Raw genomic sequence first — 68776 nt, 5'->3', positions numbered from 1 at the left:
GCCAGGCTAAAGGGACATCTCTCCCGCCACGAGGATCAGGAGAGACCCCATGGGATCCACATTGGTCCTCAGGCCAGGGTCAGGATCGGGACTCTTTAGGGACCACAAGTCTAGCAGGCCAGTGGCTACTCTGGCCCGTACGCTGTGGGTGGGAGACGCAGTGGCTGGGGGACCCTCAGTGAGTGAGGGGTGATGGCCTTGGCCTGGGGTCTGGCTGGAATGTAGGTGGGACCCCCAGGGGGCACTGAGCTGTGGGCACCTGTGCTCCTAGGGAAGGTTGGGAGGTTGCCCGGAGGAAGCAGGTCCTCAGGGGCGGGGGGCGGGGCAGGCCTGAGAATGGGGACCCTGGCTCCACCCTGACATTGCTCTGGTGACCTGTCTCCCCTTAGGACCCCAGCAAGTGTATCTACAAAAGTGGGCGAGGCCTGGCGAGTCCGCAGCCATGAGCCCTCCAAGCCACGCCCCCTCGATGCCGCCACGCCCCTTGGGGCCGCCACGCCCCCGGGCCACGCCTCCTCGGGGCCTCTCTTACCTTCTTCTTGACCTCGGCCTGGGCCCGCGCCTGTGCGCGCAGCAGTCGCTCCTCCTGCAGCTGTTTCTGCAGCTTCGCCTTCTCTTCCCGGAGTCTGGGTGCAGGAACGGCGAGGTTAAGGACCAGAGGCCCGGAGAAGGCTACCAGCTCCTCCCCACGCAGCCTCAGGCCTCGGCGCCCCACCTCCCTGCTGGCTCTGGCCCTGGTTGGTTGGGAGGGCCTGGCTCAGGGCTCATCTCCCGCTGGAAGGCCCAGGTTCCTGGCTTCCCCTCCCTGGTCACTGATGCATCGCCACCCTTGAAAGCCCAGGCCCCAGCAAGGTCAGTAGTCCCGAGTCCTCCTGTCTGTACTTGAGGCCACCAAACCTTTGTCCAGTGCCTGCCTAAGCAGGGTCTGGGGACCCAGGGGGAGAGCCCTTGTGTGTGGGAAAGACATGGCTGATCACAGATGGCCGTGCCTCAGGACTCTGCTGGGACGGAATGACCCAGGTGACCAGGAACTGGCCTGCACCCCACTGGGCCCATGGGGCACACCCTTTGCTGATTCCCCTTCAGTGGCTCCCAGGCCAGCCCTTTCCCTCCCTGGGCTCAGGCAGTACAGCTTTTTGCCCAGAAAATGCCTCTCGCTCTCCCTTCTCCTTGGCGGCTGGGCGTGGGAGGTGGGGGGGTCACCCATCACTTCGCTCCCAGGGTCCCTAAGGCCACCACATGCCTCTCCCAATGGAGGGACCTTCCCCACTGGGCTGAGCCTGTGGCCCCGTCTGAACCCCAGACACCCCCCTCCTAGCGGGGAGCCCCAGGGCGTGCCCCTGTCCTCAGGGCCAGCCCAGAGCTGGCGGGGGTGTGCAGGGCTCCCCGCCACGCACCGGAGGCGCCTCTCCTTCTCCTTGGCTTTCTCGGCCTGCTCGATGCGGGCTGGGGGCACGCGCTCCAGGTTCTCAAGCAGCTCGTCCAGCTGGTGCTCGATGGTGGCCAGCATCTGCACGGTGCCCAGGCTGGATTCTTGCTGGCCACCCACGCAGTGCCGGTAGACGTCCAGCACCTTGCAGTTCAGACTCTCCAGCAGCTTGTCCTGTGAGGCGGGCAGGCCTCCCTCCAGCGGGGCCGCGCAGGCCCGGGCTGCCCCCACACCTCAGCCAGCTGACCTCCTGGGGCTCTGCCGAGCTGGCAGGGGGTGCTCGGGAAGTCAGGGGGCACAGAGCTGGACAGTTGGGCTTCTCTTGGGCAGAGGGCCGCGCCCTGGGGCTCTATGGTCAGCCAGATCCTGGGTCCCAGTGCCTATTGGGGCTCCTGCCTGGACCCGGGGTGCCCTCTGAGGCCCTGTGACCTACTCTGCCCCTGCGCTGCCCTCAGCTCCCCCCGGGATCACGTTCTGTGGCCTGCTTTCTATAGTGCTGGGCTAGATCAGCCCCCCACCCCACCCCCGCCCCAGCCTGTTCTGATGTTCAGAAGACACAACACCCCTGTCCCCGGGGGTGGCCAAGAGGGCGGGGGAGGGGCAGAGGGCACAGGGCACAGCTAGTGCCCGATAGTCTGGGGGTAGATGCCCAGCCCACTCTCGGGCCTCCGGGTACTTGGCCCAGTGCCCAGCAGGCAGGAGGCTCTCAACAGCAACGACCTAGGAAGCTGGGTGCAGGCCCCGGACCCCTGGGCTCTGTGCTCTCTTACCCTCCCGGCCTGGCTGGGGACATGCCTGCCTGCCTCCCTGAAGGGTCACCTCCAGACACACTGAGTGCTTAAGAAGCAGATGAGTTCACGGAAGGAAGGAGGGATGGAGGAGGCGTGTTGGGGCGCTACGCATTCACGGGCCATAAGCTCATGGCTCTGATTTGGGCCCAGGCCTTTGCCCAGCAGTGCCCGTGGGTCCAGCCCAGAGTCTGGCGAGTGGCAAGGACCACAGCAGCCCCGGAGAAGCACGCGCCTCCGGGCTGGCTCTCCCGCGGTCTGGGCCCCTCTGGCAGGGATGACTCCACCCTCTACTGGGGCTATGGCCACGTGCCCACCGCTGCCATCTGCCCGTCCAGGGGCCCTACCTCCTGATCACCCTTGAACTCGCCAAAATGGAAGACGCGGGCTTTGAGCTCTAGCTCTGCGGCCGTCTCCTCCTCCTTGGCGATGGACATCATCAGCGTGGTGATCCACTGCTTCAGCTGGTTCACCTCCCGGTCCCTGAAGGGCACCAGCACCTCTGAGCCTCCTGGCCCTGCCGCATGCTGAGGGCCGAGAGCCCCAGCCTCAGAGGCCCTGGTGAGACGCAGGGGAAATCTAACATCTTTAATAATCCATGCTAAAAAGGGGGACCAAAATCTGCCTTATTGAGGTATATAATTCTCCATAAAATTCTTTCGAAATGTCCAATTTTTTTCCTGACCATCATAATCTAGTTTCAGGACAGTGTCATCAACTGGAGAGAAGCCCGCCCCCTCCACTCCATCTCTCCTGGACATAAATACGGAGCCCCGGCACCTGTCCCTTCGTGTCTGGCTCTCTCACCCGGCACCGTTTTCAGGTCCGTCTGTCCTGTAACGTGCCTGGTCAGAGCCTCGTGTCTGCTTACGACCACTGTGGTCCACCGTGTGGGAGACCAAGCTTTGCGGACATTAGGCAGCTTCTACCTTTAACCTCTTGGGAGCAATGCTGCCATGGACATTCACTGGACAGGGTTTTGCGAGCCCGAGTTTATAATCCTCTTACGGGCTTCCCTGGTGGCTCAGCTGGTAAAGAATCTGCCTGCAATGCAGGAGACCTGGGTTCGATCCCTGGGTTGGGAAGATCCCCTGGAGAAGGGAGAGGCTACCCACTCCAGTATTCTGGCCTAGAGAATTCCATGGACTGTATAGTCTACGGGGTTGCAAAGAGTCAGACACGGCTGAACGACTTTCATTTTCACTAGGGATAGGATTGCAACAATCACCTTTTATATGAAACATATTAAATTTTTCTTAAGTCTTTCATGTTCATGGCAGACATGCATTATCTGCTGGGGTTTCTGGAGCAGGAACCCTGGCTCTTATACTTGACATGGGTCTGGCCAGTATGGGCAGCAGCATGCCAGTCCTGACCAGAGTGAGCAGGACACTGGTCACTCAGCCAGCTGTGCCTGTGGGGCCTAGAGGTGCCCCGTGCCCTATGGTGGTTCTGAAGCTCCACCCAGGTGGACAGAGCTACCGACACTTTCCTGTGTTTAGGCAAAGTGCCACGGGAGCGGCCCCTTTGCCCTCTGTCTCGAGCACGGGCGCCGGGGTGCAGGCCTCCGCCCCCTGGCAGCCCTCCAGCTGCAGCCCCATGGCTGTGGGGCTGAGGCCAGGAGGCTGAGTGTGAGGCGGGTGGAGCTGGCCCGCCCAGCCCCCCCAGGCTTTCAGAGGCGGGTGGCCAGGGGGACCACCTGCAGCTCACACACACCCCCCCCTCCAGGCCTGGGCCCTTATGGGGGGCAAGCAGGTCACCTAGGATAAGAACAGAGGCCAGACCTCCCCTCAACCCTGAGTGTCCACTGCAGAGTCAGCAGGACATCGCCTGGTGGTACCTGACTGCCAAGAGTCCAGCCTGTTCCTTAGAGCTTCCTCCACATCCACTGCCTGGACACGAGAGTGGCCCTGCAGCCAGCGCTCCTTCTACACGGACCGGATTGTTGCGGGGGGCGGGTGATTTTGTTCTTCTATTTCTTTCCCAGGTGTTTGGGATAAAAAGATGCCTTTTCCCCACTGTGTATGTGCTCAGTCACATCCGACTCTTTTTGACCCCATGGACTGAAGCCTGCAAGACTCTCCAGGCAAGAATACTGGAGTGGGTACCCGTTCCCTTCTCCAGGGGGTCTTCCCAACTCAGAGATCGAACCCGAGTCTGTTGTATCTCCTGCACTGGCAGGAAACACAGTTTTTCCTGAGAGCTCATGTTTCAGCATTATTCCGGAGACTCTTGGTAGGAAATTATCCAAGGCAGGATGTCGGTCAACAGGACGTGAGCACACAGTCAAAGCTGTGGGCTGGCTCCACCTCAGGACCTCTGCATGTGCTCCCTCTTCCCCCAAGAGTCCCTGTGGTGTCCCATCACTCAGGAAGTCCGTGGCTGAAAGGACACCTTCCCTGGGAGCCTCCCCTACCCTCTCCCATCTGCTGCCAACCTCCACTCCAGCCTCCTCATAGGACTCTCTACTCCTAGCACGTGTTACTACCCACAAGGCAAATCTGCAAGCCTCTAAGTTGGCTCCCCTGGGCTGCCAGCTCATGGGGCACGGTTCACCTTATTCATGAAGGGCCCAGACCCTGGCCTGATCCAGAATGGGTGCTTACTCAAGGTTCGGGAGTAAAGAGGTGATCCCCTGCTCCCAGCTGGCCTCACCTGGAGCCAGACCCTGCCCAAACGGGGCCTGCAGGGCTTGGTGTCAACAACAAAACTGACGCCTCTCTGTTCCAGAAAACTTACTCTGAGCCAATGCTGGGCAGAAAACACTACATGACGAAGGCTGGAGAGTCAAGTAGCTTGGCCCATATTACTACTATTAAATAACAGAGAACAGCGCTAATCTTTATAATCGTTAGTAAAATAACTGTGCATGTGCTCAGTCGCTTCCGTCCTGTCGGACTCTACGACCCCATGGACTACAGTCCACCAGGCTCCTCTGTCCATGGGATTCTCCAGGTAAGAATACTGGAGTGGGTTGCCATTTCCTCCTCCAGGGATCTTCCCGGCCCAGGGATGGAACCCACAGCTCCCGCATTGCAGGCAGATTCTTTACTGCTGAGTAAAATAAACATTACAAAACCACCTTGGGCGGTGTTCGTGGAGATGCCCCCTTCCGACTGAAGGCTGCTTCAGGGTGGGGAGAGGTCAGCCCCTCAGGGCTCCACCCGCCTGGCCCACTCTGAACCTCAGGTCCAGGCCCAAGAGGACACGGCCTCTCCCCAGAGCCGGCAGGGCCAGCACCACGGACAGGGCAGGGTGAGCCGCCCAGCCACGGAGCCCTCCCTGAGACCTACATGCGGGTTTGAGTGTTCTTCAGGGTGAAGCTCAGCTCCTCCAGGGCCTCCTCCATCTCCTGGGTGTTCTGGACCAGAGACAGGTTCTGCTCCTCCAGCTTTGTGAAGACGTCGAGGAGCTGCTGCGGATCTGTGAAGTATAGCTCCGGCTCCTGTGAGCAGAGCCAGGTGAGGCCCCCGCTCAGCAGGCCCGGCCCCGGAGCCCCGCGGGAGCCGGCACTCACCTCCTCATCGTCACTGTCGAGGTCATCCTGCACAGGGAGGGTGGAGCTGGACCTGTGGGGACACGTGGTCGGGGCCTGGGGCACCTCCCCAAGCAGCCTTCATCCCATCCTCTGTCCCCCAGGTGGCCGAGGCCATGGCTCCAGCCTCCTCTCAGCCCCCAGCGGTCACACCGCACCGTCAGTCCCTCTCACTCTAGTTAGAATAAAGCGCGGCTCCCACCTCAAGACTCCCGCCCCAGCAGCTCCTTCCTGCAATCCAAGAGCCAACCCGACCTCAGACCCACGGCTCCCACTGCCAGGCCCCTCCCTGGTCCCTGCTCTTTCCCTCACACCTGGGCCTTCGCTGCCCCGCTCCCTCCTTAGGACGTGTCATCGCTGGCCCCTCTCACAGCTGTATGCACATCGATTTTATTGTGTAGTCAGAGTCATGTCCGACTCTGCGACCCCATGGACTACAGCCCACCAGGCTCCTCTGTCCATGGGATTTCTCAGGCAAGAATACTGGAATGGGTTGCTATTTCCTCCTCCAGGGGATCTTCCCAAACCAGGAACTGAACCTGCATCTCCTGCACCGGCAGGCAGATTTAACGCCTGAGCCACCAGGGAAGCCCCATGCACACGATGCCACTGAATCGCCACATGAGAAACCTGCCATCAGAAAGCCGGCCGCCTGCCCGGGTCACCCTTGGCCTGGAAGGTGCCCTTCCGAGACTTCCTTCCGGGACACAGCCTGGGGCCGGGCTGGGCTTCAGCTCTGACTCGGCCTCCTGGCCAAATGCCTTGTGCAGCCCACGACCTGCCCAAATGTGCACAGTGGCCATGGTCACGGGGCTGGCAGGCCAAGGTCCCAGACCTCTGCTCCCAGGGACCTTCCCTGCCGCCGGGAGCTCCAAGGCTGAGGACATCTCGCCAGAGGAGGCACGCACATCGGCCCCCAGAGCTGGAGACCACAGCCCTGCCCGGAGGGGTTACGGGGACCAGAGCTAACCTCTGCACGTGCCTGGCCTTGGGCTTGGTGATTCGCCAAGCGCGCCACAAAATCAGAGAGAAAGGTACAAGACCCAAGTCTGATCGTGTCGGCACCCTGCTGAAACCTCCTGGCCTCTGCAGCCCCGGACCCCAGGGCGGGGACTCGAGGCAAAGCGAGGGTGCAGCCCTGCCTGGCTGTCAGGCTCCCGCGCCCCTCCGCACCTCGTGGGGAGCCCGCCCAGAGAGGCTGGGGTGCACAGTGACTGCTGGAGGAGCAAGGGCCCCGGAGGCGGCGTGGGGCAGGCGTGTCCTGTGGTCAGTCATCACGGCATGTGGCGGGGGTGGGGGCAGGGGTGTCAGGGAATCACAGGAAGACATTCAGGACAGGTCCCAGGGTGGCTCAGTGGTCCCCGAGGGGGTGTTGCAGGGGCTACGGGGTGAGTCACCGGGGCTGGATCTGGCCGGTTGGTTTGTCCCTTACCGTGTTTTGCATAAGACTTGAAAATAACTGTCACGACTAAAGTTTGGGATATTGTATATGAAAATCCAGACTTCCTGCTTCCCTTTCAAGGTTTAGGGGCTCTGTCAGCCCCCGGCCAGCACTCTGGACTCTGAGGGTCCAGGCAGGTGGGTCCTCTCCCAAGCATCCCCCCAGCTGCCTCCTCCATGCACCTTTGACTGTCCCAGCAGCACCCACGTGGGCCACCGCAAACTCAAGTTCACCAAATCACACGAACATAAGTGTCTGCTCAGGAAACACCTCGATTTTCAGGCTTACGTTTAACTCTAGACCCTCCAGGCTGGACATGGCCCTTCCTCAGCCTCTCCCCTGTTCCAGGCACCCCAAGCTGGTGCCACTGGGGGCCACTCCCCAGCAGGCCAGTCTCCTCACCACTCCCTCCCCACGCCCACTCACCTTTTGGACTCCACCCCGCTGGGCATGCTGGGCAGGGTGCCCTGCTGCTGGCTGGCAGTGCTGGGCAGTGCCTGGTGCAGCCGCATCATTTGCAGGAGCTTGGCAGGCCTCCTGGAGCTCTGCCCCTCTGGGGGAAGCAGAGGGGGCTGTCCACCTGCCCACCCCCCGCTCAGAGAGAGGCTCCTCCAGCTGGGGGCCGCCACATACCTCTGGAGCTCAGCTTGCCCTTGGTCTCTGGTCCTGTGGGAAGCCAGGAGAGGCTCAGGGTCCCAAGTACTTGCCCAGGGTCTCCCCAAGTGGCAGGACTGCTCAGAGAGCTGGCCAACCTCCCAGAGCCTGTGGGCTGAGCAGTGGGGGTTGGGGGGGCTCTGGGGGATGGAGAGGCCTGACCCAGGGGTGGGTGCTCTGGGGGATGGGGAGGCCTGGAGCGGGGGGCTCTGGGAATGGGGCCTGGGGGGGCTCTGAATGGGAGAGGCCTGGGGGGGGGGCTCTGGGAGATGGAGAGGCCTGGAGGGGGGGGGCTCTGGGAGATGGAGAGGCCTGGAGGGGGTGGGGGCTCTGGGGATGGGGAGGTCTGGGGGGGCCTGAGGGAATGGAGGCCTGGGGGCTCTGGGGATGGGGAGGTCTGGGGGGGCTCTGGGGATGGGGAGGCCTGGGGGGGTGGGGGGGGGATGGAGAGGCCTGGGGGTGGGGCTCTGGGGATGGAGAGGCATGGAGGGGTGGGGATCTGGGGATGGGGATGAAGAGGCCTGGAGGGGTGGGGGCTCTGGGGATGGAGAGGCATGGAGGGGCTCTGGGGATGGAGAGGCCTGGGGGGGTGGGGAGGCCCTGGAGGGGGGGGCTCTGGGGAATTGAGAGGCCTGGGTGGGGCTCTGGGGGATGGAGAGGCCTGGAGGGGGTGGGGCTCTGGGGATGGGGAGGCCTGGGGGGTGGGGCTCTGAAGGATGGAGAGGCCTGGGTAGGGGGGCTCTGGGAGATGAAGAGGCCTGGAGGGGGGTGGGGGCTCTGGGGATGGAGAGGTCTGGGGGCTCTGAGGGGTGGGGAGGCCTGGGGGCTGGAGGGCCTGGAGAGGGGGTGGGGCTCTGGGGATGGGGAGGCCTGGAGGGGTGGGGCTCTGGGGATGGAGAGGCCTGGAGGGGGGGGCTCTGGGGATGGGGAGGCCTGGAGGGGTGGGGCTCTGGGGATGGGGAGGCCTGGAGGGGTGGGGCTCTGGGGATGGGAGGCCTGGGGGGGGTGGGGCTCTGGGGATGGGGAGGCCTGGAGGGGTGGGGCTCTGGGGATGGAGAGGCCTGGAGGGTGGGCTCTGGGGATGGGGAGGCCTGGAGGGGTGGGGCTCTGGGGATGGGGAGGCCTGGGTGGGGCTCTGGGGGATGGAGAGGCCTGGAGGGGGTGGGGCTCTGGGGATGGGGAGGCCTGGAGGGGGTGGGGCTCTGGGGATGGAGAGGCCTGGAGGGGGTGGGGCTCTGGGGATGGAGAGGCCTGGAGGGGGTGGGGCTCTGGGGATGGGGAGGCCTGGAGGGGGTGGGGCTCTGGGGATGGAGAGGCCTGGAGGGGGTGGGGCTCTGGGGATGGAGAGGCCTGGGTGGGGCTCTGGGGGATGGGGAGGCCTGGAGGGGGGTGGGGCTCTGGGGATGGAGAGGCCTGGGTGGGGCTCTGGGGATGGGGAGGCCTGGAGGGGGTGGGGCTCTGGGGATGGGGAGGCCTGGCCAGAGGACACAGGTGCACCCGCCCCTCCTTGCTACCTTTGTCCCCCACCGAAGACAGCAGCAGGCTCTCCTTGAAGGCCTCCACCACCTCCTTGGCCTGTTTAAGAGCCACGTGCTTCTTCTCCTGCTCCTCCAGCCACTCCTTGGGTGACAGCTTGTACAGGAAGTCCTTGTAGACCTTGTACTGCTGCAGCATGTCCTCAGATTTGGAGATTTCGCTGCACCCAGGAGGGGACAGGCGAGGTCAGGCTCCATCCCTGGGCCCCTTGGAGGGGAGGCAGCCCGGACCCTGCATGTGGGCGAGAGGGCCGGCCTGCGGGGCAGCACAGCTCAGTCCCCAGGTCACCGCCACTCCCAGGGCAGAAGGGCCTTGGGGTGAGCCCTGCCCCACGTCTTGGCCTCGGCCACCCGCAAGGCTGGGGCTCCTGGACATGATTAGGGTGCAGAGCGGTGTGCCACACGGAGCTCCCTGGGCCCTGGGAGACACAGAGGGGCCAGTGCGCCCCCTGAACTCACCTCTTGATGTTCATGATCTGGGTGGTCAGCTCACGAATCTCCAGGATCTTCTCCATCTTGGCTTTGGACTCTTTGTCAGCCCTGGGGGAGGGGGGCGGAGGGGAAGGGGCTCAGGGGAGCATCCACGCTGCCTTCAGTCAGGGCTGCAGGCGGGGAAGCTGCCAAGCAGGGGCCTGAACTGAGGGCAGGGGTCTGTCCACGGCCACTGCAGGCGGGATGGGGGAGTGGTGGGCGTACAGGCCTGGGCCAGGCCCAGGCAGGGGCTCACATTCTCAGCGCCTGCACGGAGCTGCGGTCGTTCTCCCTGAGAAACTCATCGAACAGGGCTGCGTCCTTCTCCAGGAATTTCTCCGCCCGCTCCAGCTCGGCTTCCTCCTGGGCCGCCAGGCTCTCCAGCCGCTGGATCTCGCTCCGCTTCATGTCCAGGGCGTACTGAGGGCGAGAGTGGCATCATGCGGGCCCCACAGGGACAGGGCACGGGGCCCATGGGGCAGCCAGCCTACCTGGATGAGAAACATCTGCCGGTTCTGGTCCACGTAGCTGTTGATGTTGTTGGGCTCCAGCTTCTTTTCTGCAGTGAAAGGCACGAGGCATCTGGGGATGAGCAGGCAGTGGGAGCAGCACCCCCAGGCGGTGGCCAGGGACCTGTGAGCCAGGAGGTGCGCTACACCCGCCCTGAGGCCTGGGTCACAACAGGGACCACAACAGAGCGAGCTCTGCCCCCAGGCTGTGCAGATACAGAGCAGTCTGCATGGCTGGAGTCTGGCCAGGTGGGAAGTCCCTCCTCGGGTCTGACTGGAGTTGCTCTTGCTTGTAGCACCCTTCTCCCTAGAATGAGGCTCTGGACACCCCACCCTGGAAGTTTCACCTGGCTGGATGTCATGAGGAAAGGTCTATTGGCCAGGACAGTAACAGGATGGGGTGGTGAGAGAGAAAACAAGGCAGCAAGATCTCTAGTTGGGGCGCCCTACGCCTCCAGCAAGGCTTCCCAGGCGGCACTGGTGGTAAAGAATCCACCTGCCAAGGCAGGAGATGCAAGAGACACAGGTTTGATCCCTGGGTTGGGAAGATCCCCTGGAGAGGAAATGGCAACCCACTCCAGTGTTCTTGCTGGGAAATCCCATGGACAGAGGAGCCTGGGGGGCCACAGTCTACAGGGTCACAAAGAGTCGGACATGACTGAGCATCTGAGCACACGTACAAGCCCCCAGAGGCTAAGTCCACCCTGGCAGGGTTCAGCCGGGTGGGAGGAAGCTGGGATGGCCATCAGGGCCGCCTTCTGGAGCACAAGCAGCGAGGCATCGCAGTTGGGGCCAAGGCCCACGGGGCCTCTTTGCTGGCCTTTCCGAGAGCACGGGCTGGGGTGCCCCCGCTGTGGACGCAACGGTGGGCTCTCAGCCTTGTCCTCAAACCCGCTCCTTTCCAGAAGGACGTGCCGCATCCAGGAGGCCTGTTTTAAGTCGAGACGCCTGGCCTGGCCGTCCTGAACTCCTCGAGGAAGTCAGACCTGCTGGGTCCAGTCTTGCCCACTTGGATGCCCCCTGCTACTCCCGGGTTTTAGCAACAACAGGCGGTGGAGGCAGAGAGAAGACACAGGTAGAGTGTCACACTCGACACGTCAAAGACATTCAGGGCTCCCACCCACATACCAAGCCTCAGGGTCAGGGGCGGAGGCCGGGGTCTCTCCATGTTCACATTCAGGGCCCGTAGAGCCCAAGGGGTCCAGGACTCTGACCTCAACTGGTTCTTTCAAGCTTACTGGTTTATACTTCATCGGGAGAACACTGATGCATATGTTTAGTACTTCAGACTTCCTTGTTTTGTCCCTCAGTCGTGTCCGACTCTTTGTGACCCCATGGACTGTAGCCCACACACCAGGCTCTTCTGTCCATGGGATTCTCCAGGCAAGACTACTGGAGTGGGTTGCCATGCCTTCCTCCAGGGGATGTTTCCAACCCAGGAATCAAACCCGGGTGTCCTGTGTTGCAGGCAGATTCTTTACTATCTGAGCCACCAGGGAAGCCCTTCAGACTTCTTACCGGGTGATGAAAATAACAACAGCTCACACACAGCTGCCTCTCACTACATGCAGTGAGTGAAGACACTGAACCCCGGGACCCACGAGGCTAGTCAGCAGCAGAAGAGGCAGCAGCAGGACAAAGCTGACTTGCCCAGGACAGACAAGCCAGGTGAGATGCCTACATTCGACACACAGTGAAGCCTGCCCTCACGGCGCAGCTCAGCATTCCGACTGCACACACTGCCAGGGTTTAAAGGCTGCTAGGGTGGCAGTCCATCTGGAACTGATCCTTGCGGCCTGGGAGGCAGAGGTCAGGCATAAAGAAGGCCTGTTGCCCCCCCGACACACACACACCACAACCCCGGATGGCTCAAGCCCGCTAAAAGCACTGCTCTATAGGAAGGGCAAAGGCGGGCCTGGAGACCGGGGCTGGGGACCGCGGGGCACAGAGCGGGGGTGGGGTGCACCTCGGGTCATGGCGAGCTTCCAGGCCACCTGCTCGTGGAAGCTGCGCAGCTGCTCGGCCCACTCCTCCTGGTCCTCCGTCTCGTCCTCCAGCTGCAGCTCGCGGCGCAGGCTGGTGTGCTTGGCAGACACCTTGGACGAGTAGGTCATCTTCTCATGCACCCGCAGCTGCTTCTTCTGCTCGCGGTCCTGCGGGAGGCGGGCCGGAGGGCAGGGCTGGGTGGGGACGGACGGACCGGCCCCTCCCCGCCGCCTGTCCCGTCAGGACATGCACAGGCGGAGGTGCACACTTGGAGGGGTGTGGGGGCCCGCGCGCGTGTGCTCTGTGCAGGGGGGAAGAGCTCGGGTGGGGAGCATCTCTGTGCAGAGAACAGGGTGCAGGCAGGAAGGGCACCAGAGGAACTGGGGAACCCTGGTCAGATGTGATTCCAGTCCAGGGTTGCAGGGACACGCTCACTGCCTCATCCGTCTGAAGGTCATACTTAAACCGAGTGTCTTGGGCTGTGATTTCTAACTGACAAACCAAGTCTCAAAGAAGCTGGATCATCAGAGTTTCCAAGTTTGATAAGGAAGCTCGCTACTTACTGGGGGTGACCTGGGGCTGGGGGTCACTGGGGATCAGCAGCACCCCAGTCCTTCACTTGGGAGGGGTCTCAGGATGGGGGGTGCTTTCTTCCCGGTGACCTAGTGCCCACCCCTCCTGCCACCCAGGCCCTGAGGATGCTGCTGGCTTGAGCCTGCATGTGGCTTCCCCTGGTCAAATCCGACATCCCACTGGTCCTGCCAGTAACAACGCCCGTTCCCCTCTAATGCGCGGTGGGCCCTGACTTGTGTGTCCTGGTGCAACAAAACGGAAAGAGTCACCCGTGAGGATTCCAGTCGGAAAAGGCCTGCAGGTGGAAGGCACTGGGAGGCTCCTCAGAGTGAGGAGGCTGGGGCTGTGCTGGGGGGGTGGGGTGGGAAGGGCGGGCAGAGGGCCCTGAAGGAAGGCAGAGGGTCCCTGAGGCCGGTCCAGGCTGGCAGAAGGAAGTCCAGGCTGCGCTGCTGCTGGATGGAGGGGAAGTGTGTGTCGGCGTGTGTGTGTCTGTGCGTGAGTGTGCACTCGTGTGCGGGGGTGTGCACACGTGTCTGTGTGTTTAAGTGTGTGAGCATGACAGTGCATGTGTGCATGTGTGTGCACGTGTGTGCGGGTGCACGTCTCGAGCACCTCTCAGATTGGCTCAGGATCTGTCGCCCCTCCATCCAGGCGGGAGGTGGGAGCATGACTGGCACCCCGTGGAATCCTGATCAGGTCTGGGTTGGAGCCGGAGGCCTTACCCATCCCCAAGTGTCCCTGGTCCTGGTGAGGGTGGCAGAGGGAGCCGCTGCCTGAGGAATCTCAGAGGCTGAGCCCTGAGCTGGGGGCACACAGGCCACCCCTGAGGGAGCCCGGGACACTGGCCATGCCTGTGCCTCTGACCATGTGTCCCAGAAACATGGCCCACTGGGTGAGTCCCCTCAGCCTGGCGGGGTGAGGTCCGTCATGATGCAGGGCAGTGGAGGGGCAGACTAGCTGGGCGCATGGGGGTGCAAGAGACTCTGCCGGCGTGAAGACACAGCGTGCGCTGGGGACAGGGCTGACCCTGAGACCCCCACGCACGCAGAGACACAGCTGTGTGTGTGCATGTGTGTGTGCACGTGTCTGGCCACCAGGAAGTCCAGTGAGAGGGGACTTTGCAAGGCTAGAGCATGCGGGGGGTCTCCCAGGGCCTGGGGCCCAGAGAGGGTGTCAGGAGGGGATGGCGTCTACACCAGGTTCCACAGAAGATGAGGCACGCTGGCTAAGCCTCTGGGACAGACGCTCCCTGGGGGCCCCCTGAAGATAGCCCGGGAATGGCAGTTGTGATGCTGGTAAGAGGAGGAGGAGAGACCCGGGGCCAGGCGGAGTCGAGGTGCCTTCACAGGCAGCGTGAGCCATCAACTGTCCTAGAGCGAGTGTGCGGGGGACCAGTGCTCTGGCCGAGGCGGGCAGGCTCCCCCCAGATACTCACCAAGAGAGACTTGTTCCGCTCCTGTTCTCTGAGCAAGAAGAAGTCCACGTCCCCGGACATGTGGAAAGGATTCGCTGGCTGGTCAGGAACATTCTTGGACGCTGGGGAGGGAGAGGTCCCGTTAGAGAACTAGGGGCGATCTGTGCCTCCAGGGTCCTGGCGTCCCCGCCGCCCAGCGAGGAAGTGCCCACTAAAGCAGGCGCAAAAAGCAGACGCTGTCTCGGATCCAGCTGTGCCTGAAGTCCGTGCCTGGACTTCCCAGCTCTATAAACTTACCTGCTTGGTTTAGCCTGTTCAGCTTCCATCCCTGGCCTCTGAGAGACTGTGTAACACAGATATTGCTACATTCCTGGCCCTCTGTCCTCGCATTTAGTCTCAGGAACCCTGGGGCCATAAGGAAGAGAAGTTCCACCTGCCCTTTGTAAGTGATGCAACCGACTGACCCTGGAGTGTGCGCGGCCTGCCTGCAGGGGGCGGGGAGGCCAGCAAAGTGGCTCCGTCCCTGCAGGAGCCGCCAGGAGCAGCGAGGGCAGAGTGCTGGGCTGCTCGGGAGGTTGGGGCTGCCAAGGACCCCGTCCTGCTGCCCCCAACCCAGGCATGAGGGAGATGTTCCCCCAGCCCAGCTCACCAGGTGTCAGAGAGCATGGAACACAGAGGGCGCCAACCTGATGGCTCAACAATATGGTTGCTCTCCTGCTACCCTCGATTTAGAAGAAACAGGGTTCATCATTAAAAAAAAAAATCTTCAAATTAAAAGGAAATTTGTATGTGCTCAGTCATGTCTGACTCCTTGCGACCGCATGGACTCTGTCCATGGGATTTCCCAGGCAAGAATACGGGAATGGATTAACTGTTTCCTTCTTCAGGAGACCTTCCTAACCTAGGAATCGAATTCACGTCTCTTGCATTAGCAGGCAGATTCTTTACCATTGAGCAGCCAGGGAAGCCCAGCAATTATTAAAATAAGGAGACAGACAACCGAGTAGAAAAGTAGGCGGAAGGCTTGTGCCTCATAGCACAGAATCATCAATGCCCCGTAAACACAGCTCGTCCCCTCGCTGGTCACGGGGAACATGGGATGCTAACGCATGCCCAGCGGCCCAGGTAACCCAGAAAGGAAGGGCTGGTGCCCAGGGCTGGAGCGGCGTGAAGTGACCGGAGCCCTCACAACCTGGTGGTGGGCTGTGAGCTGGTACAGTCGCTCTGGTAGATGTTCGTGACAACTTCTGAAGTTTAACATCCCTGCAGCAGTTCCAGTCCTCCTGGTACGTGCAGGGGAAACAGCCTCAGAACAGCAGGTGGTGGACGAGGAGGGGGACATGGAGTCCATCTCTCCCCACAGACGCATCAGCGATGCATGTGCAAATGGAAGGGCTGTCACAGAGTCCCTGCTGAACCCGCCAGGACCTCAGACTCCTAACAGGACCCCACGTGACCAGGCAGGACAAGAGCAGGAAGGAAGAGGAGGGGCGCAGGACTCCTAACAGGACTCTAGGGGGTGCTGAAGGGCGGGGAGCTCCTGCCTCCAGCGAGGCCCCGTCACCGGTGGGGAGATGAACAAGGACAGAAGGGGAGCTTCAGGGGCTCCGAGGGTGCCCAGCAGCTGGCCAGTGGCAGGCAGGCCATGGTTTTTCCAGTAGTCACATATGGATATGAGAGTTGGACTATAAAGGAATCTGAGCATGGGAGAATGGATGCTTTTGAACTGTGGTGTTGGAGAAGACTCCTGAGAGTCCCTTGGACTTCAAGGAGATCCAACCAGTCCATCCTTAAGGAAATTACTCCTGAATATTTATTGGAAGGACTGATGCTGAAGCTGAAACTCCAATACTTTGGCCACCTGCTCCGAAGAACTGACTCATTTGAAAAGACCCTGATGCTGGGAAAGATTGAAGGTGGGAGGACAAGGGGTCGACAGAGGATGAGATGGTTGGATGGCATCATTGACTCGATGGACATGACTTTAAGTAAACTCCGGGAGTTGGTGATGGACAGGGAGGCCTGGTGCGCTGCAGTCCATGGGGTTGTGAAGAGTCGGACATGACGGAGCGACTGAACTGCACTGAACTGATGGGGACAGCAGACCATCAGCCATCCTCGGGAGAAAGGAGGGAAATGTTCTAGATGGCAAACGGGGTGGAGGCTGTACCCAGAGTTGTACACATTTATCAAAATGGATCAAACTGTAACCTGGAGGCTGTCACCGCACTGCATAGGAATGGTGCCTCAGTGAAGACAGACCGCAAGCCACAGTGCAGACCCCTGACCCTTAATGTCATGCTCAGCTCAATGCAAGCATCATGGGTGGAAGAGACTGTTGGGTGAACGGCTGGAATCAGCAATGCGGGATCAGGCTGAGCCCAGCGCTCACAGGTGGCTTCCAGGGAGGCAGGTGAGAGCACAGAGCCCACTGGGAAGGGGTCTGTGCACACACAGGCAGACACAGGTTCTCTCAGGAAGCCTGGTTAACGCTGAGCCAGAGGAAATGCAGGACCCACAGAAACAGCCTCAGTGACACCACCAGGAAGGGGGCAGACGTGCTCGCCACAGGGACAGGCTATCGGATGAGCACACCGTTTCTCCACCAGAAGCCCAGGGAGCGAAAGGACACGGAGGCTGCACTGCTCGGTTAGACAAGACTGAGGCGCTCAGATCTCAACTGACTGTGGATGAGAACAAATCTGTGGGAAGACGTTCCTGAGACAACTGGGTAAATCCGATGATGATCTGGTTCACTGCTTCTGGGCATGTGAGAAAGATCCTGATATTTGAAAAATGCACACTGCAGGAATGAAATGACGTCTGGAGTTTATCCTGGCAAAACCTGTAGCAATGTGGATGCAACCAGAGATTATCACACTAAGTGAAGTCAGAAAGAAAAAGACAAATACCTGATGATATCACACAGACGTGGCGTCTCACATAGGCCACAGGGACTTCCCTGGTGGTCCAGGGGCTAAGTGTCTGTGCTGCCAAAGGAGGGAGCCCGGGTTCGATCCCTAGTCAGGGAACCAGATCCCGCATGCCGCAACTACGGCTTCACATGCTGCCAACTAGAGACCCTGCGTGCCACCATGAAGACAAAGATCTCGTGTGCCCAGCTAAAATCCAGCGCACCCAAAAAGGGCTTCCCCGGTGGCACTGGTGGTAAAGAACCCGCCTTACAGCAGGAGATGGAAGAGACGCAGGCTCCATCCCTGGGTCGGGAAGATCCCCTGGAGGGGGAAATGGCAACCCACTCCAGTATTTTTGCCTGGAGAATCCCAGGGACAGAGGAGCCTGGCGGGCTACAGTCCACGGGGTCGCAAAGAGTCAGATGTGACTGAGGGAGTAACACTTTCACTGTACAGCACAGATAGTCAATATCCTGGGATAAACCATAATGGAAAAGAATATAAAAAAGAATGTATATATGTATATAGCTGAATCACTTTGCTATACAGCACAACAGTGTAACTCAACTACACTTCAAAAAAAAAAACAACAAATTTTGAAACAGTAAGATATTCTGGCAAAGACAAAAAAAGTAAAAAGAGGAGAAGAATAGGTGAAGCAAACGTGGCTAAATCTTATCTGCTTCCTATCTGGTGACGAGCACACGAGTTTACTGACCTTCAGTCTCTACTGGGCAGGTTTGGATTTTGATAACTAAAAGAAAGAGGGAGTGGGGGTGGGCAGGGTGGACAGGGCAGCCCAGCCCCAGGGTGGGAGCTTGGCCAGAGAAGGCAGGCTCAGGGAACATGCTCAGAGCTGCACACCTCTGCAGGAGCAGCAGACTGGCTTGTGGGGCCGGGTTGGGGGTGGGGACAGCCTAGGAACCAAGAGGGAGTCCAGGAAGCCAAGGCATGGAGGACACAGCAGGGCCCAGAGGACAAGGTGTGTGGCTGCCAGATGCATCCCTTTCTATCTCCTAACAGGTGGCAACCTTGCAACTCAGTGAAAAGCTACATTTCTCAGCCTCCCTTGCAGATACTGATGGCCCCATAACAAATGGAGTGTGGTAAGAAACTGTTGGGTGGGGCTTCTGAGGAAGATCTTTTCCCAAGGACGGCTGAGTTAGCCCTTCTGTTTCCTCCTTCTCCTTGTCTGGAAGCAGATGTGATGGCTGGAGCTACCGCAGCCATTTTATGACCAGGCAACAACCTTGTGGTTGAAAGACCTGAAAGTAAAGAAGGTCGAGCAAAAAGACTTAGAACCTGTTGCCTGGAAGATTTTGCAGGACTGCTTTTGGTAGAGCTCCACAGAGCCCTGGCCTGCCTCCACACTTCTCATTACCGGAGGAAAACTCAATCCTACTTCGTTGCTTAGTTCCTGTTACTTCAGGTCTCAGTAATCTAGTTTCTAATGAAAACAGAAGCTTTTCTCACTGTCCTTCCCACCAGAAGCTACGTCTGAGGCCATCTGGGGCCTGAGGGTGAGAGTTCGCCTCCCGCTGATGGGCGGGCACCCCCAAGTCCCTGAGGGTGAGAGTTCGCCCCCCGCGATGGGCGTGCACCCCCAGGTCCCTGAGGGTGAGAGTTCGCGCCCCCCCGCGATGGGCGGGCACCCCCAGGTCCCTGAGGGTGAGAGTTCGCCCCCCGCTGATGGGCGTGCACCCCCAGGTCCCTGAGGGTGAGAGTTCACCCCCCCCCGATGGGTGTGCACCCCCAGGCCCAGAATTACCTTTGCCGTTTTTCGCATGCTTCTTCTTTTCTTCGGAGCCTGAAGCACTATTGTCCGTGGGTTCTGGGCCATGCTCTGGGGAGACACACCGGTGACAGCCACAGCAAAAGAGGCAGCAGCGTGGGGCAGCTGTGCACGCGGCATGGCCCAGCCCTAGGGCCTCAGCTGCCAGGTGACCCTTAGCTCCCACACCTGAGATGATTACACTGACTTTGCCAGGAAGTTTTGAGGACTGAGCAAAAAAAGGGCCACAAAAGTTCCAGCACACGTGCCTGACCCATGACGGCATCTTGTGACTCCCGTTGGGCACCCCTCCCCTTTGCTCCTAAGGACAGAGCAGGACGGCTTTTCACAGAGGCCACAGGCTCTGCGCCTCTGACGCCCGCCCAGCCAACCCTTCTGCTAGGAGCCTCCTCAGGCCTCCGGGGGCTGCAGTGGAAGACGCGGAGACCCTGTCCCTGCCATTTCCCTGTCAGCTGACACCACGGCGCCTCCTGAGGCAGGCAGGCAACAAAGGGAGAGAGCAGGTGGGTGGCTGCCGTTACCCGCTGGTCACTTGGTCTGTGGAGATGACCCCACTCAGCACTGAATTCCCCCAACGCTCCACAACTCACCACACATCCCCCAGAGGCCCTACAGGAGCCTGGAGCTCAGCAAAATCCGTGCCTCAAGCATCCCCAGACCCACAGCCAGGCCCTCCTCCTCCGCTCAGCACCTGTCCTCACCAGCCCCCACGGCCCCCACGCCCTGACTCCTGAGGCCCAGCCCGCCGTGCAGGCTCTGTGTCCCTCTTCGAGGTGCCTTTCTCGCCACCATGGCGCTTGTCCACACGCCCTTCCTTCATCTGGGTTCTTCCCAGCATCTCCCCCGTGCCCGCCTGTCCAGGACAGCAGGAGCTCACCCCACCCAGGGCCTCCCTGGGTCAGCTCTGGAGCGGTCCCTTCAAGACTCAGGAGACACTGCTGCTTCTTGGTAACAGACGAAACCGAGACACGGGAGGTGGGCTCGGACAGCGCAGGCCCGACGCCCACCTGCCCCAAGCCTGGGCACTCCTGCCCTCCAGAAACCCCCATGGCCCAGGTGCCGCAAGCGAAAGGCGCGGGTCTGTGCTCCTTGATGGGGCTGCGACGGGGGTTGGGTTTCTCCAAAAATAAATCAATAAATAAAATGTGTAAAAATAATTTCCTTAAGACACTGGCTCCAAAGCAAGAGAAGGGGTCCCGTTTCTAAATTCCCACCAACAGACGTGGCAGGGAAGTGGCTCCAGCCCCTGTGTGGCCCTTCAGCAATCATTCAGCCCAACGTGGAGGACGATCCTTGCTGTCCACCCTGGTGTTTCCAAGTGCCACTAGCTCTGCTCGCCGCACGAGGGCCCAATGAAGCCGAGAGACGAGGGGCTGAGGCAAGAAAGAAACTTGAATCAGGAGCCAGCAGATCGAGAAGATGGTAGGCTGGCACCTCAGAATAACCATCTTGTGGGGTCTGGAAAAGACCCTGATGCTGGGAAGGCAGGAGGAGAAGGGAATGACAGAGGATGAGATGGTTGGATGGCATCACCGACTCGATGGACGTGAGTTTGAGTGAACTCTGGGAATTGGTGATGGACAGGGAGGCCTGGCGTGCTGCAGTCCATGGGGTTGCAGAGTCGGACACGATTGAGTGAATGAACCACACAATGGGGTCTGGATGCCAGGTTCTTTTATAGATCAGAGATGGCAGGAGATGAGGAAGCAACATGAAAAGGCCATTAATCTTGCAAACGTCTCCTAGAATGGCAAGTCTCGGGCCGGGGGATGTGTCAGTTTCTTCCTTGCCATCCACAGGTGCACAGAGTTCTGGACAAAGGCACTTGTTTAACAGCCAGGCAGGGGGCAGGATTCTCTGAGGCAGGCCATTCCGTATGATTATAGTAGCAAAAGTGACAGAAAGCAAGTCAAAGAAACAGTTCCAACGTGGAGTCAGAACTGACTTCTCCTTCCAACACTGGCACCAGCAAGCCACGCAACTCAGGCCGCCCTCCCCACCGCTGCTGGACTGGAGGCTGGAGGCTGGAGGCTGGAGCCACGCCACAAAATGCCAGAGTCCCCCGGAACCCCCCTGCCTCGGCATGAACTTCTCTCCTGGAAGCTGGAGAGTTCCTGAACTCAGGCCACCCTCCCCACCGCTGCTGGACTGGAGGCTGGAGGCTGGAGGCTGGAGCCACGCTATAAAATGCCAGAATCCCCCGAATCCCCCCACCTCGGCATTAACTTCTCTCCTGGAAGCCGGAGAGTTCCTGTCCGGGGTTCTGTCAGCGCCCACCTGCTGGAGAGTCATTTTGGTGGAGAGACTGACTCCCGGGTCTTCTTGCTTGGTCATCTCCCACGACATCACCCCTTTTCTGGATATCTATTCTATTCAATGCCATCATGAATGGAACTGCCCCTTAATGCCCAAGTTGGACTGTTCATGGCTGGAATATGGAAACGCAACTCATGTTTGTATGTTGATCTTGTATTCTCCTATGCTGCTACATTCATGTATGAGCACACAGCTTTCTCAGGGATTCTCCACATACAGGATCATGTCATCTGTGAGCAGAGTCTTGCTTCCGTCCCCATCTAAACGCTCTAGCTAAACTCAGCATGGCGTTGGAAAGCAGTGGCAGAAGGTCCTAACCCCTGGGGAAAGCTTGCAGCCTAACAGAATTTCATTGTGAGCTTCCTGTATACCGGGTTCTGGAAAAGACAGCAGCCTTAGAGGCATACAAAGAGCCCCCAGCCTTCAGGTAGATGACAGTCTACTGGCTGGGGGAGGGGGCCAGGGCTACTAGAAGATAAAGCTGGAGAAGGAGGAGGGTGGGGAAGGTGTGGGCGCCCCAGGAAAGCCCTGGATGGTGGGCTGGGGAGGTGGTTCACTGAGTAAGCTCGGGGGGGCGCCGAGTGGGGCACTCTGTGCAGGGACTGCCTGGTCTGTCCGAGGAGCAGAGAGGAGAATGGCAGGTCACTCTGCCCCAAGCCCTCTGAGAGTGGGCCTGCCTCTGTGCCCCTGACCTCTGTACTGCAGCACAGTGCCAGGCACAGAGCCGGCGCGCCCACACGCAGCCCAGCCCGGGGCTTCAGACAGCCCGATTCTGCAGCTCCCCAGACTAAGACTGGGGCACTTAAAACCACGTTCCCTAAATCACCAAATTAAAGGACTGCATCCAGCCCCACCCCCACAGTCAGCAGCGGACGGGGGAAGGGACGCCTATACGCGGGGAGGGGGCGTCCCCAGCTCGGGAGGTGCAGACATGGGGGAGCACGTCCCCCCCCACCAGCCTGCTCAGGTTAGACCCTAGCAGTGAGCTTCCTTCACCAGGAATGACCCCTTGCCCCGCTCAGTCTCACCTTCAGGAGATACCACCATCCACTCAGTGATCACTCCCCCCTAATCCACCCCTCGAACCAAGAGGCTCAGGCGGGTTCTGGCCTGCATGCCAGGAGCCCCCAGAGACAGGAGGACCAGCCACAGGCCGTGTCTCCCAGAAGCAGGGGTCCTGCAGCCCTGCCCCCACCAGCCCTGCCTGGGGAGCCTGGGTTCCATTCTGGTGTGGCCAGCCCCTCTTCCAGGCCAAGCTCCCCACCGAGGTCCTCTGCCCTCTACGCCAGGGCACAGACTAGCCATGTCTCGATGGAGCTGTGGCCATTTCCCCCACCCCCACCCCCGCTCAAGGTGAGAGGAGTGGTGCCCCAGTCACACGCTCGTATACCTGGGCTGTCTCCATCATCCCAGCACAGCCAAGCGGTCCTCCCCCTGCCCCCAGGGCCCTACACGCTGGTGCGCACTGGCCTCTGTCTCCTCCCCTAGCACCTCACCTCATCCCCAGCTCATGGCCGAGAGCACCCTCCCCTCTGAGAATGGAGTATTTTCCGCCACATCAATAAACAAGGAAGTCACAGTCTAAAGTGACTCCTGCCCTCCAGGGCACCCAGGAAGGAGAACAATACCTGCGATCCCAGGGTACCAGCGCCAAGGGTAAAGGAGGGACACGGGCCCCAGGGAGCTGACAGGCACAGGAAAGGAACGATTTCAGAGAGCCCAGACTCTCGCGTCTCCCCACACTTGGAAAAGCGCTAACTTCCTTAACCCAGGCTATCTGGTTTTCTTTCATTAACAATAATCTTTGATGTTCAGACTACCTGCTCTTGGTTGCAAAACTTCCATATAACCCGCCTCCTCCCCTCCCCTCCTCGTAGCAGTTCTCTCAGTGTTTCTCCAGGCTTGAAGTCCTACAGGTTCTCACTGAATAAAACATAACTCAACCTTTGTGTGTGCTCAGTCATGTCTGACTCTTTGCATCCTCATGGATTGTAGCCTGCCAGGCTCCTCTGTCCACGAAACTCCCCAGGCAAGAATACTGGAGTGAGCTGCCATTTCCTACTCCAGGGGATCTTCCGAACTCAGGGATTGAACCTGCGTCTCTTGAGTCTCCTGCATCAGCAGGCGGTTCTTTACCACTAGCACCACCCAGGAAGCCCAAATATCCCCAGGGACTGAAACCTAATTCTGAACTTGTAGGTTGCGAATATTTTTTCAGTCAACAGCACCCTTATGTTGCATTGTTTTGTGTGAGCGCATTTAGAGTTATTTTGTTATCTGTAAACATTTCAAAGCTATCTTTTTTCTGGTAACCCCAGTTCAACCTTTCTTCATTTCTCAGTTTACTCCGGAGCAGAGCGGATGAGAAAAAGGGAGGGGGTAAAGCACACAGTGTAACAGGGGCAGCCATGGACCGCAGCCACCAGCAGAGACTGGTACCCGCACACGGGGAAGCGCCTTTGCTGGAAGCACTAAAGGTTTACAGGAGCTCGAGGTTTGATAAGGAGCAGTCTGCACAGCATCTGGGTTAACGGGGAAGAAGGCACAGGGAGCGTTTCTGTTGTGTGGCCATTGGTATGAGAAAAGGACAGGCCGTGCGTGCATTTGTGTGGACGTGTGCAGGGTGTGAGCACAGCAGGCGTCAGGCTTGGAGGGAGAGAGAACACAGCGGAGCCTCCAAGCAGGTGGAGTTTCACACGGGGGCTCTCAACACCCTTTGGAATCGGAAGCTCAGGAGCAGTAAACAGAAGCAGAGGGTGTGTGGCCAGTTCTGCCCCTCAGCCCCGCGGCCATGCCCGGGGCCACTCAGCGGGAGCCCCAGGGAGGAGGTGCGGGCCTCCAGTGCGAGGGGCTGGCCAGCAGCTGAGGCTGCAGGAAGGCTGAGCGAGCCCCACCTCCACTGCGGCACCCTCCTCGAGGCCTGTCTTGGGGTGAACTGTGTTCCCCCCTCAAATGAATGCTTTTGAAGATCTTAAGTCCCAACGCCCAGCACCATAGCATGCGACCCTGTTTGAAAAGAGTAGCTGCAGATGTACCTCCGGTGAGGTCACGCTGGGCGTGAGCACAGCCTTAATAAGAAGGGGAATAAAGGAACACAGACGCAGAACGTGAGGATGGAGTGAAGATGAGGCCAGATACCAAGGTGATGCTCCTACCAGCCAAACACCACCAGAGGGCGCAAGCAAACCACCAGAAGCTGGGAGGGCACAGGGCACAGGGTCCCCTCCTGCCTCAGAATGGAAGCATCCCTGCCCGGGACTCCTGGTCTGGGCAGCTGTAAAACAATAAACTCTGAGGGTTAAGCCCCAGGCTGGGGTGGGGCTTGGCTACAGCAGCCCTAGGGATTACAGCATGGAGTTTCTAGGGAACTCGGCAAAGCCTGTGATTTCTGGTCCGTGGCCTGGCTTAGAATCTCTGTCGCCTTGATTCCACCTTGAACCCACCGTCCCAGGCCCCCCAAGGCTGCCTCTGACGCTGCGCAAGCCCTCCCCAGCCCAGCACTTACTGTTGAAAGTTACGCTCTTGGAGACCATAGGAGGCAGGTTCTCGGACATCGGCGCCGAGGAGGAAGCGTGCACCGAGAAACCTGACATCGGCTAGAGGAGACTCCCAACCTGGGGAGAGACAGCGTTTGAGCCGGTGGGTCCAGCCCGCAGCCCGCCCTCCGCCGACGGCTGCTGAGAACAGCGGGCGCCTGCCCAAGGCTCACCACGAGGACGACACTTGCAGCTCCGACCCGCCGCGCCTCCCTCCTCTCCCCCGCGTGGTTCCAGCTGCCCAGGGCTAGTCCTGCTCGCAGAGCCGCCCACCCACGGTCAGCCCGAGCCTTGGCCCCTCCCACCCTCGACCAGCACTCAGGCCCGCCCCTCCCCAGAAGCATCTTCCCACCACCCCATCCTCTTCCCTTTGACCAGTTGCCAATAGCTGGTGTATCCCTCTAACAACGGTCGATTACCTAGTTCCCCTAGAAGGTAAGCTCCCTGAGGACCAGAGAAGGCGCTGACTGGTGGCTCATCAAGCGTTCGGCCCCACCGCGGCGCTTTTTCTCACTATTTGCGGAGCTAGTCTGCATTTTGCAGAGGAGGAAACAGAGTAGCAAACGGTCCAAAGTCACAGCCAGGAAAGGCCGAGGCTGGGATCCCGCCCAGGATTCCTTGCCTCCAAAGCTTGTACCCTTCCAGCCGCATGCCTGCTGCAGCCTCACGAAAGGAATCGGGGGGTACTCGGCTTGTAGTAGGGCCGGGCCTCCCCACACCCACGTCTGGCCCGTCTGGGCGTGTGGAGAGGGTGCATGGGCCTGAAGGGAAGAGGGGTTGCTAGACGGCTGGCTATGCGATGAGTAAGGAACAGGGAGCCTTGCGACAGGGGCTTGGAGGGGCGCGCGAGGTGTCCGCCCCGACCCCGCCCGTGGCTCCCGCTCAGGTCCCTAGCGCACCCACCCGCTCCGCTCGCCGGCGCTCGCTCCGAAGCCTCTGAGCTGCTGCCCCGGGGCTTCGCGAGCCCAGGCCTCCGGTTTACGTCGCCATGGCAACCATTCTCCAGGAGCGCGGGGCTGTGACGTCACAAAAGCTCCGGCCTCCCCGCTGCGCCGGCGCTGCAGAGGGGCTGCGCTGTAAGAGGACTCGCCCCGCCCAGCATGCGCGGGCTTCCTTCCCAGTCTGCGCCCATCTTGCTGTTTCCGTCATTCTCCTGACTGATTTTTTTCACCTGCACCACCTACCTGCCTCTTCCTGCCGAGTGAACCTTACAGTCAGGAGGGGCGGCTCTGACAACTGTGGTCCCGGGCCGCAGCATCCCACGTGCTGGGAACTAGTTACAGAAGCCAACATTCTGCAGGACCCGGGCTGCGGCCCCGGCGATCTGGGCGCCGACAAGCCCGCCTGGCGAAGGTGACTTCAGTGCTGACTCGAGTGGAGATCCGCCGCTCCACAGGCTGCATGTGACGCATGATGAAGGCAGGGTGGCACACCTGTCAGTAACAGGGAGGGGTCCGCGCTAGATCGCCGAGACTCACCCCCCACCCCCATCCCCACCCCGCGAGGTCCCCTATCCCCCAAACAGCAGGAGGCCCCTCCGTGAGATTTGACCATGGCCATCAGTTCTGCCCACACATCTCATCTCAGGGATTTATAGATTGACAAGGGTAGCTCAGACAGAATCCACCTGCAATGCAGGTAGACCTGGGTTCTATCCCTGCGTTGGGGAGATCTGCTGGAGAAGGGAGTGGCTACCCACTCCATTATTCTTGCCTAGAGAATCCCATAGACAGGGATGTGTGGCAAGCTACAGTCCATGGGGCCGCAAAGAATCGGACTCGACTGAGTGACTAACACATATAAGGCATCTAGGGGCCACTGGGGACCTCTGGACAATCCGCAGGCCAGTACTTCGGAGCCATTGAGTCCCAGCAACTCCCGGCTCTGCCTGAGGTGGGAGCAGTTCTTTGGTCTGTTCTGGGTCTGCCCAAAGTCGGGGGAGACTTACAGTCCCAATGATCCAGCTGCCGGCCTGAGTCTGTAGCCCTGCCTCCCTGGGGTCCACACTACAGTTTGAACTGTGTGAACCAGTGACTGAGTAGGGAAGCACACTGTTCTGAGAGGGCTCATCTCAAGCACCATGAGTTCTAACTAGACTTTAGGAGTCTGGAAAATATCCATCTCAAAAGGAGAAAAGCCAACCCCTTGTTAACAACATGTGAGCTGAGTTCCCCCTGAAAGAAGGTGTGACAGTCAGAGTTCTTGAGAATAGATACAGAAATCAACTGTAGCCAATTAAAAACAAAAAGAGCAGGGGGGCTCCCTGAGTCTGCAGGGGGTGGGAGCCAGCCACCCCCAGATGGTAGTGTCAGGAGTGAGCCCAAAGCGGGCAGCAGGTGTGACCCTGGCCATGAGGGTCCTGATGTGTGTTTCTGACCTGCAGAACCTGGATCGCCTGCCTGCCTTTATGTCTGATAGGCAGGCCCCTGAGGGTCCCGCCTCCACCCTGACTGCGAGAGAGGCAGGAAGGAAGTGGGGGCTCCTAAGAAGGGGTCCCCAGCTTGGCGTGGGGGGTGGTTGTCAGAGGCACAGGTGGTGCAGCAGGAGGACAGGAGCTGGTATGTTTCCATGGCAGCAGGTCTAAGGTCACTCCTACAAAACCGACTCTGTGCCTGGGCTTCTATTCACCCCTTTTTTGGAATGACCTTTATTCTGATGTCAAACTCCTACTGTTAGCAAACTCAGGTTCAGCTGCAGGTCGATCAAGAAATCAATACTGAGAGACAAGTGTTAGGTAACAGGAAAGATGGTTTTATTGGGGAAACTGGCAGTCTTGGGGAGAAGGTGGACTTATGTCCAAAAGACTCAACTCACTCCCTGGGTTTTGCTTGGAGATCACGTAGGAGGGGGCTATGCCAAGGCAGAGGGTTGTGGGGGCCATGATCAGCGCATGGACATTCTTCCAATTGTGAGGTAACCAGGGTCAGCATCACCAACCTTCTGGTTCCATCCGGTCTGGGGTCCACATCTTGTGGGCAGCACACAGTTAAGTTCTCCCATCGGGCAGGGGTTTCGGTGTCTGCAAAACAGCTCAAAGGGTGGGGCTCAAAATATTATCTACAGTTCTTGAGGGAGATCTAAAGGTCCCTGACTTTGTGCTGTGCTTAGTTTAATGACTAATCTCTTATTATTTTGTCTTACTTGACTGTTTTCCTTTCTGTGTTTTCTCATTTCTCTGATCACATTTATTCTTTGGCTAATGTTTTTCTACAAACAAGAGGCAGGTGGATGACATGAGTGGGTAGGTCTGTCCCAGGAAGGCCCCAGAGGGTCCTGCTTGGTTCCACTACATTTCTCAAGACTCAGTTCAGGGCTGACCCTTGGGAGATGTCCTTGGAACAGGGTATCCTGCTGCTCTGTCCCGTCACGGCCCACATCCTCCAGGTCCTTCCGCCAACACTGCCTAGCCCTGGCTCCTCTGGACACCCGAGGGGTCTGGCGGGGGAGAGGCTGGAGGGCGGGGACATGCTGGAGCCAGAGCATCTGTCCCCTCCCTCTGCCTTCAAGGGCTCCTTGGCTGTGGCCTCCTGGGCAGGCCTGCATGGTTCCAGCCTGGCCAGGAGCCCTGGCTAATTTCCCATGGCCCCACCATTCATCCCCATTTCGACATCTAGTTACTTCCGTCACATGTGTAACAAATTTCCTATATTCAGCTTCCTCTCCTGGAAACTCCCGGGGCTTCTGTTTTGCAGATGAGAGCCTGACCCCCACCCACTGCTCAGAGACAGGAGACCTTGGTGACCAAGGGGACAGGCTGTGGCATCAGGCAGGGCTGGATCCATGCTGACCCTCTCTGGCTGTGCGACGTCGGACAATTTACTTTAGTGCTCTGGGTCTCAGTTTCTCCACCTAAAAAGTGGGACATAACACCTGGGGGAGATGCTGTGTGAGAGCACAGAACCCAGTACCTAGCTCAGGATGCCAGTCTGCCTCTGTCATAGCGTGGCCAGGGAGCTGTCCTGGGTCACAGTGTGGCCGGGGGGGCGTCCTCTGTCATAGTGTGGCTGGAGGGGTGTCCTGTGTCATAGCGTGGCAGGAGGGGTGTCCTGGGTCACAGTGTGGGGGTGGCCTGTGTCATAGGGTGGTCGGAGGGGTGACCTGCATCATAGGGTGGTCAGAGGGGTGTCCTGACTGGAGGTCTGTAGGACACCCCAGCAGGGTGGTGGTGATCTCCACAAGGAAGCTGACAGTCAGACTAGAAAGTGTTTGCCCGCGACCACAGCCCATAAGAGGCAAAACTGGGACTCAAACCCGGGCAGTCTGACTGCACAGCCCAGAGCATGATCACCCCGTGCCTCCTTCACCCCACCCCACCCCACCCCACCCCAGCCCCTGCCTGGGGAAACAGGGTTCCCAGGCGTCTGGGGAGGGCCAGGTTAGGGGGTCCACAGCTGGGGGTGGACCCTGTGGGTTCTCAGCCAGGCAGGGTCCCTCCCTGTGCTTCTTGGCCTCAGGGGGCCTGACGTCTGGGCCCGTGTAAGTTTAGAACCCCTCCCCCGGGTGCCAATCGTCTCCTGCAGAATGGACATGGACCACGCGGGACGCCTCCGTGGCTGCCCCGGGAGGCTGGAGGCTGACAGTGGCAGTGGGAAGGAGCAGCCGTGCTGCCGACAGAAGCCCAGGGTGCTCTCGGTAACTCCCACTGGGGCTGGACGGGTGCCTTCCCCGGCCACTTGCATCTGGATTTCCCTTTCTCCTTCCCTCAGGTTCAGAGGTTGCAGGACATGGAGAAAGTCTGCCTCGCGGTGAGCCAGAGCTCTCGTGGGCCATTCGGACCCTGTGCACGGCTTCCACCTCACTGGCCTGCCACACGGGGCCACCTGGCTGCAGTCCTGCTGTGGTCCACACTGCTCTTGCGGGCCCAGCCAGGGAGGCCACCAGGCCCTGGAAGGGAGTATGAAGCATTCCACTTGCCCTGCAGGCTCCTCCCACCCCAGGGCCTTCACCTGCCCTGGCAGTGTTTGGTACTAGCCTGCTCTTTCCCTCACTGTCATCGGATTGCTTGCCTGACAGCGCAGATGGGCAGGTAATTTGATTGGCACCTGGGGAGAAAACAGGGCGGCTTTTGGTATCCACATTTGGCTGCAGGAGAATGTGTTCAGAGAGTTACAGGCAAGGTGTTGGAGCCCAAAGTGGGAGTCTGGGCCGGGGTCGAGGATGCCTAGGGTCTAAACAGGGTCCTGGGAGGGCCCTGGGGGGTGGGGGGTGGGGGTTAAGGACGCTGCAGAGCATAGGGAAAGGGACTGACCCTGCGAGGGTTGGCATGTTGTTCCCGCCGTGAAAGGGGGTCTGTCATCGCTCCCGGGATCAGATTTGCTCCCGGGATCAGAGGACGCTGGGGCAGGCGGGCAGAGCGGCGGCTGCGCGCGGTCCGACCGGCCACCTGGCGGCGCCCGAAGGCGGTGTGCGCGCCGCCCCCGAACGCCCTCTGTCCGGCGAGACTCACCAGGGAAGAACCTTTTGTCCCCGGCCGCGGCGGACGTTTCCCGGTGACGCAGGACGGTAAACAAGCTGAGCGGAGGGCCCACGTCAGGCGCAAACGGCGACCCTGTGGCCGGGCGAGCCCGCGGCCGAGTCCGGATCGCTGTTCTGCGCGCCCGCGGACGAGGCCGCGGCCACCTCTGGGCACTGAGTCCTGCTGGGGACCCCAGGGCCCCTTCCTGGACTGCTGCAGACCGCCGCGGGGCGGGGTGGGGGGGGCGGTAGAGGGATGGGGGGTGTGGACATCAAAGTCTATGCGGCCCCTGTGCCCACAGGCAAACACCCTCCCCCTCCAACCTGCCCGATTTAAACCTGGTCGGGAAACCTGCAGTCCTGCCCAGCCCCGGCTCCACAGGAATCTTCATTTGTTCAGAATCCTGTTTCAGAAACACAGTTTAAACCCCATCCTCCCCAAACTCTAACCCAAGGTGTTTTTACCCCAACTCTGCTGGGCCCTTTAGTGAAAAGTGAGTGAAGTTGCTCGGTGGTGTCCAGCTCTTTGCGACCCCATGGACTGTAGCCTACCAGGCTCCTCCGTCCATTAGATTTTCCAAGCAAGAGTACTGGAGTAGGTTGCCATTTCCTTCTCCAGAGGCTCTTTCTGACCCAGGGATCGAACCCAGGTCTCCCACATTGTGGGCAGATGCTTTACCGTGTGAGCACTTCTGAAACCAACAGCAATCAAGCCTAGGGCTTCCCTAGTGGCTCAGTGGTGAAGAATCCATCTGCCAATGCAGGAGGTGTGGGTTCTGTCTCTGGGTGGGGACGATCCCCTGGAGGAGGGCATGGCAACCCACTCCAGTATTCTTGCCTAGAAAATCCCATGAACAGAGAAGCCTGGGGGGCTGCAGTCCATGGGGTCCCAAAGAGTCGGACACGACTTAGCAATTAAAACACCACGCGACCATCCCTGGTCAGTTATGTGTGTGACAAATATGCCATTTTCTAAAGACTTTATAGACATGCCTTCCGCGTTTTTGTCTTTAATCCTCCTGGAAACTATTCGTGTGTGTCTGTAGTATGTCAGAGGCTCAGCTTCACTCTTGCCCTGTTTGGCTAATGGATTGCTGCCAAACACTGAGGTCTGTAATTCCTCTATCTGCACTTTGATCATGGCCACATGTGGAGTATCCGTGCATACCCTGTGTCCCGGCTCTGCTTTATTCAATCAGTCTCCTTGTCATCTGTTTCATTCTGTGTCGTGATCACTCATCACTACAGTGGTTCTAAATATCACTTCCTGGTGACAGGCACACAGGGTGCTGCGTCGGCGCCTTCGGAGTGCGTGTTTTCCTGCACAGATGCCCCTGGGATACCACGCCCTCCTGCTCTTACGTCGCCTGATTGATCTCTTGGCCTCCTGGTTAGTCGTCTCCTTAGGACTTGCCTTCCTTCTTCCCTGCAGGACAGTGTCTTCTACACCCTTGCTCTCCTCCCTTGTTTTGGTGGAGTGTTCTTTTAGAGGCTTTCTGAGACCGTCACGGGAGTGAACTTTTGAGAGCTTGCACTTTCAATCACATGATTGATAGGTTGACAGGGTACAGAATTCTAGGTAGGAGTAATTTTTCTCCTGGGACATTAAAGGCATTTGCAGCCCCTTATGACAGATAGTATTTTCCAGAAATAGCCAGAATAGCACGTCCAGTCCTGAATGGTCTTCCAGAACCCCGCTGCTCTCCACCAGGACATCCCTCGGACCTTGGCAGGTGTTCGGGACGCCCTGACAAACAGCAGGTGTGGGAGTCAGGTGGAGTGACTCTCCAGAATAAGTCACAACAGACAGAGGGCTTCCTCCTGGCTCTCTCTCCTGGACTCTCTGCCCTGGAGCAGGCTTCCTCATTCTGAGGAAGCCCTGGCCACGTGGGGAGGCTACACGTGGGTGTCCTGGCTGGTAACCCCAGCTGAGGCCTCAGCCTGGAGGCAACACCCGTCCCAGGCGTGAGTCACCAAATTTGGGATAGTCTCAGGCTCCAGGCTGCAAGTCACCAGCAGATCCCAAGCGCTGCAGAAGGAGAGTGCCCCTCCGCGCCTGCTCAAACGGAAGACGTGGCAATTTGACCATCCCGGCAACTGGGATTTGCGATGTAGCTTGTGTGACAGAACGGCCCTCCTCACGCCAGCTACCAGCAGAGCAGAGCCGAGGACACAGCAGTGAGCCCTGCTCCTACGGAGACGGGGGTCCAGCCAGCACTTCACGTAAACGTGCAGCTCAGTTCAGTCGCTCAGTCGTGTCCGACTCTCTGCGGCCCCATGGACTGCAGCACGCCAGGCCTCCTTGTCCATCACCAACTCCTGGATCTTGCTCAAATTCATGTCCATCGAGTCAGTGATGCCATCCAACCAGCTCATCCTCTGTCGTCCCCTTCTCTTGCCTTCAATCTTTCCCAGCATCCAGGTCATTTCAAATGAGTCAGTTCTTCGCATCAGGTGGCCAAAGTATTGGAGTTTGAGCTTCTTTAAAAAAATTATTTGTATATTTATTTACTGCTGTGCTAGGTCTTCGTCGCTGCACATGGCCTTGCTCTAGCTCCGGGGAGCAGGGGCTCCTCTCTAGTTGGGGTGCACGGGCTTCTCACTGCACTGGCTTCTCTCGTTGTGCAGCACGGGCTCTAGAACACAGGCTCAGTAGGGGTGCGTGAGTCTAGTTGCCCCGTGGCATGCGGGATCTTCCTGGATCAGGCATCGAGCCTGTGTTCCCTCCATTGGAAGGAAGATTCTTTACCTCTGAGCCACCAGGGAAGCTGTATATAACTTTTAAAGTAATGTGAAAGAAGGTGAACTGTGAAATTCAAATGTTCAAGCTGGATTTAGAAAAGGCAAAGGAACCAGAGATCAAATTGCCAACATTCATTGGATTGTGGAAAAAGCAAGAGAGTTCCAGAAAAACATCTACTTCTGCTTTATTGACTATACCATAGGCTTTGACTGTGTGGACCACAACAAACTCTGGAAAATTCTTAAAGAGATGGGAATACCAGACCACCTGACCTGCCTCTTGAGAAATCTATATACAGGTCAAGAAGCAACAGTTAGAACTGGACATGGAACAATAGACTGGTTCCAAATCAGGAAAGGGGTATGTCAAGGCTGTATATTGTCACCCTGCTTATTTAGCTTATATGCAGAGTACATTATGAGAAATGCTGGACTGGATGAAGCACAAGCTGGAATCAAGATTGCCAGGAGAAATATCAATAACCTCAGATATGCAGGTGACACCACCCTTATGGCAGAAAGTGAAGAAGAACTAAAAAGCCTCTTGATGAAAGTGAAAGAGGAGACCGAAAAGTTGGCCTAAAACTCAACATTCAGAAAACTAAGATTATGGCAGCTGGTCCCATTACTTCCTGGCAAATAGATGGGGAAACAATGGAAACAGTGACAGATTTTATTTTTTTGAGCTCTAAAATCACTGCAGATGGTGACTGCACCCATGAAATTAAGACGCTTACTCTTTGGAAGAAAAGTTTTGACCAACTTAGACAGCATATTAAAAAGAAGAGACATTACTTTGCCAACAAAGATTCGTGTAGTCAAAGCTATTGTTTTCCCAGTAGTCATGTATGGATGTGAGAGTTGGACCATAAAGAAGGCTGAGGGCTGAAGAATTGATACTTTTGAACTGTGGTGTTGGAGAAGACTCTTGAGAGTCCCTTGGACTGCAAAGAGATCCAACCAGTCCATTTTAAAGGAGATCAGTCCTGGGTGTTCTTTGGGAGGACTGATGCTGAAGCTGAAATTCTAATACTTTGGCCACCTGATGTGAAGAATTGACTCATTGGAAAAGTCCCTGATGCTGGGAAAGATTGAAGGCAGGAGAAGGGGATAACAGAGGATGAGATGGTTAGATGGCACCACCGACTCAATGGACATGAGTTTGAGTAAACTCCGGGAGTTGGCAATGGACAGGGAGGCCTGGCGTGCTGCAGTCATGGGGTTGCAAAGAGTTGGACATGACTGAGAGACTCAACTGAGCTGAACTGAAAAGAAGGTGAGCATCTCACAGGTTCCCAGCACCCGGTGCCCATCGCTGTTTATGGTAGCATGCTTGAGTCTTCCCAAAAGATGGGGGACCAGTGGGGTGTCTGCTTCTCTGGGCGAGATAGGCTAGATTTGCTGGCGACCCGGAGGTGATGGGAAAACAGAGGGCAAAGCCCCGTGAGGCCTGTGCTGGTCGCTGTCTGTGCTGCAGCCGCCCCTCTGCCCGCCCCTGGTCTGGCGCCCCGGGAGCTGCTGGCGAAGGCAGCCTCTTTCCTCCCGAGCGCAGGTGGTCCCAGAGCTCAGACGGCTGTCACCCAGCCGAGCTGGAGGACCACCACTCAGACCTCAGAAGACGAGACTCGGGGTCAGGGGCCCCGCGGGGCTCATCACAGCTTAGGGAGGACCGCAGATGCAGCCGGCAAGAAGGGGAGGACCCCCGGGGAGGGTGTGGGGAGCCGGCCTGGGGGTACAGGAAGCTCTGTTCCAGCCAGTCCTCTCCCACCCCGGCCCCAGGTCTGAGCCAGTGCTGGAGCTGGAACCAGCCACGGGGCCTCGGACTGTCCTCCAGGGGTGGACCCCAGCCTGGGCAGGTGCGCAGGGCGAGATGACTCCTTCCATCTCTCAACAAAGAGTCACTACTGAGTGTTTACCAGCACTAGGCATGCTGGGAGTGCAGCTAGGAGCAAAAGAAGCAAAGGTAGCTCCCCTCAAAGAGCTAACCTTCTGGGGAGAGACAGACACTGCCTACAGCCCAGTGGGCACAGGCCAGGAGACAGGGAGTGGGGCTCAGCTAGCCTGAGGGGGCTGGGAGGGCAGCAGGGTGCGGGGGGCTCTCTGAACAGTGCTCAGCCAGGGGAGGGCTTCCCTGATGGCTCAGAAGTTAAAGAATTCACCCAGCAAGCCAGAGACACAGGTCCAATCCCTAGTTTGGGAAGACCCCCTGCAGGAGGAAACGCCAACCCACTCCAGTATCATTGCCTGCAGACTCTCATGGACAGAGGAACCTGGCGGCTACAGTCCACAGGGTCGCAAAGAGTCGGACAAAACTTAGTGACTAAACAACAGCAATGGCGAGGGGCAGGTGTCCCTGGGCAGAGGCGGAAGGGAGAGGGCACAGGCGGCCTCCTGGAGGGGGAGGGCCTCCAGGCCGCGGGGATCCAAGGGGGAGCAGGGCAGGGGGCCACTGGGTGGGCCTGGGGAGAGCAGCTTGGAAGAAAACTCAGGGAGCCAGGAAGGAAGGGGCTTCGTGCATTGGAAAACACCCCCCCAACGCACCAATGAACGCGAAATGAAAGTCAGCAGATATGCGCACCAGCCTTTGTTTTGTGTTTTAAGATAAAACACCGAACCCCTGAAGGCTTCCTGGGAATTAGAAATTACTTTTAAAGGCAAGAGTCTCAAATTTACCTGTAAACCACAGCCTGGGAGTGACAAACACCTCCTGGGGGGGAACAAACAGGACCATAGCATCCTACAGTCAGCCCAGCGGGCTTGTCTGCGCCCAAGGCAGCCATTCATGGAGATGCATCCAGAGGCCACGAGGCTCCTTGGGGAGCCGGCGTGTCCTCCTCTGTTTCACAGATGAGGAAACCGAGGCCCAGACAGCTCTAGACGTGTGAAGGCCACACGGCTCTCCCGGGCCTGCCCCCACGCCTGCAGCTGCCCCCGGCACACCCTGCCCCCTCCTCTCATCTCGCCTGCCTGTCTCCCTCCTGACCCGCCTCCCGCTTCCTGCCTGAGCCTTCCCACTGTCTGTGACATCTTCCGCAGCAGAAAGCAGGCTTCCAAGGCCCAAAGTCTTTCCCTGTGTGCTTGCTGCTGCGGCCCGAACGTCCAGGCAGCACCTGGCACATGGCGGTGCCTCTGCGTGGTCCTGACCTGTTAGGTGGTTAGAATGGGGAAAAGGAGTCCAGAATGGCAGTGGCCAAACGACAAAGAGGGAAGAGCCCACGAACACAGAACCAAGGAAGATGAGCGGACCCGAGTGAGGACCTCAGGTGAAACACACGGCCCTCCTGGCTAGCCCAGGTTACACAGGGCAGGTTCAGGGGAGGAGACGAATGTATAAAAGGAGGAAGCCTAGAAGACTGGGGCTTCTCTTCTCTTGGCATCTTTTGGGTCAGCCCGCCCTCACGCCTAGAGGGTGTATTTTCCTTTGTTTGCCAAATAAACCTGAGCTGTATCACAGAGCTGTAACACTGGTCCGTCCGTTGCTTCAAATTTTTGCTGCAGCGAGAGGGAACTGAGAAAATTACAAACTTCCCCGACACATACGGTGCCGTGACTCGGATTTAACCTGGCTGAAACAACCTCAGCTCGGCTCCCACGAGGCAGAGGCCAAACAGAGCAAAAGCCCAATTCGGCAAAAGCTCCCACGGTGGAGCTGAACGTGAAGAAAACCCAGCACAGGGGAGGTGACAGGAAGCCCAGGGTGCTGGACACGGGACAGCAAAAGTGAACGCGGCAGAGAGCTGAGGTGGCTCCGTCTCAGAGTCCAGAAGACCACCCATTGGGGTAGGAAGTCCTCGCTTCTATGGCTGGAAGGACATATGGCCAACAAAATCTTGATTCCCTTACAATCTCTCATTCCTTGTTTCCTTGAACCCCCGGCAAACAGCTGAGCGGCAGTGGGTGCCCCAGGGTGTCCCGAAGGCTCTGCTATCTGCTGTGCCTTGGTAGCGGTTGCCCAAGTGGGTGAAGGTTCTTCTGTCCTTAACCTCCTTTATGCCAAGGATCAGGCCAATGAAAACTGTAAGCACAGGTCAGGTATTTAGAACATTTTCCAGCAAGTCATGAAGGGGATTCCTAGGCACGTTTTTCCCCTCTCTCCATTTATGCCACTGTTTACAAAGTATTGGGCAGGTCATCATCTTTCCATTTCCAAAAATTGTGTTTGAAACTGTTTACCTAATACTGGGACTCAAACCCACATGTCAGGGACTCTGTGCTATGCTTAGTCACTCGCTCGTGTCCAACCAGGACTTGAGCCAGGCCAAAATCCACGGCGCTTGCTTTCAGGACCTAATGAAGCTCAGGTTCCTGATGTCTCGTTGCAAAATAAATTCCGTGAGAGACCCAGCAATGGGTAAGAGGTAGATTTGTTCCGATTCAGAGATAAACACACTCCAGAGTGTGGGCCATCACATGGCACGGTGGCCGTGGAATGTGGTGTGGTGAGTTTGAGCGAGTTGGGTGATTTCTTATGTTAACGAGTCGGAGGATCATCCCAACAGCAGGGGAGCCACCCACTTGTCGCTCTTTCGACAGAGCCTTGGACCTGTCCTGGCACCCCTGGGTGTGTCATTAGCTTGCAGATGGAGGATCATGGTTTAGCTGAAATTGACTTGTCTGTCGTCTTAGACCCACTTGATTTTAATCGGTTTATGTTATGCCCTTTGGTTCAGTTCAGTCGCTCAGTCGTGTCCGACTCTTTGCAACCCCATGGACTGCAGCACGCCAGGCCTCCCTGTCCATCACCAACTCCTGAAGTTCACTCAAACTCATGTCCACTAAGTCAGTGATGTCATCCGACCATCTCATCCTCTGTCGTCCCCTTCTCCTCCCGCCTTCAATCTTTCCCAGAATCAGGGTCTTTTCAAATGAGTCAGTTCTTCGAATCAGGAGGCCAAAGTATTGGAGTTTCAACATCAGTCCTTCCAATGAATATTCAGGACTTATTTCCTTTAGAATGGACTGGTTGGATCTCCTTGCTGTCCAAGGGACTCTCAAGAGTCTTCTCCAACACCACAGTTCAAAACCATCAATTCTTTGGTGCTCAGCTTTCTTTATAGTCCAGCTCTCACATCCATACATGACTACTGGAAAAACCATAGCTTTGACTAGATGGATGTTTGTTGGCAAAGTAATGTCTCTGCTTTTTAATATGCTATCTAGGTTGGTCATAACTTTTCTTCCAAGGAGCAAGCATCTCTTAATTTCATGGCTACAGTCACTATCTGCAGTGATTTTGGAGCCCAAAAAAATAAAATCTGTCACTGTTTCCATTGTTTCCCCATCTATTTGCAATCAAGTAATGAGACCAGATGCCATGATCTTCGTTTTCTGAATGTTGAGCTTCAAACCAGCTTTTCCACTCTCCTCTTTCACTTTCATCAAGAGGCTCTTTAGTTCTTTTCCCTTTCTGCCATAAGGGTGGTGTCATCTGCGTATCTGAAGTTATTGATATTTCTCCTGGCAATCTTGATTCCAGCTTGTGCTTCATCCAGTCCAGCGTTTCTCATGATGCATATAACTTAAATAAGCAGGGTGGCAATATACAACCTTAACGTACTCATTTCCTGATTTGGAACCAGTCTGTTGTTCCATATCCAGTTCTAACTATTGCTTCCTGACCTGCATACAGATTTCTCAAGAGGCAGGTCAGGTGGCCTGGTATTCCCATCTCCTTAAGAATTTTCCAGAGTTTGTTGTGATTCACACAGTCAAAGTGTATGGTGTAGTCAATAAAGCAGAAGTAGATGTTTTTCTGGAACTCTCTTTTTTGATGATCCAGCGGATGTTGGCAATTTGATCTCTGGTTCCTCTGCCTTTTCTAAATCCAGCTTGATGAACTGGAAGTTCATGGTTCACGTACCGTTGAAGCCTGGTTTGAGAATTTTAGGCATTGCTTTGCTAGCATGTGAGATGAGTGCAATTTTGCCATAGTCTGAGCATTCTTTGACGTTGCCTTTCTTTGGATTGGAATGAAAACTCCCTGTTATGCCTTTGGACTACGCATTCTTTAAAGTATTGTGCCATGCCCCCTTCCCTCCTGTTTCAGGCCTTCATCTTCCATGTTTCCCACAACATGTGCAACAACAGCACCTCCAGTGAATCCGTTAGGGTGGGTGACGGGCTCCCAATGCCTGCTAGAAGTCCTTCTGTTGGTGGCATCCCTTTCAAGGGCAATTGGGCTTCCAGGGATAATGTTTGCCACTTTGGGAGTTAGCACTTCAGGCCGTTTGGGCCCAAATCCTTACCACCCTTCTCCTAAAGTTACAAACATACCCGCTGGATCAAATCTCCACTCCACTTTTATCAAACATCTGCTCTGTTGCCTCTCATCATTTTGTCCTTAAGTCACTTACTGAGTCATACAACCAGGACCCTGCCCCCTTGTAGGCAGCATGGCTCCATGCAGCCTATTATCAAAATCTCTAGGGCACCTAACAAGACCAGATAACACACTCCTTTGCCATTCAGTTCAGTCCAGTCACTCAGTCGTGTCCCACTCATTGTGACCCAATGAACTGCAGCACGCCAGGCCTCCCTGTCCATCACCAACTCCCGGAATTTACCAAAACTCAACTCCATTGAGTCAGTGATGCCATCCAACCATCTCATCCTCTGTCATCCCTTTCTCCTCCTGCCCTCAATCCCTCCCAGCATCAGAGTCTTTTCAAATGACTCACCTCTTTGCATCAGGTGGCCAAAGTATTGGAATTTCAGCGTCAACATCAGTCCTTCCAATGAGCACCCAGGACCAATCTCCTTTAAGATGGACTGGTTGGATCTCCTTGCAGTCCAAGGCACTCTCAAGAGTCTTCTCTAACACTACAGTTCAAAAGCATCAATTGTTCTGTGCTCAGCTTTCTTTATAGTCCAACTCTCACATCCATACATGACTACTGGAAAAACCATAGCTTTGACGAGATGGACCTCTGTTGACAAAGTAATGTCTCTGCTTTTTAATATGCTATCTAGGTTGGTCATAACTTTCCTTCCAAGGAGTAAGTGTCTTTTCATTTCATGGCTGCAATCACCATCTACAGTGATTTTGGAGCCCCCCCAAAATAAATTCTCTCACTGTTTCCACTGTTTCCCCATGTATTTTCCATGAAGTGATGGAACCGGATGCCATGATCTTCGTTTTCTGAATGTTGAGCTTTAAGCCAACTTTTTCACTCTCCACCTTCACCTTCATCAAGAGGCTTTTTAGTTCCTCTTCACTTTCTGCCATAAGGGTGGGGTCATCTGCATATCTGAGGTGATTGATATTTCTCCTGGCAATCTTGATTCCAGCTTGTGCTTCTTCCAGCCCAGCGTTTCTCGTGATGTGCTCTGCATATAATTAAATAAGCAGGGTGACAATATACAGCCTTGACGCACTCCTTTTCCCATTTGGAACCAGTCTTGTTCCACGTCCTTTGTCATTACCTCTGTTATTACCTACAGTGGGTCTGTGACAATGAAACGTTTGCCATTGGAGACACCCTAAACTGCTCTTATGGAGGACTAGGGGACGAAATCAGTAACTTACAATCCCTCAGAGCAATAAGAGGATAAGGCTGGTGGCTGCTTCCCCAGGTTCCCAGTTTCAGGCCACAGGCTTGGACTGCTTTACATCATGGTATCTATTCCCATCCGTGGTGGACAAACCAGCAATGAGTTAAGGTTACAACCCCTTAATCCTACCCAGCACTGGACACGCTGGAGACCTTGGGGACACCCAACTCCAGTCCAGGGCTCCCAGGAGGTCAACATGATTCGAACTGTCCCAGGACCCAATTCTCGGGAGGCTGGCCTGCCTCAACCTGCCCGGGGAGTCAATCTCCAGGAGGCTGTCACACCTCAGCCTGCTTAGGGATCTGCACCCTGACCCAGGAACACCTGGCTGTCAGGTTGCAACAGTACTGGGTAGAATAAGCTTCATAAAGACTCACCCCTGAGGAATTCCACCCATGGAAATAGAAGTAAGCCTATCGGCTGTGGAACTGTGCCCAGTCTCAGCAATAACTCAGGAATCCAACGAGAACCCCATTGCCTTTCTGGAAAGTCTAAAAGAGGCTCTCCAAAAGTTTACCAATCTCATGAGTTTAGACTCTTATGAGAGACAGGTGATTTTAAAGGACAAATTCTGTTGTAATGTGCATCAGACATCAGGATAAAGTTCCAACAGCTCCAGCAGCAGGACCCTGCTGCCTCTTTAGACGAGGTGGTCCAGACAGCCACCAATACCTTTTATAACAGAGAACAGGAGAGGGAAGCCAAGGCCCCTCTCTCCCAAGGGAGAAAAGGAAAGAGACAAGGCATGCCCAGATGCTGGCTGCCTTCTAGGGAAACCCTATGGCACCCCGAGTCCTTGAAGGACATGGCACAGGGCAAATGCCTGATCTGTAGACAGGCAGGACATGGGCCAAAGAGCGTCCGGAGAGTGACAAGTCTCCTAGAATGGCTTGCTACGAATGTCATCAACTGCGACATTGGGCGGCACTCTGCCCTCAGGACCCAAGAGCCTCAAGGTCAAGCACCAAGCCTTCCCTCATGATGGTTCAAGAGGACTGAAGCGGCCTGCTCCAGCCAGCCCGCCTGTCACAGATAACCATCTCGGGGCTGGAGCCAAGGGTGCAACTGGATGTGGCAGGTAGGTCGAGAATTTCTTGGGTGACACAGGGGCTACCTACTCTGTCCTGACCTCTTACTCCAAAACCTTCTCCTCCCAAACCTGTACCATTTTGGGTGCTACAAGAAAAGCAATTACAAAAAGGTTTACCCAAGCACTTCTTTGTTGCTGGGATGGACAAATATTTTTCCCACCAGTTTCTGGTGGTCCCTGAGTGCCTTTTCCTTACTGAGAAGAGACCTTTCCCTGCCTTTGAAATTTTACACCTATTCCAGTCCTGATAGATGCTTTAAAACTCTCACTTGGGGGCAGCCTACCTATTTTTACCAGCCGCCAAGTGAAACAACTCTTGAATGGGACAGGCCATTTATGGATGTCTGATCAAAGGATCCTCAGCTGTTGAGTGGTGCTCATGGAGAATCCAGGCCTCACTATATCCCCTTATGAGCTTCTTCACCCAGCCACCCTCCTGCCTACCCCTGAGGGCTCTCTCCCCTTTCACTCTTGTCTAGAAGCCTTGGACCACTGGACAAAACCCCGAGAGGGATTGTCAGAAGATCCTCTGACCAATCCTGAGGAAATCTGGCACACCGATGGAAGCAGCTTTGTCTTGGATGGAAAAAGAAGAGCCGGGGATGCAGTAGTCTCCAATTTTGAGACCGTAGAGGCTAAGCCTCTGCCACCAGGTACTTCAGCCCGGTCAGCTGAGCTCATGGCCCTGACTTGAGCTTTAGAGCTGGGAAAGGAAAAAGAGCAACCATTTACACTGACTCCGAGTATGCCTTTCTGGTGTTACACGCACATGCTGCTGTTTGGAAAGAAAGGGGCCACTTGACCACCCGAGGGTCCCCAGTCAAACATGGTGACCAAATCCTTAGGCTCTTGGAGACAGTCCATCTGCCCACTGAGGTTTCAGTCTCCCGCTGTAAAGGACACCAAAAAGGGAACACGGAAGTGGCACGAGGGAACCAAGCAGCTGATCAGGCAGCTGAGAGAGCAGCGTTACAGAACCATGACCTAACAAGGGTGGCCACCTTAGTTCCACAGACTAATTTGCCAGAAACTCCTTCATATGCTGAAGGTGAGACTCTTAAAGCTAAGAGTGAGGGCTTTCAAGAAGATCATATGCGTGGTTCCAAAAAGAGGGACTCCTTTTTCTGCCTGGGAACCTCCAATGAAAGTTGGTTAACTCCTTGTATGCCACCACTCATTTAGGGGAAAGTGAAAGAAAGTGAAAGTGAAGTCGCTCAACTCTTTGGGAGTTGTGTCCAACTCTTTGGGACCCCGTGGATTGTAGCCCACCAGGCTCCTCCGTCCATGGGATTCTCCAGGCAAGAATACTGGAGTGGGTTGCCATTTCCTCCTCCAAGGGATCTTCCTGACCCAGGGATCGAACCCAGGTTTCCCGCATTGCAGGCAGATGCTTTAACCTCTGAGCCACCAGGGACTTAGGGAAAAGGCCCTCCAAAGATTACTGGAAAGGCCCTTCAGAGGAACAGGCCTCCAAACGACTACAAGGCAAGTGGCCGCCTCTTGTTCCACTTGCCATTAAACAATCCCCAAGGAGCTCCAAGACCCCAGCTGACCCAGCCCATCCAACAACGTGGGGCCTACCCAGGAGAGGACTGGCAGATGGACCTCACCCAAGTGCCAGTTTCTCAAGGGTATGTCTGCTGCTGCTGCTGCTGCTGCTAAGTCGCTTCAGTCGTGTCCGACTCTATGTGACCCCATAGACGGCAGGCCATCAGGCTCCACCATCCCTGGGATTCTCCAGGCAAGAACACTGGAGTGGGTTGCCATTTCCTTCTCCAGTGCATGAAAGTGAAAAGTGAAAGTGAAGTTGCTCAGTCGTGTCCGACTCTTAGCGACCCCATAGACTGCAGCCTACCAGGCTCATCTGTCCATGGGACTTTCCAGGCAAGAGTACTGGAGTGGGGTGCCATTGCCTTCTCCATCTCAAGGGTATAAGTACCCATTAGTCACGATAGATACATTCACAGGATGGATTGAAGGCTTTCCCACCTGGACTGAGAAGGCTGAGGAGGTGGTTTAAAAAAAAAAAAAACTGCTCCATGAAATCATTGTGAGATTAGGTCTGCCCAGGTCATTACAAAGGGACAATGGGACATCATTTACTTCTAAGGTCACCCAAGGGGTCTCTAAAACATTGGGCATTACTCATTATCTCCATCGTGCCTGGAGCCTTCAGTCTTCAGGAAAAGTAGAAAGAGCCAACCAATTCTTAAAATCAACAATAAAAAAAATTACCCAGGAGACCTCCCTCATGGAAGGGGCTCTCCTCCACACCCATATTGCCCCTAAGGAACAGGTTGATCTTAGTCCTTATGAGATGCTATATGGGAGACCTTTTGTTTATGTCAATGACCTCTTCCTAGATCCAGAGGCTCAGACCCTCCGGTCTTATACCATGGGCAATTCCAACAGGATATATGCTTGTGGGGTGTCAACCAGGACCCAAAATATTCTAAAGAGTCACCACTATGTGCTCCAGGAACTCAAGTCCTAATTACAGTCTGAAAAGATGGGTCCCCAAAGGCTCAACTCGAGCCCACATGGAAGGGTCCCTTCCCTGTAATACTTTCTACACTCACAGCAGTCAAGGGACCAGGACATGACTCCTGGATTCACTACTCACGAGTCAAGCTCTGCAAGAAAACAGGAGAGAACACTCAATACACCTGTGAGTCCCTGGGGGATCTCAGATACCTATTCAGGACTACAAACAGGTGCCATTCTAATGAACACCCCCAAAATCAAGTTTCAGGGATAAGATTTCTCAGGACAGCTCTAAAGAACCAACACAGCTTGGCAGGGGTTGCACTCCAAAACAGACAGGAGCTAGATCTCCTGATTCCTGAACAAGGAGGGACTTGAGCCATATTGAATAAGATGTGTTGTTTCTGGGTGAATACCTCCAGCTAAGTTAAAGAAAGACTCACAATCCTCAGGAAAAACATTCAGACCCCACAGGATCTCAAAGAACGAGCTGGAGAGTTCTCGGGGTGGCTACAATCTCTCTTTGGGGAATCCTCCTGGCAAGGCGGGGGGGTTGGAGTTGGCTAATGCCCCTGCTAATCCCTGTCATCACCATACTGATGCTGCTTATGATTGCTCCATGTATCATCAATTGTCTAACGCATTTTGTCTCTGCCCAGGTCAACAAGCTATAACATGCAGTGCCAGTTCAACAAGGATATATAAAACTACAGCCGACCGTAGAAAATATCACTCACGCTTAGATGGACACCGCTATAAGGACTCTGAGGCTTAAGACTAGCAAGAGAGGAGGCCCAATGCCCCTCACCATCCAAGTTCAGCAGGAAGTAGCCAGAGAGACCTCGATGCCCCTATTCCCCAAGAATTGGGCCTCCCATCTCTTGAGGGGGGAATGTTAGATAGTTAGAATAGGAAAAACAAGTCCAGAACGGAGGTGGCTAAAGGACAAAGAAGGGAAAAGCCCACGAACATAGAACAAAGGTAGGTCTGAGGACCTCAGGTGAAACAAACAGCCCTCCTGGCTAGCCCAGGTTACACAGGGCAGGCCCAGGGGGAGGAGAGAAAACATATAAAAGGGGGAGCGAAATTGGGCCGGGGCCTCTCTTCTCTTTGTGTCTTTTGGGTCAACGCACCCTCACACCTCGAGGAGGTATTTTCCTTTACTTTCTAAATAAAACAGCTGTAACATGGAGCTGTAACACTTGTCCATCCATTGCTTCAAATTTTTGCTGAAGCAAGATAGAACCAAGGAAATTACACATTCCCCCGACAGACCCAACTGTGCACTTCAGAACCAGCTGGGTGTCTCCTGAAAATGCAGATCCCCAGGCCCAGAACCAGCCTTTCGGGGCGGAGTTTGAGACTCTAACCTCCTGAACTTTCCAGGTGGTGCTAATGGTAAAGAACCCGCCTGCCAATGCAGAAGACACAGAGACACAGGTTCGATCCCTGGATCAGGAAGATCCCCTGGAGAAGGGAACAGCTACCCACTCCAGTAATCTTGCCTGGAGAATTCCATAGACAGAGGAGCCTGGCGGGCTACAGTGCAACGGGTTGCAAAGAGTCAGACACGACTAAAGCAAGTTAGCACACACATGCCAGCCAGCTGGGACTGATGCAGGCATGTGTAAGACGACCGCCACTGCAGCAAAGGACGGGGGTGACCCGCACCCCAGATCCCCATGCCCCAGCGCCCCACCACAGACCACCTCTGGCTCCTGGGGCCCCAGTGAGCTGCTCAAGCCTCTGGATTTCCCTGGCCTTCCAGCAGTGGCTACATGCCCAATGCCATATGAAAACCATCTGCTTTTGCAAAAAGTGGCCAGAGGCATGGAAAAAGTCCCAGTCAGCCAGACCTAAGACAGATAAAGGCTCATTTCCAGGTGGTTGAAGAAGTGTTGGTCTTGAGGAAGGAGGATGGCCTGAGGCTGGAGGGCGGGGCGGGAAGAGAAGACACAGGAAGATCCACAAAGCTGGGCTGGAAGGCACCCTGAGCCAGTCAGGAAGGAGGCCCTTCGGGGCGGGGGATGGAGGCAGGCAGTGATTCCCGCCGCCCCCCAACCCCCGCCTCCAACCTTGCAGGAGAGACAGAGCAGGCCTTCCAGGGGAGGGGCTTTAGAGTTACTTAATGTCTTTGCTGACAAAGGTCCGCCTAGTCAAAGCTATGGTTTTCCCAGTAGTCATGTATGGATGTGAGAGTTGGACCATAAAGAAGGCTGAGGGCTGAAGAATTGACGCTTTTGAACTGTGGTGTTGGAGAAGACTCCTGAGAGTCCCTTGGACTGCAAGGAGATCCAACCAGTCCATCCTAAAGGAAATCAGTCCTGAGTACTCACTGGAAGGACTGATGCTGAAGCTGAAACTCCAATACTTTAGCCACCTGATGCGAAGAACTGACTCATTGGAAAAGACCCTGATGCTGGGAAAGATTGAAGACAAAAGGAGAAGGGGGCCACAGAGGATGAGATGATTAGATAGCATCACTGATTCAATAGAAATGAATTTGAGCAAACTCTGGGAGATAGTGGAGGACAGGGGAGCCTGGTGTGCTGCAGTCCATGGGGTCACAAAGAGTCAAACGCAGCTTAACGACTAAACAACCACCACCACCAGCTCTGTCTTTGGGTTTCCAGTCAACTGTCAAGGACTCCTTGCAGACACTAATCCAACTTTAAAAATGCAAATACCCTTGACCTAATCCCCGGCCCCAGCTGCCCAGCCTCTCTGCTCCACGGGGTACCTGGGGCAGGGGTGGCAGCAAGGGCCCCCATAGCCAGGGGCCGGCAGGGCTGACAGGAGTATGCACGAGGGTCTCTTTTGCGTTTTAAAAGTGCACGTGCCTCTGTGCTCAGCATATTCTGAAGTTGGCCTCTGGGGGGAGCGTGCTGGCCAGGGACGCCAGCGCTCCACCTTTCGTGCAGTGGGCTCCCTCGCTGTGCATGGATTTCACAGAAGACTCTGCTGTGCTGGAGACAGTCTCAAGCAGCTGTCGGGAACAGACCGCACAGGCATCCCTTCGCCACCCCACCCCATTCCCTTAGCGCCTGCCCCAGGCTCCCCACAGGGCGGACACAGTGTGTTCTGTCTCGAAGCCAGGAGGGCCCGCTTGTGAGAATGTGACAGGAGATGTGGTGCTGGATCCCGCGGGCCCAGGAGCTGCGGGGGGCTGAGGCCCCGCACAACCTCCCTCTGCCCACACTGGAAGCAGCCGCTCCCTGGCCTGCTGCCGACCGTCCCCTCACTGGCCACGCTCTGCATGCACGGCCTCCTCTCAGTCTGTCTCACCTCAGGCTCTTTGCACGTGCCGGGTCTGGCCCAGGAAGCCCTTGCGGGACTCTGAGCTCAGCCGAGCCTCTCATCCTCGGGCCGCACCCGGGTGCCCTTACGAGAAGCCTGACCGCAGTCCAGCCTAATTAAGACATTAGTTAGGGAACATTGCTGCACCCCTCTCTTTTTGCCTCAGCCTCTGGCCCACGTTCATCGTCAGGCGTCCGTGGAACTGCCAGGGGCAGGGACAGTGCTGGTCTCACTCACTGGCACCCCAGCTGAGCACCACCTCTGCTACGTTTGTGCTTTGTCTTTGGATCACCCCAGCATAGCCCACCGTCATCCCAGACGACAGCCCTGGTGGTGGTCAACCTGGATGCCCCGGCCAGATGGACCAGCGGAAAACAGTCCACTGTGAGGGGGGGGTCCTTCTCAGCCCCTCCACCGCCCTGGACCCAGCGCTGGGGCCCTGGACTGTCTGTGGCCCCCAAGCGGGAGGAGGCATCTCACATGGCCAGCTCTGCCCCGTCCTGAGCAGGGGCCTGCGCCCTCCTGGCGCGCAAGGATTCTGAGCATCACCACCTGTCTGTCCAGTCCCGCTCAGCTCAAGGCCTGTGCGCCCTGAAACCTGGTCTCTCCCCCAACCCTGCCTGTCTCTCTGCCACACTTTTGCATCGTTTGTTTTTTTCCAAAGGGCCACCACAAGGAAATCCAAGCCTCTCCCGACCCCCATCCAACCTGCTAGTGAGTTCCGAGGCCCGCCCCTGCACTCTCAGGCCCTTTTCGCCCCCTTGCCACCACCGGGCCCACGAAGCCTCGAGCTCTGCCCTGGCTCGGTCCGCTCCTGTGTCTCCAGGCGGTCACTCGACACTCGTCACCCTTGGGGCCTCGGCCAGGTCCTAGAGGCCAATCCTGGGCTGCGCCCCTGGGGCTTCAACCAGCAGGAGGCCCCAGCAGGCCAGGGGGTGGGACAGGGCGGAGGGGCTCCTGGCATGGCCCCAGCCCCTGCCCTGTCCCGCCTGCCCCCCAACCCAGGAGTCTTGTCGTGAAGTCGTGGTCACAGCCTTCCGCCCCTTTGGGTGGGCTGTCTTACTCCTCGGGACCCCAGGGTCAGCACTGCGGCCTTTTGCACAGGACGGTAGGGCCTCCTGAAAGCCTGAGTCTGGTCCAGTGCCTCCCTCGCTGGAGCAGCAGACTGCCACTGCGCTGAGAACCCAGAAGTCTTTATCACCCCCTAGGAGAGTGCGGCTAAATCAGCGGTCAGGGGGCTAAGTGGCCGGGTTGGATATTTTTTCCTTTCTTTCTCTCGCTTTTGTAAATGACTGGAGCAGAGGGAACAGCAGAAAAGGGAACAGAAAACAGACTCGAGTCAGCACTTGTTTTGGTAACATGCAAGCTGGCTGAGTCAAAAGGTGGCGTCTTACTGCGGGTGGCCACACACTGGGGAGCCCTGCCTGCCCTCGAGCCCCTCCTCGCCGCCTGGCTCAAGGCCTCAGACACGCAGGCCCATTCCTGCCCCGGAGCCTTTGCACCTGCTGTCTCTTCGGCTTGACTGCCCTTCCATCTGCTCCTCCCAAGTCTCCTTCCCCTGATGTCACCTCCTCCGAGGGGCCCTCCATAATGGGCCCACCTGAGACGGGAGTGTTAAGCTTTGCTTATGTTCCTGAAACATTCTGTGTCGACTTGGCTGGCCTCAAAAGTTCTCGCTAGGATTCCCTTTCTAGAGCGTTTCCAGTTAGAGAGGCGGAAAGACCGGATCCTCCTGTTGTTTGGCAGCCCAGTGTGTGGACGGAACCACAAACCTAACAACTCACATGCGGCCCTCAGTTCCCCAGCCCGCTGCAGACCTTGCTGGGGTGTCGGACTGCCGTTGCTTCATCTGGCCCCGAGCCCCACCGAAAGGCAGGAGGGTGCACACCTGCTGGGCGGTCAGCAGAGAGGGACCCAGGGAGGGGCTTGTCTCCCCAGGGCCAGCCACCAAGGGCAGGAGCTCAGCCCACGGCCCTCACATCGCCCGGCCACCAGCTGCCCCCAGCAACGGACCCAGGGTAGCCGAGCCCCTCAGTACCCGCAGGTCCAGGAGTCATCATCCCCAAGGGTCCCCTGAAACCTGAAGTTCCACTGGCAGGGGACCCTGCCAACTCCCACTGACCGGCGAGGAAGCTGAGGCTCTAGAGCAGGGATGCGCTAGGGAAGTCATGTCGTGAGGCGAGGAGCCCCACAAAGTGCTCAGGCCTTGGCCCTGGACTGGAGCTGTGCCCAGCACAGAGACCTAGAGGGCAGAGGGGCATAAAGCATGCCTGGAGACTCTGGTACCCACTGCCGGGCAGGGCCGCCTGTGTTGGGGCTGATGTAAGCGCATCCCCGGGAGACACTTCTGTCTCCTGTGTGCCCCCCAGCCCAGCCCCACCAGCTCACCTGGGCCTGGAGCTCGGCAGGCTCTGACTGCCCCCATTGCACCTCCAGGGAAATCAGTCCTGAATAGTCATTGGAAGAACTGATGCTGAAGCTAAAACTCCAATACTTTGGCCTCCTGATTCGAAGAATTGACTCATTTGAAAAGACCCTGATGCTGGGAAAGATTGAAGGCAGGAGGAGAAAGGGATGACACAAGATGATATGGTTGGATGGCATCACCGACTCGATGGACATGAATTTGAGTAAACTCCGGGAGTTGGTGATGGACAAGGAAGCCTGGCGTGCTGCAGTCCATGGAGTCACGAAGAATTGGACACGACTGAGTGACTGAACAACAATCCTTGGAGCCAATATTCTGCTGACGACTTTTTAACTTTAAATTGTATATTTAACCTCTATATCTTATCCCAATTTTAGCAATAGCGCTTGCTTACCACCCACGTCATTTGCTCAACAAATATTTGTTTTGGGAGCTGGGCTCACAGTGCTGAACAAAACAGGCAAAATCCTTCTTCCCGAGTTCATGTTCTAGTGTGGAAAAACAGATAATACACTGAATGCGCGAGTAAATTATGTTCCCAGTGCAATTGATTTTTGGATGGTAATTTGGCAAAAGTTACTGGCCTGCTCTCTGACCCAGAAAACCCACCGTTGAAAGCTGTACATGAAGCTGTGCAGGTCTGCTCTGTTCTGTGTCATTACGTATCAGAGCAAACATGCGGGAACAATCTTAAAGCTAGTTAGTGGTATTTACCATTACATTTAATTGGTAAGTAAATTGTGGTGCCCAGAGACCAGAATTTGCAGCTCAGCATGATGGTGCGTATTCTAGGATCTGGGCTGACACAAAGCCTGTCCGCCTGGCGCAGTCTACGGACAGCGAGCAAAGCATGCACTCTAAACTGCTTTCCCACAGGCAGAGGCATCTCTGGGGCACCGGGGACCCCAGCAGTGGCAGGCAGCACCGCACACCTTCCAGTGTTCGCCTAGCTGGGCCTGGACAGAGGCCGCCCGGGCTGAGGAGCCCCACGGGTGGCTGTTGGGGACGCACCTGGAAAGGCGCGCCGTGTCCAGCTGGCACTCAGTCGTGTACACACGTGTGCTCACAGATCCTCCAGTGTGACCCTCCTGACCCCCCGGGTCCCTTGTAACTGGGCTGCTTCTCTATGGATGAAGAAGGCACCTCTGGGGAGATCAATGCCTCGCTTCCCCAGGGCATGTTTGCCCCGGGGGAGTGTGTCCAGTCAGGGTCAAAGGGCACAGGTCACAAGGTTGGGTCCTCTCCCCAGGACCAGGGCCGGGAAGAATGGGGTGTCCGTTCTGCACCTGTGCTGTGCTCTACTGGACAGACAGATGGCTGCGGCAGGAGGTTCCCAGGTCAGCGGGGATGAGGGCCTTCACTGCAGGAGACACACGGTGCACACGCACACGCCTCCCTCACGTCTCCCCTGCAGACCCGCGGAGCTCCCGCACCAGCTCCAGGTCCGAGGCTGTCACTGACAGCCCCCAGGGCACGTGACAGAGAAGCAGGCTGGTGCGCGGCCCAGCTCCTCCGGCCAGCTCCCTCCTGGCCCACCGGGGCACAGGGTCGAGGCCTCGTCCACAGAGCTCACGCCAGGCACTGCCTCCGCCTGGTCAAGATGCCTGATCTGTTCAGAATTGCAAGCGGGCATCACGTGTCATTTCCCCGGGGGAGTTGTGGCCAGGAAACGGTTTGCCCCCTTCCCGGTGCATACAGTGAGTGCATAATCAATGCTCAGTACACTGCACACAAGGTAGGAAGTGCCAAGCAAGGGTCTCAGACAGGAACTCAATGGAGTGGTGGCCCTGTGGGCCGGGCCCGCCTGTGGTCTCTTCCAAGTGAAGCTGGAATCGGGCAGCTGCGGGTCTGTGGAGCAGACAGCCCTGGAGACACAGAGGAGCAGACACCCAGCCTCGGGCGTGGAGCTGGGGGACCAGGGGCTGGACATCCACGGAGCCCCTGTGTCCCCCCCACGTCGCAAACCAGATTCAGCCCCCAGAATCACTCCATCTCCTGGCAGGGCCAAGGAAAACAGCATGCCAATGCAGAGTTATCAAGTTCTTTCTTCTTTTTATTGGCAAATATATTTTTATGAAGAACCAAAGAAAATATACATAATTGTAACATATGTACACCAGCTTTATAGATTTTATTTCAAATTTACACAATGTTGATATGTTATTAAAAGATTTTCTGTCGATGCACCTATGTACACTTTATTTACATACATTCATAGGATGTGAAATAAACCTCTCAAAACAAGCTAGTTCATTTGATATTAATTTCTAGACAAAACAAGGAATGCACTTCTAGATCAGGGCTTGGGAGACTCTACTAGCTCTCTACAGCAGCCCTCTCTTCCTGAAGGTGAAGGATTTGTCTGCAAACAGGACGAGGGGCTGGGCCACACGGCACCGTCACCCTGGGGCAAACCTGCGTCTGTCCGTCTCTCCCGCACGTTTAACTCAAGCACATGCACTACCGCCTTGCCGAGAGGGGTTTTTTCACCCAGCCCGCAGCCACCCAGCGGCCAGGTCCTGCCCCTGCACCGCCCTGCGCGCGGACTCTGGCGGTCAGGCCACGGAAGGAGCCCCGCCCACGACACAGTGCAGCCTGGACTTCTGGCCTACTTCCTTCTTCCCCGCACGCTCCCTCCGGGAACTGACATTTCAACACTGCGCACTTCTTCCCCGGCAATCGAGTGCTGGCCCCGGCCCAGGCCCAGGCGGGGAGCCCGGCAGGAGGGGTTCTGTCTGGGCCGCGGAAAGTGCGGGGCACGCAGGTTGCCTCCGGCCGGCGCGGGCGCGTGCGCGCCGGGTCCCCGGGGAGGTGGCGGTGCTGAGTCCGCACCCCAGGGCTCCAGGTGGCCCAGATGGGCGTCACGTCCCTCCAACGGGGGCTGATAACTTATTGCTACCCAGTGCCTGGCGGAGGCGGCCGCTCGGGGGCGCGGGCCGGGGCGGGGGCGGGTCAGGGCCGCGGCAGCCGGCTGCTGCGCGGGAAGCGGTGCACCTTGACGTGCTTGGACAGGTGGTCGCTGCGGGCGAACTTCTTCTCGCACACGGGGCACTGGTAGGGCTTCACGCCCGAGTGCGAACGCCGGTGTCGCGACAGCTCGTCCGAGCGCGAGAACCTGCGGGACAGGGCGGTCAGCGGCCTCGCCCCCACCGCCCGGCTGAGCCCGTGGGGTCCGCGGGGAGGGCGCCGAGCCCACCCTGCCCCTCCCCCGCCGCCCCTCCAGGGAGGCGAGAGGGGCCGGTCCCCGTGCAGTGGCCTGAGGGCAGCTGGTAACCCCACAGGCCCCCCAACTGCAGCTGTGCCTCAAGCCCCTCAGACCAGAGCCTGGGGCCCCTGGGAGCATCCTCCACGAAGTCCCCCAACTGGGGGCGCAGGCTGGGGCGGAGGCCCTGACCAGCCTGCAGGGGAAGGGCCTTTGTCACAGCAGAGGAGGGGTCCTCAGACTTGACCCCACAACTCCTGGACCCTGCCTGCCTTCCCAGCAGCTGAGAGGTCCCAAGACGACACCACGCCCTGCAAGGTGCTCGGAAGCCTCCACGGCGGCCCAGCTGCCTCCCTGTCGCAGCCCCACCAGCTGCTGCGAAGGAGCAGCGGCCACGGACCCCAGCTGACCACAGGGCTCAGCTCTTGCCATGGCCGACCTCAGGGACTCCAGCCTCTCCCCACTCCTGAGCTTGATCCTGGCAGTGAGACCCCACCCTGTGCATACACACTGTTGTGCTTTGCGCTCTGCCTACACGAACAGCCCTGGGACATGTGCCCAAACCGTCCCCTCTATCCGGAAGGCTCTTCCCACGCATCCCTTAGCCCTCAGCATAAATGTCACCTCCTCAGGAAAGCCCTCCAGGATTGCACCCCACCCACAGCTGGGGCCTAGAAGCACTAGGCGTTTCTCCTTTCTGCCTCTGCCACTGCAGCAACTTTAGTTTCCAAGCTTTTGATGAACGTCTGTCTGAGCCACTAGACCGTCAGCTCCATGAGGAAAGGCATGTGCCCCGCGGCCAGCCCAGCACCTGGTGCCTGGGGTGCTTGGTCTGTGCGTCAGTGAGAGAGCAGACACAGCAGCACCTCGGGAGGACAGAGAGCTGTCAGAGAGGCAGCCCTCGCCAGCCCCGGGGTGTACAAGCACCCAGGGCACATGCACACACACAAACATGCCACACTAAAGCCTCTGCCTGCAACTGCAGGGGGCCTGGGGCTCCATCCCTGGGTCGGGAAGATCCCCTGAAGGAGGGTATAGCAACCCACTCCAGTATTCCTGCCTGGAGAATCCCCATGGACAGAGGAGCCTGGCAGGCTACAGCCCATGGGTCATAAAGAGTCGGATACGACTGAGCACGGGGCACACACATGCACGTGTGCACACGCTCACCCACGTGAACACACACACACAGGAGCATCAGGCCCAGCACCCCTGTTGCTGGACCCACGCACGAGAGGAAGGTGGGGTGGTGCCTGCAGCAGCCGTCCCCGCCCCGCCAAGGAGGAGTCAGAGGCTCGGCCGGGCCTGACCCTCCAGGTGGAAGCCCAAGACCCACAGCTGTACGGGGAAGACTGAGTGGGGGCCTCAGCCCAGAGGCGTGGAGGACAAGCTCCACCTTCCTCACTCTCCTGGTGCCCAGAGCGCGTCCAGGCTCCTGTGCTTGGAAGCTGGTGTTCACTTCACGGCCCGGGTGCCTGCGTGCAGGGCAGTGCCGTCAGCACCTTTGGCAATGAGACCCTGGCCCATCTGCCATGAGAGGAAACCTAGGTGCAGAGATGTGAGGCCCTGACCCAGGGTCAGCGGCCACAGAGCGGCCGAGGCCAGAGCAAAAGGGGCCAGACCCAGGTCTTCCCGTCCTGGTGACCACGGGCAGCCTGGCCTCCCCCAGAGTGGGCAGGGTGCCCCGCACCCCTGCAGCTCAAGCGGTTGGAAGGAGCACCAAGGTTCCGGCCGTCAAGGGCCAGCCCGGGACCACCCACCCCAGCGGGAGTCAGGGCCCCCAGGGCAGCAGCAAGGAGGCTCCGCGACGGCCCCCAGCCCCACGCCTCCCCCAGCACGAAGCACAGGGTCAGCCTCACCCTCCCACTCAGGGAGCCAAGACCAGCTCCGCTGGAGACACCACCCCGGGGAGGGCGTGAGGACAGGGGCCGCGAGGAGGCCGGATGGCTCGGTGCGAGCCCGTGTAGCCCCAAGCAAATGCGGGCCCGTCCTGGTCCTCAGGGTCCTCTCTCTTCCAGTGGAGCCTTGGGGTTCTTGTTGACCTTCCGAGGCTCGTCTCAGAGGCCACAGTGGACACACAAGGCAAGTGGCCTCTGGTCGGGGGATGCCTAGGAGGGGTGCATAGCAGGGACAGCGGCTCCGAGAGCAGCCCCCGCCCCCGGATGCCCCCTCCCCTCTCAGGGTCCTGTGACCTGAGCTCCCAGATGACCCCCAGCCCACCTTCTCCCAAACCACAGCCACACAGGATGGGGAGGGCGGCTACGTCTCAGCCTCTGTGGGCAGCAGACCCTGCTCCTCCTGCCTGACCACCTGGCAAGTCACCAAGCTCTCGGAGGTGCTCCCCAGGCACAGGGAAGGGCACACCAGGTGCCAGGACTGAGGGTGCAGAGCGGGTGCGGGGCCCACGGCCGCGAGCTGGGCCCTGATGAGTGTCGACCACAATCCCCATGGCTGGGCTGCAGGGAAGCACAGGTTCAGGGGGCCCTCCGTCAGCCAGAAAGCCGACACTGTGAGCACCCAGGCCGAGGGTGGCGGTGGGGACGTGGGGCCAGGATCAGCGCGGGGCTGCAACCACAGGCAGGGCTCGGGGCCTTGTCGCAGCCCCCGGCCCCATCTCAGCCTCCCCGTGCACCGTGGAGACCCGGGCCCCACCACTGCCCCAGGAGTGGAGGAAGGAGGGCACTCTCCTCAGATGGGACAGGATCTCTGCAGAGAACAGGGGAGGCCGGTGTTCAAGAGGGAAGCGGGAACTTCTAGGCAGAGGCCGACAGCACCTCCTACGCGCGGCCTCAAGCAGGCCCATCCGGCCCGAGCCCCGTCCCGGCCTCTGGAGCCGCGTCCCTATGAGGAAGAGCAGGGACTCCAGGGTCCACGATCAGACACCGAAGGAAGTGGTGGGAGGTCGCCCAGGCCAGGGATGACCCTGGGGGACAGCGCTCCTGGCCCTCAGTGAGCAGGACACAGGACAGGCGCCAGAGGGAGACAGGCAGCTGCTCTTCGCCAGGACCACCAGGAAGGAGAGGGTCTGGGACGCAGAGCGCCCACTGGGAGGGCAGGCGTGGCGCAGGGGGTGGCCCACCCCCTCTGGAGGTGTGGAGGGGCTGCTGCAGGGCGGGCCAGGCCTATGGCCTGCCGGGTGGGGTGGGGTGGGCAGGGAGCCTGGGCCAAGCCCCTGCCTCAGCCACCTCCCAGCTGGGTGATGGTGAGAACTGCATGCCGGCTCCGGCCACGTTTCCTTTCTCTAACGTGGGGCGGCAGAGGGTGAGATGTTGGATAGCATCATCAACTTGACGGACATGAGTCTGAGTAAGCTCCGGGAGTTGGCGATGGACAGGGGAGCCTGGCATGCTGCAGTCCATGGGGGCGCAAAGAGTCGAACACTACTGAGCGACTGGACAACGAAAGTGGGACGAGAGGCTGACGCCTGCTCACAGGCTCAGGATGACGCAGGGCGCCCGCCCAGCACCCCGGAGCTGTGTCTCACTGTCTCACTCCTCAGCCCTTTCCTCCCGGCCCAGAGCTGATGCCTGGAGGCTGATGACCTCGGGGAAGAGACAGGACTCCTGGCACACGAGAGCGCTGCCCAGTGAGAGGTGGTGGCCAGCCCGGCCCTGGGGCTGCACGTGGAAGAGGCATGCTGGCCTCACCACGGCGGGGTGTGCTCTGTCCCCGTGGAGGATGACTGCATCTTTCTGGGCCTCGGTTTCCCCCTACCTAAAACGAGATGGTGCCAACAAACCACAGGGGTGCTGGGAGGCCTCAAAGAGACCAGGATGTGGGAAGGAAAGAGCCAGAGTCATGGCGAGACCAGCGACAGCCACCCCCGGAGGAGAGTGCTGGAGACACAGGCCACTGGGGGCCGTGCCAGCCCGCGCTGCCCGAGGGACCCTGGCGGGCAGACCACATGAGCCTGAGGTCCAGAATGAGGTGTCTGGATAGGAATCTAAGCGTATCTGGGGGTGTGGAAGTCCTGAGGGGCAGAAAGGTAATGAGGCCCCCGTGGAAGGAAGCACGGAAGCCAAGGTGGGGATTTGCAGAGGGGAGCCCAGCTCTAAGACCCTCAGGACAGTGCCTGGCACTCAGAAAGTGCCTGGTGAGCTGGCCACTGTCACCCTCCCCCCTGTCCTGTCCTGACAGAGCTGCCCCGAAGTCAGTCCACCCTCCCACCCACATGCTGGAAGGACGCCCCTCTGCCACTCGGCTGGCAGATATGACCACGTGGATGGGACACTCCACTCATGGGCGCATAAGCAGCAGTTCATGGTCCCTGAAGACTAACCAGCGAGACACGGCCCCCGCAAGGGGCAGGCGCCCTCAGCTCCCCACCTGGCAGGGACTCTGCCTCACGTGAGCCACACGTGACCCATGAGGGCCAGACCCAGGAGAAGCTGCCCGCCTGGCTGATGGCAGACACGGCTCCCAAGGGCTCTGTAGAGACCTCACGGTGCCAGGCTCCCACCGTCCCTCCCCCACTCAGGGGTCCTGGGCAAGACCACGCAAGGGTTCAGGCAGTGCCCACCATGAATTCCACTCTGGGTTACACACCTCCCCCCATGGGGAACTCACGACCTGCCCCCCTGATGCCCTGGGCCGAGGGTCCTGTCTGCCCTCCAGGATAGCCCGGAACTCAGATCCTCTTCTCCCAGGGGAGCGGCTGAGTGGGCGGCCTTGACCATGACTACACCCTTCCTCCCAGCCTCAGTTCTGGGGGGATGGACAGTGCCCAGGACTGTGAGGCTGCCCACGGCCCCACCCCCACCAAGAAGACAGCACTGGCCTGGGGGTCTCCAGGTGCCACCCTGCAGCGTGGGTGCCGCCAAGTGGAAGCGGGGTGACCCCTCCCAGGTCCCTCACACTCTGACCTCATCCAAGAATGGCACACGACCCAGACAATCCCTGCACACACGGCCCTGGGGGACAGAGGCCGCAAGCAAGCCTTCCACTCAACAGATGAGGAAACTGAGGCTTGGCCAGGGGACCACGGGAGGGCACTGGCCATGGGGCAGAGCTGGACCGGAGTCCACGCCCTGCCACCAGCCGCCCCACCCCTGGGGTCAGGATATCCCCTGCTGCGGCTGGACTGCAGCAGGGCCCCGGGTCTGCCCACCGACCCTGGTTTTCCCGCCGGCTGTTGGGCCTGCCCTGAAGCACACCGGCTGACTCTGCCTGATGCTGTGGGCAGTGCAGGGCTGGAGCTGGGCTCCCGGAGCCCTCAGGGCTGTGGGTGCCAAGGCAAAGCCCCTTCTCTGGCCAGCTCAGCACCTCACAACCCGGGACGCTGGGCACAGGGCTCCCATCCGTCCAGCCTCAGCCCGCCGCGACGCTGAGGCCAGCATCTCCGGCCTGGGGCCGGCTCTCCCCCGCTCTCAGGAGCAATGCCGTCAGGAAGCACCGGGTGTCGTGTGCACCCATACACACGCATGGGCACAAACATGCAGCGTGCACAATCCCGTGTGGCCACACGTGCCCCTTGTGAGGCTCCGGTCTGCACAAAGCCAAGCATGCCTCCCACCCCCTCACACGGAAGCCACACTAGGCAGGACCGAGTGTGCAAGGAGCACACGTGCCTCCCGGGCTGGCCAGCTTCCTGCAGGGGGGCGTCCTGAGCATGTCATCCCTGACCTGTGCCAGAGCCTCAGGAAAAGGTTCCCTCCCAAGAGGGCGAGCCTGCCCAGGGGGACTGGGGGTGGCCCATGGGGGTCCTACCCGCTCTGCCTGCCCAGGGGCTGGGTGACCCTGGGCAAGCCCCCCACCCCCGCTTTGAGAGCTGGGTCCCCCACCGTGCACCGAGTAGAGAGCCTGGAAGCAGTCTCCCGCTTCTGGCTTGGCACCCGAGCCTGGAGCCCCCCCAGTGGCCTTTCTGGCGTACCCAGCACAGCGCCAGGTCCCCCAGGACGGCTGTCAACTGGCTGGGCCTTCAGGCTGTACAGGCAGCTGCTTCTGGCCCCTGGGCTCGACCCCATCAGCAAAGGGCTGCGTGCCCGCCAGTTACAAAGCTGCTCCAGCTTCCGTGCGCTCAGCGATGAAGGGAGTTGAGAGGTGGTACTTACCCTTGGGGTGCCGTGGGGTCGCGCGGCACGCACACGCGCAGCACGGGAATGCCGCGGGGATGTGCAGTGCGCAGCCGCCCTCTGCGGCTCTCAGCAGCCCAGGCGCCATCAGGGGAGCCCTTAGCATGGCCCAGCCCCTCCCCGGCACAGCCACAGCCTCACCTGGTCACCGTGAAACTGTACTCCAGCACTCGGAGACACAAGGGGACCTCTGGGCCTGCCCACCCCCTCCCCGCCCTAAGCAGCCTTATCCAAGCGCAGAGGACGCGGTCTTGGCCACGCACCCCGGGAGCAGAGGCGCGCAGGCCCTGCGCAATGCCTGGCCGCCGCCGCCATACTGACCTCCAGCCGCAGCCTGGCCAGGTGCAGGCGAAGGGCTTCTCGCCCGTGTGCCGGCGCAGGTGCGCCTTCAGGTGGCTGCTCTTGGTGTACATCTTGCTGCAGCCAGGGAAAGTGCACCTGTGCATTTTGATGAGTTCAGCCGCCGGGTTCTTGGGGAACTTCTGGCCCACGAGGAGGCCCGCGGAGCCGGGCCCCAGGGGTCCCGACCCAAGGGGCTTGGCGGCGATGGGCACGGGGGCAATGCGCACGAACTTGGACGGCAAGCTGAGGCTAGATGAGGGCAGCACCTGGGGCACAAGTGTGAAGGTCTGGCCCTGAATACTGACCAGCAGCTGCGCCACCCTGACGGCCTCCGGGGGCTGCCCCGGGGAGGCGGGCTCGGCGCCCGACTCCTGCTTCACCGGCACCGGCTGGATCTGCAGCAGCAGGGGGACTGGGGGGTCGGGGGCAGGGGCCCCAGCTGGGCCCTGGCTGCCAGCCGCACCAGCCCCCGGCGGAGGGGCGCAGCGCTCTCTGCCGCTGGCCCCGGGGTGGAGGTGGCCTCTGTGCGGCCCAGTGGAGAGCTGGCCACAGGTGTCCAAGTCCTTGCCACTGCCCTCTGGGGCCTGCTTCACCGCTGGCTCCATGTTCTCCTCCAGAAACTCTTCAATCTCCTCCAGGGTGGGCTGGAAGGGCCGAGGGACATCATCGGGGTTGCCCACGGGGAACTCGGGGAAGCTGAAATGCTCCCCCTTCACGGGGGCCGGTGTTTTCCGCCAGGTCCCCCAGGCCATGGGGCTGCCATGAGCCGCAACGCCGCTGCCCAGGGTGGCCTGGGACAGCAGGAAGTCCAGGATACTGTCCTGGCCCTCAGCCCCCCGGCCGCCTCCATAGCAGGAACACAGGGTTTGCGAGTCGGGGCTGGCACAGGAGCAGAGGCTGGAGGCGTCACTGTCGTCCTCGGAGAGGGGCGAGGGTAGCATGTGGTACGCTCGCCCATCACCCAGAAAACAGACGGGGCGTTTCAGCGACGAGAAGGTCTCGTCCACTGGGAGCAAGTGGTCCACCATGCTGGCCTGGCGGCTGCAGAGAAAACCAAAAAGGCCCCGTCAGGAAAGCAGCGCAGTCAACCCCCTCCTTGGAGGCGCCTGGCTCCACGCCGTGGCCAGCCACAGCCTCCCGCCACCCCAGGCCTGGATCCTGCCTCCATCCATCCGATGGGGGAACGCTGCAAGCGTGTTTTCCGGAATTGCACCACCTGTTTGTAAAAGTGCTCTCCAAGCCCATTGCACAACCCGGCTCTTGCGGCTTCACACAGATTTTTCAGAACAATTCTGAGAAGGAACACGCATGTCTGAGTGTGAGTGCATGTGAGGGAGAGGGTGGGCGTGTGAGGAGGCGCTCTGCACCCCCAACAGCCAGGCGGGAACCCCATCCAGCTGAGCAGAGTCGCCATCATTCCTGGACAACTGACCTTGGTCCCGTTCCTGCAGAATTGCTGGCGGGGGTTGTTGGGGGAGGAGGATGGCCACATGCCCTCTGACCCCCTGTTGCTGCAGCTTGGGTAGGTTTGCCAGATTGAGCAAATAAAAATAAAGGCCACCCGGTTCAACTTGAAACTGAGTTTTAAAAAAATGAACAACTTTTAACAGAAGTATGTCCAAACATTGGATACAGCAGGCTTATACTAAAAAATTGTTTCATCTGAGAACTCAAATATAAATGAGGAGTTTGTATTTCAACCAGACAAGTCTACTCTGAGGCATAAATTAAAGACCCCCTCTCAAGGGCTGTCTGACCACCTGAAAGGGGGCAGCCCACCCACAACCTGGTCCTCGGGCCCACCACATCTCGGCTGCCTCTCCAGTGAATTAGGGACAGGCTTCCACCAAGCACCCTCCACTGGACTGGGCACCTTCAGGGGATTCACCAGTGGTGGAAGGGCCCTGCCTTGCGATAACTCAGGGAGAACATACCCCAGTCCCAGGGCCCAGCTACTCCCGCCTTTGACTCACAGCTGCCGGGCAGACGATGAGACCCCCAGCCAGCACCCTGTGGAGCACTCACCCAGCTCACGCCGCCTCCCTACCAGACCCGGGCCCCTGTGGTGCAGGCTGGGCGGTCGCCTCTGGTTGTGTTCCCAGCCCCTGGTGAGGCTTCTGGTGCCCAGGAGGGGCTCAGGGCACGTCAGCAGAGAGGACAGGGGCAGGCTGAAGGCCATGCGGGTCGGTGTCCAAGGAGAGTCAACAGTGGCTGTGACAGGGCCACCTCTGCAGACCTTTGTCCCCACCCAGTGACCATGGCGGGTGTTTACTGAGTTGAGGAAGGGGAACGATCTGCAGCTAAAGCAGACAGTCTTGGCCGCCGGGCACCACGTCCGCTCCCACTACAACCATCTCTGTCTCAAGCACTCGGCCTGGGCCCGGCACTGCCCGACGGTCAGCACCGCCCAACAGTCAGCAGGCCCAGCCAGTGGTCAGGACCTCCCAGGGCCAGGCCATCCTCAGCTGTGACCTGGGGCCAGTCCTTGCTCCCCCAAACCCCAGTCTCCCCACCTGTCCCATGTGTAATGACCCGGCCAGGAAGCCTCACAGAGCCCCAGGAAAATAAGGTGCAAGTCTGCATCCAGGGCAGGGTTTGCAGGAGAAGTTTGGCTTTTTAGGTAAGGAATTAAAGCTGGGAGTTTTCACTATTCAGTGAATCAGGTGCTGAGAAGGCATGAAAATGCCAGATAATGTGAAGAACAAAGCCCACACTCAGCCTGAGACCCCAACCTCCACCCCGTCGCCCACACTGAGCTCCAGTCTCTGCAGCTTGTCAGCTGTGTGACCTCAGGCAGGCAGTACAACCTCTCTGTGCCATGCGTTGGGTGGGCATCCTGACAACTGTGCCTAGTTCCTGGGTTTTTGTAAGACCAATGAGCTTACACAAGCTGAGCACTCACTACAGGGGCAGACAGGCAGCACCAGCCGTCAGGGTGAGCCTCAAGGGTGAGGTCGTGGTCTTTCTCCCCTCTGCCGCCATGCTGAAAAACCCGGGGACTCCGGTCTTCCTAGAACCAGGCAGGAACCAGGCAGAAAGGCAGACCAGGCCTTGTCCCTGCCCTTGAAACTCTCCCCAGAAATGTGATCACTACCTGACTATTCCATGATATTGAGGAATTACAGTCAATATTTTTAAATGGGATGATGTATTGAGGTTGGTACATACTTTTCAAAGGAGGCCTTACACTTTAGAGACATAAACTAAGATATCCACAGATTAAATGATATAAAACAAATAAGAGGGGAATAAGTACAGCAAGACGGGGGAGGCGGGAACTTAAGAGAGCCCCAAAGGAACGGACCCAGTCTCCTCCCAGAAGGCTGGTGTGCCCCAGACCACTGCTCCACCTGCCCCACTCACAGGTTGTGCACAAGCTCACCAGCCTCAGGGCCCCAGGCCAGGGCCCCAGCACTTCCCTCTCCACAGACCCCTCTTCCCAGCCCTCTATGAGGGAGCCCCTGATTTAGATCCCTCAGCTCCGAAGTCACTCCCTGTGAGGTCTCCCTACCTGCCCACCACCCGCTGCTATACCACCCTGCATCATAGTCTTCCTAACAGTTCCGACTGCAGTTATGTATTTATGCACTTCGTTCTCGGTCTCCCCACCAGAATATAAGCCATTTGGACTGTCTACCCCCGAATCTGAAACAAGACCCTGGCCGCACTTTGCTGATGAGTGCAAAGGCCCGGGGGTGGGGCCCGCAGCAGACGGCATGGGTCCTCGGGCAGGTCTCCTCGGCGGGGAGGACGCGGACACAGAGCCCACGGGGCCCGCGGGGCGCCCGGACCGGCCCTGAAACACAGTAGCACGTGGCCCGGCCAGCGACGCAGGCCGCGAGGAGGGGGGGACGCCCTGTCCCGGGCAGCGTCCCCGGCCGCGGCCGGACTCCGCCCCTCCCCGCCCGGCCGGCCGGGCCTGCTGTTTATCCTCCCGGGGACACGGCGGCCGCAGGAACAACATGTAATTGATAACAAGCCGAGCGCCGGCCAAGGGCCTTCCATTGGGTCAGCGTGCAGACCACGGCGGGGGGGCCGCCCTTCAAAATAAGAGTCCCACGGCCGCGGCCTCGCACCTGTGGGGCGGCGGGGCTCCCCGCGCTCCGCCGGGTCCCTGGAGGCGGCGGAGTGGCTGCAGGGCCTCTGGCACCCGGGGACCCGTCACTCCCGGGGCCTGGGCCGGCAAACAGCAGGGGTGGAGGGAGGGCCCGAAGGGACCCGCAGAGGGGCGGGCGGGGGCGCCGGCGGGGGCGCGAGCTCCTGCCGCGTGACTGCGCGTGCGGGGCGCGCTGAGGGCCGGGTGGGGGCCCCGCGACGCCCCGGCGCGCGTGGGACCGCGCGTGGGAAGGGGCGGGGGAGCCGGGCTCCGCCTCCCCTGGGCCGGCCGCGGTGACCGGCAGTAACCCCTCCGCCCACAGGCCCCGCCGCGCCCGCCATATGGGTGGCCGGCCCGCGAGGGACGCGCGGACGCGTGGGGCCAGGCGCCGAGGCCGGCGCGGGGACTGGGCCGGTGCCGGTGGGCACGGGGGATCGCCGTCCCGCCTGCCCGGCCCCGGCCCCGGCCCCGGCCCCGCGCCGAGGGCCCCGCTCCGCCGACATCTCCCCCGACGCTCTCGCGGAGCCGGGACAGCCGTGCGGGCGCCCGGTCCGACGCGCAGAGGGCCCCCGGCGCCCCCGCCGGGCCCGGTCCAGGCGCGCCCGTCCTCGCCGCGCGCTCCCACCTGAACTCGGCACGGCCGGCCGGCGGCCAGGCCCGGCGATCCCGGGCCCACGCAGGCTGCGCTGGGGGCGGCGGCCGCGCGTCCCGCACTCACTCGCCTCGCCCGGCCCGCGTCGCTGCGGCCGAGCCCCCGCCGCCGCCGCCGCTTCTCGGCGCTCACTCCCCGGGCTCACGTGACGCGCCGGGCGCCGCGAAGGCTCGCAGGAGGCTCGGCTTCGGGCGCGCGCCCCATTGGCCCGCGCCGCGCGTCACGCGCCCCGGACCCGCCCCCCTGCCCCGCCCCCGGACACGCCCCTTCCCCGTCCCGGCCCCGCCCAGTAGCCCCTCCCAGGCCAAGGCCCCGCCCCTGCCCCGCCCCTCCAGTCGCCGTGGCCTGGCCGCTGCTGGCTCCCGAGGTTTTAGCCCAGGTGAGAACGAACGCGGGCCTGGCCTGGGGCTCCGAGGAGGGTCCACGCGGGCTGAGCGCCGCCGGACAGCCTCGGCCCGACCCTCCCTACCTCGCTCCCATCTGCAGCCCCGGGCAGCCAACAGGCAAAGCTGGGACTTGTACGGGACGTTGCTGGAGAGATGCGGGCGAGCGTCCGGTGAGTCGCCAGCCCACTCGGGACAGCGCGCTCGCTCGAGTCCGCGGCAGCCCCCGGGGGACAGGAGGCGCGGGACGCTGAGTGACCAGCCCTGGAGACACGTGCGCTGAAGGTGGCATCTTGCGCACCGTTTACACAAACCTGTCGTCTTCTCAGCCAACATGTTACGGATGAAGAGGACTCTGAGGCCGCGGTCCACCTGGACACAGCTGGTAAGAAGGGAGGCGGATGAGCAAGCCCGGTGGTCCATCCTCGCCGCCCAGATAGCATCTTCCAGACAACCTCGATGGTAGCCTGGGAGTGCCTTCTACAGAGCGTGCATCCTTACCTCCTGGTGTGGGAGGGGAAGAGCATTTCTGATTCTGTTCCTCTCCAGGACACTGCTGGAGCTGGAACTGATAGCTGGGACCTGTCTAGGCTCTCCGGAGTGCTGTGGGTCTGGGTTCCTAAGACTATGCGGGACATTGGACCCTGAGTCCTGGGACCCTCTCCATGCACGCCCCAGAGCCAGGCATACAAATCTGGCTGCCATCAGGGGCCAAACTGGGGCTCTGTGGGAGGGTTTGGAGGAGACTGGCCTCGAGATGGAGGATGGTGATGGTGCGTCTGCACCGCCTCAACATTCATGCAGGCCCTGGCCAGCATCTGCAGAACAGACCCAGCTGGCTCCTTCTTATAGAAGAGATGGAGGTCTGCAGGGTTCAGGCTCACTGCCTGGTCTCTGTGCAAGTGAGAGGCAGGCACATCCCTGCCTGTCATCGGTCCTTTGCTCCCCATACACTCTCAGGCCAGTCTTCCCCATCTTCTCACTGGCAATCACTCTGAAAGGTCAGAAGAAGCTTGGAAATGAAGGTGCATCCATGGCTTCAGCACGCCAGGAAGCTTCTGCACAGGCATGTACGGTTGTCACTTAATGTGGAAAGCAAGAATGGGAACTCGGTGCAGGACAGGAAGCCTGGTATGCTGCAGTCCCTGGGGGTGCAAAGAGTCGGGCACGACTGAGCAACTGAAGAACAGTAAAAAGAGATGAAGTTTACCAGAGGGAGGTGAGGGGTGGAACTGCAGGAGGGTGATCAGAAGGCACGAACTTCTAGGTAAGGATAAACAGCTAGGGATGTTACGTTGCTGTGGTTCAGTTACTAAGTCATGTCTGACTCTTTGTGACGCCATGAACTGCAGCACCCCAGGCTTCCCTGTCCTTCACTGTCTCCCAGAGTTTACTCAAGCTCATGTCCATTGAGTCGGTGATGTAACATACAGCATGATAAATATAATTAACTCTGCTGTGTGTTATCTATGGAAGTCATTAAGAGACTAGAACCTAAGAGTTCTTATCACAAAAACCTTTTTTTCTCCTTTTGCTTTTATTGTATCCATATGAGATACATACTAAACTTATCGCAATAATCACTTTACAACATGTGTAAGTCAAACCATTATGTTGTACACCTTATGCAGTGACATGTGTCAATTATGTCTCAGTAAAACTGGAGAAAAATAAAGAAACTGGAGAACAGTCAAGATGCTGTCTTACAGCCTGCATCAGATCATGTCGCTTCTCCGAACACTGAGCGGCTCCCGCCTCCCACTGTCTGCAGTGCCCTGCAGGCTTGGCCTCCAACCTGACCACGATCTTCGCTGCTCTTCTCTCACCCTTGCTGACATCACTGTGACCACACTGGCCGCTGCGGCTCCACAGACGTTACAGACACGATCCCGCCTCAGGGCCTTCACGCTTGCTGCTCCTGCTGCTTGTGTGAGCACGTTCCCAGGGCTGTATCGCCCTCTCTGGGATTTTATTCAAATGTTACCTTCCCTGGTGCTGGCTCAGAAAGTAAAGAATCTGCCTGCAATGCAGGAGACCCGGCTTTGATCCCTGAATCAGGAAGATCCCCTGGAGGAGGGCATGGCAACCCACTCCAGAGTTCTTGCCTGGAGAATCCCATGGACGGAGGAGCCTGGCGGGCACAGTCCATGGGGTTACAAACAGTCGGATACAAATAAGGGACTAACACTACCTTCTCAGGGAGCCCTGCCTTGACCACCCAGTCTCAAATGTTCACACTCCCCTGATATGTCCTCTTCCTCTATCCTGTTGAACTTTTCTTCCTGGTGCTTCTTCCCTGCTAACATATTATATATTCTGCATTTTGTTTCATTTGCTTTTTGTCTCCTCCAGAGAATGTAAGTTCCACCAAAGCAGTGATCTCTGTCCCTTCTGTCCCTTCATATCTCCAGCACCAAGCACTCAGTAAGTGCTCCATTGTGGAATTAATGAGTTTCTAAAAGACTTAAATGTGGTCAGCTTGGGAGAAATTAAACAGCTCTGAGGAATTGCTGCCAAACAGGTTAAGGAGTTGGTCACTGGGGAGTTTAGGAGACCCATTTTCCCCAGAGACCCAGAACACCCCTGGCCAGTTTCCATGGGGCTGCTCAGTAAAGGTGCCCCTACCTGGCTCATTCTCCCCTCCTGGTCAGACCTGCTCACCCTTCAGGTATCAGCAGCCCCTCAAGTCCCATCTCAGCCTTGCCTCGCACTGCAGGCTGGGTCAGGCTCGAATGCCTGTGCTTCGTGGCCCAGGGCCTGGAATGAGAGGGCTCTGATGTGTGTGTGGACTGAAGGAGTGAGTGAGTGAGGACCCTGGCAGCCCAAGCTCTGTGAAGGCAGGAAGTGTACGAGTCTTGGTTTCACAACATCCTCCTGCCTGGAAGGGCCTCGATGAGTGCCTGACAGATGGGTGGCTGAGCTTTTTGGGGGGCTGGGCCATTTCTTAGTTGCCCCAGGAAGCCCACAGTACCCAGCTTGGGGCGGGGGGAGTGTGTCCAGTAGAACTTTCCATGATTGAGAACGCTGTCCACTAAGGCACCGCGTGCGGCAGTGCATCGGACAGCCTGGGGACTGGAAAGAAGGACAGAGAGGACGAGACCGGCTGAGGCCGGGGGGATGGCAGCAGCCCGTGGGGCGCGCTCTGTGACACAGGCCAGCCACGACGAGACAGAAGCTGTGGGGGAGCCAGGGAGAGCTCCCGAAGATGGAGAGCAGCATCATCTTCACAGAAACCCGGGCGAGGCTGATCTGAGAGTGGACATACCTGAGAACCACATCAAAGGATAGACGGAAAGTGTACAAGTCCACAGCGGAGCTCAGTGTCCCCTGGGCAGGAGTCGGGTTCACGTTCAGAAAAAGGAAGAGGGAGACCGCCGCCCAGGTGCTCCTCGGGGAGGGGCGCTGGTGGGGTGACTAGTTAATGAGTCACTCCCGCCCAGCTAAAGTCCCAGGGTCAGCATGTGCACTGCGCACCAGCCGAAGCCTCTCCTCCCATCCCCTCTCCCGGCTCACTGGCCATCACTTTTCTGAGCAAACCACAAGGAAGCAAGAGTTGGGAACTGGCTTCCCACTGAGGGGGCACCCTACAAGAGCCCTGGGCTGATGTGAAGACTCCAAGGTCGACACCCCCACCAGAGTCAGGCGGGATTCCTCCTTCAAAACAGTGAGGGGAGCACGAGCTCAAGTGAAAGACAGACATGACCAGAGCATGCAAATAGCCTGTCCCTGCCAAAGTGGGTGTCTGACCTCACCACTGATCCCAGAAAAAACAGACATGACCAGAGCATGCAAATAGCCTGTCCCTGCCAAAGTGGGTGTCTGACCTCACCACTGATCCCAGAAAAAACAGACATGACCAGAGCATGCAAATAGCCTGTCCCTGCCAAAGTGGGTGTCTGACCTCACCACTGATCCCAGAAATGCCAAATACCCTTTCATCCAATTGATCAGAATATTTTAGAGTGATTCTACTATTGGAAAGACGGGAAGTTGGTGCCTTCCCAGGAAGCAACCTTGAATTCTGTACAGCACTCCTGAGTCAGTACATGTCCTTCTAGAGCCTGAGCATAAAGAAATGATCAGATTCACA

The 68776-nt window shown here is 58.4% G+C and overlaps 2 protein-coding genes across 5 annotated transcripts in view; both read right to left on the bottom strand.

The window, feature by feature from the left end:
• Positions 1 to 25900, bottom strand: part of CFAP100 (cilia and flagella associated protein 100) — a 30990-nt gene extending 5090 nt beyond the window's left edge. For 2 of the 4 annotated variants that reach the window (XM_070359528.1, XM_070359527.1), the window contains exons 1-17: positions 25798 to 25900; positions 25314 to 25424; positions 24864 to 24972; positions 19019 to 19093; positions 14357 to 14457; positions 12329 to 12515; positions 10345 to 10412; positions 10110 to 10273; positions 9842 to 9922; positions 9362 to 9543; positions 7827 to 7859; positions 7620 to 7746; positions 5735 to 5786; positions 5511 to 5662; positions 2565 to 2775; positions 1398 to 1603; positions 533 to 626 (exon numbers count right to left, since the gene is read on the bottom strand). In XM_070359528.1, the coding sequence (XP_070215629.1) occupies positions 533 to 626; positions 1398 to 1603; positions 2565 to 2775; positions 5511 to 5662; positions 5735 to 5786; positions 7620 to 7746; positions 7827 to 7859; positions 9362 to 9543; positions 9842 to 9922; positions 10110 to 10273; positions 10345 to 10412; positions 12329 to 12515; positions 14357 to 14457; positions 19019 to 19093; positions 24864 to 24951 (1821 nt within the window). In that variant the 5' untranslated portion in view covers positions 24952 to 24972; positions 25314 to 25424; positions 25798 to 25900. Of the gene's footprint in view, positions 1 to 532; positions 627 to 1397; positions 1604 to 2564; positions 2776 to 5510; positions 5663 to 5734; positions 5787 to 7619; positions 7747 to 7826; positions 7963 to 9361; positions 9544 to 9841; positions 9923 to 10109; positions 10274 to 10344; positions 10413 to 12328; positions 12516 to 14356; positions 14458 to 19018; positions 19094 to 24863; positions 24973 to 25313; positions 25425 to 25797 lie in introns of all 4 variants that reach the window. The other 2 variants (XM_070359529.1, XM_014480180.2) reach the window with 2 other exon arrangements.
• A 26067-nt stretch (positions 25901 to 51967) lies between these two features.
• Positions 51968 to 64416, bottom strand: KLF15 (KLF transcription factor 15). The gene is made up of 3 exons (XM_070360321.1): positions 64277 to 64416; positions 59535 to 60596; positions 51968 to 53055 (listed from the first exon to the last, which is right to left on the bottom strand). The coding sequence occupies exons 2-3, from the start codon at positions 60581 to 60583 to the stop codon at positions 52893 to 52895; spliced, it is 1212 nt and encodes a 403-aa protein (XP_070216422.1). The 5' UTR covers positions 60584 to 60596; positions 64277 to 64416; the 3' UTR covers positions 51968 to 52892.
• Positions 64417 to 68776: the final 4360 nt, after the last annotated feature.

Source organism: Bos mutus, chromosome 22 (genome assembly GCF_027580195.1).
Source record: "Bos mutus isolate GX-2022 chromosome 22, NWIPB_WYAK_1.1, whole genome shotgun sequence".
Classification (NCBI taxonomy): domain Eukaryota; kingdom Metazoa; phylum Chordata; class Mammalia; order Artiodactyla; family Bovidae; genus Bos; species Bos mutus.
This window is presented reverse-complemented; position numbering and strand designations above follow the sequence as displayed.

Bases quoted from the DNA above. Each gene is read 5' to 3' on its own strand.
- KLF15 (XM_070360321.1), bottom strand. From the start codon at position 60,583: ATGGTGGACCACTTGCTCCCAGTGGACGAGACCTTCTCGTCGCTGAAA. The intron at 53,056-59,534 runs GTCAGTATGGCG...CCTGTCCCGCAG, and splicing joins TGGCCAGGCTGCGGCTGGAG to GTTCTCGCGCTCGGACGAGC.